The sequence below is a fragment of the Castanea sativa genome, chromosome 8 (assembly GCF_040712315.1).
Source record: "Castanea sativa cultivar Marrone di Chiusa Pesio chromosome 8, ASM4071231v1".
NCBI lineage: Eukaryota > Viridiplantae > Streptophyta > Magnoliopsida > Fagales > Fagaceae > Castanea > Castanea sativa.
The window spans coordinates 56,189,256-56,261,344 of NC_134020.1; the positions used below are offsets into that span (position 1 = coordinate 56,189,256).

General features: G+C 36.3%; 4 protein-coding genes across 7 annotated transcripts; 2 read left to right on the forward strand and 2 right to left on the reverse strand.

Moving 5' to 3' along the window:
• Positions 1-1,608: 1,608 nt before the first annotated feature.
• On the forward strand, positions 1,609-5,911 carry LOC142606930 (alpha-galactosidase 1-like). Its single transcript, XM_075778306.1, has 15 exons — positions 1,609-1,988; positions 3,122-3,180; positions 3,382-3,438; positions 3,552-3,586; positions 3,715-3,818; positions 3,938-4,013; positions 4,116-4,174; positions 4,304-4,369; positions 4,449-4,532; positions 4,623-4,687; positions 4,802-4,884; positions 4,995-5,085; positions 5,190-5,239; positions 5,335-5,475; positions 5,594-5,911. Exons 1-15 carry the CDS (start codon positions 1,822-1,824, stop codon positions 5,684-5,686), a joined length of 1,230 nt encoding a protein of 409 aa, XP_075634421.1. The 5' UTR covers positions 1,609-1,821; the 3' UTR covers positions 5,687-5,911.
• Positions 5,912-6,529: 618 nt separating this feature from the next.
• LOC142606931 (uncharacterized) lies at positions 6,530-9,938 on the forward strand. 2 transcript variants are annotated; one of them, XR_012839200.1, is made up of 7 exons: positions 6,530-6,979; positions 7,065-7,150; positions 8,204-8,282; positions 8,456-8,515; positions 9,270-9,391; positions 9,500-9,566; positions 9,707-9,938. XR_012839200.1 is itself a non-coding variant. In XM_075778308.1 (7 exons), exons 1-7 carry the CDS (start codon positions 6,581-6,583, stop codon positions 9,807-9,809), a joined length of 921 nt encoding a protein of 306 aa, XP_075634423.1. In that variant the 5' UTR covers positions 6,530-6,580; the 3' UTR covers positions 9,810-9,938. The 2 variants fall into 2 exon arrangements, 1 of the variants encoding a protein (XP_075634423.1); XM_075778308.1 differs by having other exon boundaries at positions 9,495-9,566.
• Positions 9,939-11,978: 2,040 nt separating this feature from the next.
• On the reverse strand, positions 11,979-42,985 carry LOC142606587 (uncharacterized). The gene is made up of 4 exons (XM_075777896.1): positions 42,626-42,985; positions 42,420-42,505; positions 25,597-25,688; positions 11,979-12,250 (listed from the first exon to the last, which is right to left on the reverse strand). The coding sequence occupies exons 1-4, from the start codon at positions 42,959-42,961 to the stop codon at positions 11,979-11,981; spliced, it is 786 nt and encodes a 261-aa protein (XP_075634011.1). The 5' UTR covers positions 42,962-42,985.
• A 6,460-nt stretch (positions 42,986-49,445) lies between these two features.
• On the reverse strand, positions 49,446-67,040 carry LOC142607443 (katanin p80 WD40 repeat-containing subunit B1 homolog KTN80.4). Of its 3 annotated transcripts, none has more exons than XM_075778944.1 (19): positions 66,547-67,040; positions 66,206-66,465; positions 65,881-66,011; positions 65,581-65,698; positions 65,187-65,413; positions 64,383-64,485; positions 61,714-61,784; positions 61,526-61,600; positions 61,294-61,437; positions 60,939-61,170; positions 60,282-60,755; positions 59,377-59,436; positions 59,174-59,295; positions 57,840-57,974; positions 54,988-55,062; positions 54,720-54,832; positions 50,262-50,378; positions 50,099-50,167; positions 49,446-49,994 (listed from the first exon to the last, which is right to left on the reverse strand). In XM_075778944.1, the coding sequence occupies exons 2-19, from the start codon at positions 66,231-66,233 to the stop codon at positions 49,931-49,933; spliced, it is 2,358 nt and encodes a 785-aa protein (XP_075635059.1). In that variant the 5' UTR covers positions 66,234-66,465; positions 66,547-67,040; the 3' UTR covers positions 49,446-49,930. The 3 variants fall into 3 exon arrangements, with proteins under 3 accessions (XP_075635059.1, XP_075635058.1, XP_075635057.1); XM_075778943.1 differs by having other exon boundaries at positions 49,446-49,991; positions 60,225-60,755; XM_075778942.1 differs by having other exon boundaries at positions 60,225-60,755.
• Positions 67,041-72,089: the final 5,049 nt, after the last annotated feature.

A 72,089-nucleotide genomic window follows, 5' to 3' on the forward strand; every position in this document is an offset into this window, starting at 1 on the left:
CCAACTTTCACATACACGGAACCAATTTTTGCTCTACGATCAACATCAACCATCAATAAATTAAAGCAATTAATGGAAAGTCATGGACACATCACAACTTTTTCTTTTGTTTGAGAAAAGACACATCACAACTTATACAATAATTAATTAGAAAAAGTTCATATATATAACACATATATTTATGTGCTGACCTTTCTCCCCTCTAATACCGTCTTATTAAAGTTCGTATATAAGATGTGTACAACTACAAACATACTGTCTACCGCTTCATTTATGTTCTTTTGGTTTTTTTTTTTTTTGAGATAAATAAAAATAATTCATATTTTAAACTATGAACGCTACTTTAAAATATAAAGTATTTATAAAAAGAAATTGTAACACCTGCCAAGAATAAAGACCATGATATTGGTAGACGTGTCAAAAGAAAAAGGAAGACAAAAATTATATTGACTGTTCATTTCAGTCCAAGACGGTGGGCCTTATTTTCTTTTCTCCGCCATTAATTTTGATTCCTCTTTTCATTTTTTGGTCCTTAATAAAATTCAATAATTGAGGAGAGAAGCTTTCAACTTTAGACTTCTCTTATAGAAACATCTGGCTGGACAAGTGAAAAAATAGGCAGTGGAAAGTTATAATTGGTAAATGGCTCGCACTGGCACCAGATAGGTACGTAGAAAGTATTTATTTATTTTATTTTTTGGAGGTTGAAACTTGAAAGTAGGGGTGGCAATTCGTGTTCGCGTGTCGGGTTCGTGTCGTGTCAAGTCATGAGTATTCGACTACATAGGTCAACACTAACCCGACATGTTTATTAAACAGGTCAAGATTCCTCAACCCTAACACGACCCATTTATTAAACGGGTCAGTCGTGTCGACCTGTTTATCAGATTTTATCAAAATGAAAAATAAAAATTAATGAAAAAACAAACAAATAAATATTTTTAATATAAAATTCAGAACTAACGAGTAACTGCATCGCAAATAATCATTCAAAATTAAAGTATATTACAATATCACAAATAATCAATCACAATATGTCAAAGAAAATAAATCACAACAACTAATAAGTTTATATACCTAGAGTTTGAAGGGTATATTGGTAAAATATCATTTAATTAAACGGGTCAGACGGGTTAAACGGGTTCTATGTGTTCAACACTAACCCAACCCATTTATTAAACGGGTTAGCCGTGTCAACCCGAATATGACACAAACCCGTTAAGCCTCAACCCATAACCTGCTAATTTCGTGTCGTGTCGTGTCGGGTTCGCGGGTCGTGTCAAATTTTGCCACCCCTACTTGAAAGCAATTGATTAATTCACAAAATTGTCCTCATGTACTAAAAAAACAGGATTAGGACAAAAAAAAAATTGTATACTGATATTGAACAAATTAAATATTAAATTTCTAACTTTAGAATTAGAGATAATGAAAGGAAAAATTTGGAAACACGAGAAAAAGACAGCTCTCCAGTCTCCTGCCTCTAGAGGAGAAAGTATATGTTATTTCTGGAGAATCCACGTGGTGTTTCATGGTCCAATTACAGCATATACTTTCTCATAAATAGAGACATGCATACATGGATACTCTGAATTCTTATCTAATGTGAATTCTTATCTAATCAGGACACGAAAAGTGAGTAAATGGACATTGTCCTGTTCATCGTTTAAAATAAAATAAAAAAGACATTGTCCTTAATTATTAAACAAGTATTTTTATATTTCTATATATTATGTATATATAGGATCACCACTACTACTGGTTCCTATTGAGGATAGTGGGTGTGGGTGAGAGGGGACATCCACGACTACGACTGCGAAGATGGAGAGATCTATGGGTGCTTGTTTAGTTGTGGCGGTGTTGATGATGGTGATCAGTGGTAGTACTACTGTTTCTGCTGAGGGTAAGAATAGCAAATTCCAGTACTACAGCCAGAGACACAGGAGAAATCTGCTTGCCAATGGCCTTGGCTTGACTCCTCAAATGGGGTAATACTATACTGACTATTACTACTACTACCTCCTTGCACTTGCTTAGTCTCTCATTCTTCTTCGTTAAAGTCTTTCTTATCTATTTATTTATTTTAAAGTTTTTAAGTTTTAACTGCAACTACTATAGTTTTTGTTTGTCGGTGACTGTGAGTGATGAACGACCAGTTTGTGCTTGTCACGTGACAATCAACTGTTTGTATCAGATACTCAAAGAAAAGATCTTGCACTGTTTGTTTGATGTTTAGTTCAGGTTCAGTCAGGGTCCTCCTCATCTGGATTTCAGTACTGTTTAGCATTTTTAAAAGTAGCTTCTCTGTGGTAGGCACAGGCACCACACTACCACCCTCGTAATTCCAATGTGAACTTTAATTTTAATCCTATTATTATTATTTATTTATTGTCCTAATACTGTAGTTTGCTAAGGACAAATATTGGTCTTGCTTTATCAGTCTCTTAAAATCACATTTCATCATCTCTTTTTGCTGTAATCTCTCGTCTGTATATCTTAATTTATTTCTTTTTTTTTTTCCCCTTACTAATCCAGAAGATCATTAGAATGATCCTTATCTATATATTCTGTATTAATACGTGATCATTCTTCAAAGATTTCTAAATTAAAGATGGAAGTTATACACATCTGAATGGGAAATAATATCTTCTTATTGGTTGTTCAAGAAAATATAACAATGTCAATGAGAGAAATTATGCATTTTGTATCCTTAAAAAACTCTTCTTTTTTTTATTTTTTTTTTGGGAACTTTATTTCCTTTTAATACTCCTAGATTCAACTTTTCATTAATTCCTAATAATAAGATAAAATTGGTATAAAACAATAATAACATAGATTTTTGTAAGATTTTCGACTATACAATTTTATCAGATCTTATCTAATTGGTGACCGTTGAAAGAGTGCTTTGTAATTAATTCCAAGTTCATCTCTACTTATCTTTTTATAATCATATCCTCTTCACTTTTTTTAGTATATATTTATTGTTATTTTTGGATGAAAGCTTTTCACATTTGTTACTAGAACTACTTTTCCTATTGCCTAATAACACCATGAACTAAAAAAAAAATCCTAATAATATGGATGGGGAATTGTGGGATTGAGGTGTTTTCTACTTATGTAGGTGGAATAGTTGGAATCACTTCCAATGCAACATCGATGAGAAAGTCATCAAAGAAACTGGTAGGTTTACCACTCAAATGCAATATTCTCCTTCAAACGTTAACCAAGTGCGGTCTTTTTTATTTGTTTCAAATACCCTTAAATGAGGAACTTATATATATCAAAAAGTGCTGTCAAAGTTCACATAGCAAAATGGTAAACTGCATCTATTGAGGTGGGAGAGATCGACTTACAAGAGTCCTTGTTTTCTTGGTTTGACAGCTGATGCTCTGGTCTCCACTGGTCTTGCCAAGCTTGGATATATCTACGTTAATATAGGTATGTGGCAATAGATTTACGTAGTTTCTCTTTTATCGTAATTTTCTTTTCTTTTCTTTTAGCTAAGTGGGTACATGAAACTGAGCTGGAACTTCTATTTCTTACTTTCCCAGATGATTGCTGGGCTGAAATACATCGTGATGACAATGTATGGTTTCTTTTACAATTTTTGATAAGTTGGCTTCTCTTACAATTTTAGCGTTTTTGAAGTTTTTAAGAAGAATACAAACATTTGAACTTGTAGTTGCACTAAACATTTGATTTTTTACTTTTCAGGGTGAATTATTGCCTAGGAATTCAACATTTCCATCTGGCATTAAAGGTGTTGCAGATTACGTTCACAGCAAGGGCCTTAAGTTAGGAATCTACTCAGATTCAGGGTAACATGACTGTACTACACCCTAACACAACTTTATGCTACATGATAATTGTTCAATATCAATATTCCCTTGTTACTGAAACAACTAGGAAAACAAATGCTTTCACCTCCACTTTGCAGGTATTATACTTGTAGCAGAACTATGCCTGGTTCACTTGGTCACGAGGAGCGAGATGCCAAAACTTTTGCTTCATGGGTATGAAATTTAGTTTTTATTTTCTTTATGGTTTTTACTTTGTCCATTTTTGCTATTGACACTTGCAATACCAAATCATGCAATAATGAAATTTGTATGCAGGGTGTTGATTATTTGAAGTATGATAACTGTTACAATGATGGAACAAAGCCAACTGTTAGGTACATTAACCTCACAAGGAAATGGGGAAACATAGATTTTTTTTTTGTTATATTTTTTTTCGGCATATGTATGTGCAAACTTTGAGTAATGAGAGTAATAAATGATCTGTTTATTTCTTCTTCTGTTAGATACCCTGTAATGACTAGGGCACTAATGAAAGCAGGTCGTCCAATCTTTTTCTCACTTTGTGAATGGTAATCCTATATCTCTAACTTTTAAATCTATGTTGTGAAAGTCATTCCATTAATGATTTGTTTTTCTTTCGCTTAATAGGGGGGACTTGCACCCTGCTCTATGGGGTTCTAAGGTTGGAAATAGCTGGAGAACTACTAATGACATTGCTGATAATTGGACCAGGTAGATAAAGTTCATGTTTCTGTAAGTTAATAATTGATTATACAAATCCTGAGCCCAAAATCATTTTTTTTTTTTTTTGTTCTTCCAAAGTATGATCTCTAGAATAGATGCAAATGAAGTATATGCTGATTATGCTAGGCCCGGTGGTTGGAATGGTTAGTATTCTCCTACAATAGTTAAGTCACACTAACATAATTAAAAAAAAAAACTTTTTAGTCCACCTTTTTCTAAGAAATTTATTGGCATATTATCTGCTGGACTTTGTACAGATCCTGACATGCTTGAGGTGGGAAATGGAGGGATGACAAATGATGAATATGTAGCGCACTTTAGTTTATGGGCTATTTCCAAGGTATTTCAGGCTGTACTGTGTGGAATTTGATGCTCTGATTTGTCTGAACGCATATTTTTGGGGTTTTGCTTTTGGCTTTCTGTTTGCTTAAACATAAAATGGTATTGTAGGCTCCCCTCATCCTTGGTTGCGATGTGAGGAACATGACAAAAGAGACATTTGATATCATTTCCAATAAAGAGGTTATTGCAGTTAATCAAGGTAAGTGCATCAATTTTGTAACTGATGGTGTATTTTTCCTCCCATCTTGTGAACTACTCTGTAGCAATGGTTCTGAAAATTGACTTGATCATCATCTATAACAGATCGACTTGGTGTACAAGGTAAAAAGGTTAGGATGGAAGGTGATATTGAGGTAAAGTTTGCCTAAATTATCTTATGATGTGTGTATTGTGTACTTTGTCTCACTTCATAGGAGCAAAACATGACTTTTATGTTAAATTGCAACAGAATTGGGCGGGGCCTCTTTCGGGTTATAGGTTTGCTCTAGTTCTGCTCAACCTAGGCCCTGTGCGTCGTTCAATTACAAGCCTTTGGGAAGACATTGGAATCCCTGAAAACAGTGTTGTTGTAGCAAGAGATGTTTGGGAGGTATTTTTGATTAAGCTTTCATTTCTCATGCCTTTTAAGGCCATGGGCATTTCAGTTCCACGTTTGTATTTATGAGATACCATGTAATATATTTGTGCTGTGCATGCGTCTCTTGCAGCACAAGACACTGAAGGCACGATTCGTTGGAAACTTGACAGCCACCGTGCCATCTCACGGATGCAAAATGTTTGTGTTGAAGCCAATTGCTTGAGGTCACACTTGGCATTGCTCTCTTCTACATGTTCTTCCTGTTAATTCCAAGCTACCTGATGCTGTAGTGTGAGAGAGTATTGAGATTTTACTAGTGTCTCTTTTCTACGGGTTCATGTAATGAAAATTTTATTGGAATAAAGAAGGAAAAATTGGAGGAAGCAAAAGTTTCGTCCTCTGTTAAAAAAATGAGCAATGAGTAGTAGTGTAGTAACCTTTATCCCCCCACAAGGCCGTTTCTTGTTCTGTTCGGCATTATCTAGAAGAAAAAAAACATTATGTTAATTAAGACAACATTAAGTAAATAAATTATTAACCAAAAAAAAAAAAAAAAGAAAGAAAAAGAAAAAGAAAAAGGATTCACCTGCAATGCAATGTAAAAGTGCTATAAATATAATACTGGTCTACAAACTAGATTGCCTTGTTCGAGTTGAGTGGTGCAGTTGGAGAAGGTGATAATTGTTAATGGTGATGCATGGATAAATTTCCGAAGAATATAAAACGAAGAAGATAAGGATGCTAGATTATCCAAAAGAATAAACAATTAAAATAAAAAAAATTGGGAACAAATTGAAGTTAAAAATAAAAAAATAAAAAAAAAGCCTGGAGGCCAGGTTGTACTCCTCACAAGTTTTAAATTAAAAAAAAAAAAAAAATTTAAAAGTATATTAGTACATATTAAAAATGTGCAAAAATTGAGCTGGGCTTGGCAAGAGTGCCCATTACTCGAGCAGTAAGTAATAGTTATGGTTGCTGACTTGCTGCCGTTAAAAAAAAAAAAAAAAAAATAAAAACCCAAAAAAAGGAGCGTGTAAATATAAATGAAAAGCGATGATATGATGTATATATTATATATTGAGAGAGAGAGCAGCAGAGCTGTGTAAAATTGAAAGTGATGTTGTGCTCAATTTATTATCATCCATGCCCAGAACTATCAGTCTGCCCTCCCCCTCCCTCTGTGTATATCAATAAGAAGAAGCAAATATCTTTGTTTCCGATATCTTCTTCTTCTTCTTCTTGGGTTTCCAATAATGAGTCTGGGGGAACCGCAAGTACAAGTAAAAACAGTAGTAGTAGTAGTAGTAGTAGAAGAGAAATTGAAGTAACGACAGGAAGCAGCGCTCGAGGGCGCAGATTGCTGAAGATTCGAGAAGAGAAGAGGAAGCGCCAACTTGACAACCTTCACAACTATCCTGCCTGGGCCAAAGTTCTTGAAGATGCTTGCAAACATGACCATGAGCTCCGTGCCATTCTCTCTGATTCCATCGGCAACCCGGACCTCATGCGCAAACGGGTCCAGATCTCTCTCTCTCTCTCTCTTTCTCCAATTCCTTCGTGCGTGTAGACTATCTAATTTGTGTGGTGTACATATGTTACAGGTTGAAGAGAGAGTTCGGAAGAAGGGTCAAGACTTTCACAAATCAAAAACGGGTTCCATCCTTGCCTTCAAAGTCAGCTTTAGAGAGTAATCTGCTTAAATTGAACTCTACTTGTTTTCTCCACACTCCTTTCCTTTGTCTTTGTATGTATCTCTTTACTATGTTTATCAAAACCTGGATGCTGTTATGTTGAAGTAAGTTATTAAATTTAGAATTCCTATGTTTCTCAACAAAATTTTGATTTCCTATATTTTTTCAAGTACAAAACATCCCTTCCACAAGCAAGGACTTATCCATCAATTGGCAAGTTGTTGGGACTGTTGGAAAACATGATTATAAATTGAAAGATATATGCCCTCCTTCATTGGTTGGTTCTGTCAGTTTGTTGGCTTTTTTTTCACCCCATCTCTCTCTCAATTGAGCTTTGTTTCTTCTTTGAAAGATGCCTCACACATTGTGTTCCATTTCTTTTCTATAAATTTTAATTCTTGTCAAAATAAATTTCTAGTTAAATCAGAAGCTTTCAAGTATTAATAGGGAAGTAAATTATTGGAAATGTCCAGCTGGGACACACCTGTAGATCCCTATAAGTTGTTTACATTTCCACCATCTAGACATTAAGCGATAGTTTATCTTCTTTGCATGTATGCTTCATGTCTGCAATTTTTCAGTACATGAGGCAGGCGTAGGCATTTCTTTCTTGCGTATGTTAACTAGTAAGTAATGATCCAAATCAGTACCAGGCTTGATGTTGTAGATGACTATATGATCTTATCTTGCTGAATGCTTCAATACCCATGTTAATATTGTTTCACATTTTCACTGGTTTCTTGTTTGTCAACAATACTATCTTGAAAATTTTGGATGACTTAAATTTATCTGTTCTTCCTGAGCATATTCTACTTTCTTTTAAGAGTTATCGTGACTAGGGAACCATTCCTTAGACAATCAAGACCTGCGTTATTACGGGAATATCATTCAGTGAACCGATAAGCATATATGATATTTTATACTTCATTACTTTCCCTGGATCATTGTTGGGTATAGAAAACAAATGATGTTTGTGTGGTACCTTATATAATTTGTTTTTCCCCATTAGTACTTTCTTTGTTTCTAACCTTCTTTTTGTTTTTTGACAGCTTCAATCCTCTTGATTCTTACATTTGGTTTGAATTGTATGGAGCACCATCTGATCGGGATGTTGACCTTATTGGTGGTGTAAGTATATCATGTGATAACATCTCACTGAGTTCCTTCCATTGCCACTAGTTTTTATACAAATTATGTCAAAAATTTAGATGATAAAAAGATGACATCATCTGTTTGTTTCTTCATCTTCATAGCAATACTTTTACAAAGTTTACAATTAATTTATTAAGGAATTTATGCAGGTAATTCAGTCATGGTATGTTCTGGGGCGCTTGGGAGCTTTTAATTCTGCTAATCTACAGGTTCAACCATTGTTCTTTGCATGTCATTTCCTTTTACTTTAACTTACTATTTTCTCACTATGTAATTTTTATCTTTAGTGTGCTTGTGTGGTCTGATAATCAGATGTTGCCAAGTCTTTATTCTTAATGACGTTTTTATTTCTATAATATATATATATATATATATATATATATATATATATATATATATTTGTTTCATATGCATATAGGTGCTTGTAATGATAAGTTTTATCCTCTCATTCCAAATAAATGCTCTCCTAGTTTACATCCTTTTTTGATATCAAGCAAATTTTATTGAAACACAAGCTGGAAACCCGCAACAAATACAGAATCCACTCAAGTCAAAAGGCTTAAAAATACAACCTCAAGCCCCAAGCAGAGGCTAACAACAGATAGCAACGTCAAAACATTAGCACAATACACCTAATAAATAGTTCACATCCTTGACACTGTTCTGTAATTCTACGGCCTAGATAATAATAGGTTTTATTATCAGTGAAACTTTTATGAAGATTTTAATTGAGTAATTAATCTATTACTTTGCCTAATGTAAGAAAGTTTTGCCCTTGTGTTATCCTTGCCTTTTACATGATAGTATTGCAACTTTTTTGCCTCCTCATTAGCTCACCCTTGCCTTTTAAACGATTGTAATGCAACTTTTGTGCCTCATTAGCTCATCATTATCTAAATATCTTAGTTTTAGCCATTGCTTTGTTAAGAAAGATTGAAACATGTAGTGTCAAATTGATGACAGCTGGCTAATTCATCGATGGAGTACAATCCCCTTTATGATGCAAATAAGGGTTTCAATGTGATGCCATCTTCATTTCATGATATCAGTGATGTTGAGTTTCAAGATAACTGGGGTCGTTTTTGGTATGAGTTCCACAACTTCATTATTTTTCTTTTCAGTATCATATAGCATATTTGTTTTGGTACTTGTCCGTGAAAGTGATCTAATCAGATATGTGTATAACAGGGTAGACCTTGGAACTTCTGATTATTTTGCCATTGATGTACTCCTCAACTGCTTGACAGTCTTAAGTTCAGAGTAAGTCACAACGACCAAAAGGAAACATTAGAAAAGAATGTGATCTATTTTTGGATTGGATGGGTGTTTCTTCTTTGACTATACTTGTACCATCCACATTCACTTGTCAACTGCTGACTAGGTTTTTTTTCTTCATGCAGTTATTTAGGCATTCAACAGATAGTTTTTGGCAGTCGATGCATGGGTGACTGGGAAGAGGGGATGACAAACCCTGATTTTGGATACAAGTACTTCAAGATTTAAAATTAATTTGGAATACTATATCTCATGTATAATATTGCATGACATTGTATGCTTCATGTATTTTGACATTGTATGTACAGTGCATTTATTTTGAAAATTATTTGCAAGTTCTGTTGCTATTTGAGTCGAGTGATTTATGTGTCAAGCAGTATTTGTGATTAGCAGTTTCAAGCAGCATACTATACCTCCAGTTAAGTGGCCCCCTAGAATTATCTTCTCTTGGTTAAATCCTTTGGGTTTAACTACCCTAATTAGGTCTCAGCTTGCATAGGGATTTAGTTTTTTTAAGATATCTAACATGTGAATGATTATATATATATATATATATCTGATCAGGCAGGATAAGGATATGGTCCTAGGGATTTAGTTTTTCCAATGGGGTTGGAATTGGAATGCCCAGCGGATGCGGTCTGATGGAGATTTAAACTTGAGAGGGACGACATAGGGAGGGGGATAAAACTTTCCGCTCTCACACCAGCCCAGTAATTCCATTTGAGTGCAAGTCCATCAAAGGAGAAAATCAGGTATTTTAAGCCAAGAAACCACACAAAATAATGCTGGGCCAACATAACTTAACTATTCACGAAAGACCAGATGACACTACTGCACACTCTTAGTGCGATGGTCATTTCACAAATATAAGTGCTTGTAGGGTGTGAGGGGTAAGGGCCGGGATTCAAGTCTCTAGGAGAGAGCTTCACACACATATACACTTAGATTAAGTTAGAGTAGAATTCTATCTTGTAAAAAAAAAAAAAAAAAAACAGATGTAAAAAATACAAGGTAAATTTGACTTATTTCTGGACTTTGTACGAGTCCTCACCTATTCAATACCAAACACAATTATGGGGGATATATACTTTATTTTTTTTTTGGTTGTGTGGCTTTATTTCACAGATGAGCCATAAAAGAAGAGGCAAGCAAGAAAGCTAATTTGTATATTTTTAGTAATTCAGTAGGTCATGTTTTTAAAATCTTAAGCACAAATACATATATATAAAATGCTTGTCATTTATACAATTATTTTGCTGCTGTTAGCTATGTTCTGCTATAGAATTCTTCGAATTCTAATAAGCTATTCAGTTAATCGAGGTCAAGGCGAGGTCTTGTTGCTGATTCCAAGCCTTGTTTCATTTCCTGTAGCCATTTTGCAATCAAATGGAGCAGTCCATCATCATATCGCTTGGGTTAGGTGATGCATGTTCATACTAATCCTTTAGCAAGTCACGAATCTTCGCCTTAATATAGATATTTATATGGTTCATTTGGATGGAAGTATTTTCTAGCAGGGTATGATGAAATGATTTGCCATTTCTTATCAAAAAAATAAATGATTTGAACAAACTATGAAATAGCAAATTATTTTAGTTTTTCTATTAATGAAATCTATGGCTAAATGAGTTTTATTAATACATTAAAGGATAAAAGAATCCACCACAATGTTATAAATAGTAAAAGAAAATCCACCAAAAGAAAGAAGAAACTTAAAGAGAGAGAGAGAGAGAACAATCACCTTTTTGTTGCGGCCCGAACATAAAAAGAATAAAATAAAGATGGAAAGAAAGATGGGGGAGAATAGGAGTTGAAAAAAGGAAGAGAAGAAAGAGTAATAGTGAGGAGACCAACGAATGGGACTTGGGAGAACGAGTAAAAAAAAAGGTAAGAAATGATTAGAGAAAGAGTAATGATGAGGTGGGTAATGAGACAAGACCTTATCACCTGCAATTTTTTAAACTACAATTTCTACAATATGTACACAAGGTCTAAAATAAATTTGACAACTAATTAAAAATACATCAATTCCAATTCAACAATATGATGTGTCAAACTTACTAGTCATATGATAAAATATTTTGTTCTCGCATGAGATTCATGCTTTTGTAAGTACTGTGTGTATGAATTAAAAGATTAATTGTAAGAGGTTATTTCAAATCCATAACATCACGAATGCATTGGTTTCAGTAAAATATCCCAAGTTTAACCATCATATGTTGAATTTATATCAAGTAATTTATACTAACAATTCTTCAAATCCATTAATACAAAATCCTCGAATTCAAACACAACCTTTAGTCTATCCATTTATACTTCCGGGCCATAACCAAGGTTTAAGTTACTCTAATGGTGACTTCAAATGGGCAAAGAAGAGCTAGCTGCTAATGAACATTATTATGAATGAGAGATGCAGAAGTTGAAGTCATTGTGCTTGAACCCAAGCCGCTTTAACCAGGAATGTGCAGCATTTTGATAAGTGATGATCTTCTCCTTATGACCACCCGGTGTCTCAGGATTCATCCAAAGTTCTCCGTACATTTTATAAGTCGTCATTGCAAATGGTGATAGGGAAACTTTTCCTCCTGATGTTCCACCTTCACATTTCTTTCCCAAAGAGTCAGTGCATCGAATATCATCATCCTCCTTTGGCACGCTACTTGGCAGATCTAATCACCAACAGAAGTATTAGCTTGGTATGAAAGTATAATCTCAGTTATATAGATATCTTTTCATATCAACCAACTCTTTGGCATATGCATAATTTTCTAGTAGACTAATTATATGTTAGGTATGTTACAAATTTTAATATTGATTTATTATAAATTTTATATGGTTATGCCATATATCACTTGTGATAATAATCACCCCCAGTTGCACACCTTCATGTGTGCAAATTCATGGGGTGAAGAAGTGTGATACATGTGGTATGATACTAATCAAACAACTACACCAATTTGTTACACTTTTGAGTATAATTTGTAAAAGTCCTTAAAAACATTTTATAGCACAGTAGTAGTAAACCATAGATTTCTCTTTGATGATAACAGGAACAAGAGTACTCTAATATTCAAGGTAGCTAAGAATCCTTAAGCCAAGCACTGCATTGATGAGACCCTAGAGAATTCAATTCTAATTTGGATCTAATTCAGACTCTAGAAAATTCAATACAATTGATAAAATGCCTAGTTTAAAAGGGAAAATATACAAGTGATTCCTTCTAGTGAATTTAAGACCAAACGTTTCCAAAAAAAAAAAACAAGGGGTCCAAAAAAAAAAAAGAAGCTCAAATGATAATGAATGATACACAAAGAATGATACACCCGTGCCTTATCATTCATCAAGTAACTTAAACCAATTTGTAACTCCCCTCTATGATGTTCAAATAAGGATAATGACTTCATAACTTTAATTAAGGTCACTCCACAATAAGAAGAATGTCAACAAGAATAACTATTTTCTTTATATAGAAAATCATAATAACGACTCATAAGTGATGCTATTGTGGTGAGAAGATTGATATTGCACATTCTCCATCACAAAAATTCACATCACATATTAGTTATGCCAAGCTAAACAAAAAACTCTTTGGATTTAAATCTTGCTAGCTGAAATTTATTCTTCATGGCATTTCCTATAATTAAAGCAGAAAGATCAAAGCATCGATTATTTGGGATGATGTCTCAATCTATTTATTAGGGCAAGATGTATTGGTTCTTAAAGCTTAAATTAATTTAGATTTGTAGATATAAAGATGATTTTTACTTGTTAAGAAATATACATTTACATATATAAACTATAAAGTAATTAACTTAAAGGAATTGAAACATTGGACATAATACATAATAAAACTTTCATTTTATTAACTCATTGTCATCGATTGGTGTTTTGATTGCAGGATTTTGTCTGTGTGTGGGTGGGCGTGTATGTATGTAAGTTACTATTTATTTTTTGAATGCCCTTTTTCTAAAAGGGCCTGGGAAGATGTTTTAAGAAGACTTCTCGTGCGTAGACTTGTTGGTGATTGGAATTCTAAATTTGATTGGACTTTGAGGAAGTTAAATGCCAATAGCTTTTAAAACACTCTTTGCAAGTTAGCATGGATTGCTTTCATTTACCATATTGAAAAGGATTCTTTTAAAGAGAATTAGATTGAAGAATGTGTTGTAGTTTGAGAAAGAAGTATGAAATAAATAAATAAATAAAGAATAGGAGGGAAAAGAGAAGACTAGGTGTATTGTGGTAGAAAAAAAAAATGCTTCTAGGTCATATCTCAAACTTGTACATCTACTATTAAAGGTTCACAAAGACCGTTACGTTTGTACAATACCAAGAGTAAGTGATGCATAACCAAAACAATTATTTGGATGGGTGAAAAATGAGAGAATAAAAAATTAGGGAAGGAAAAGGGAGATGAAAGTTGATTTTCCATTGTTTGGTTAGAGTGAAAGGGAATAGAAAAGAACATTGGGTGGAAGGAGTTTTCTTCCGGAGTCTATCTTTTTTCTATTTCCAAATTGGGAAGAATGAGTAAAGTTGTACTTGGTATAACACCACTTTATATAAAGCCCATTATTAAATAATACTTTTATTGAGCACTGGCCACAACTTGCAACCTTAACCACTTATGGAAAAAATTGTGAAAATTTTTTGTTGCATACTTGACTTATCATGATCGTATATATGCATGGGGGAGAAGCATATACGATTTTGTTTTTATTTGGTGTTGAGTAGGCGGATATTGTTATGTGTTGGCTAGTTCTGTGTCAAATATTTAATTGTAATTATATTAATTTCTATGTATACTTTTTCAATTTGAGTTATAATCAATTGAGTAATCAAAGAAGAAAAGTTGAAAGAAGTTGCATTTGAGAAGACCACGATCAAGCGAGTATTGAAGTGTCAAGCGAGAGTATTAAAATAGACTTATGGCCTGTTTGGGAGTTTAGAGAGGGAGGAGAGTAGAGGGGAGTAGAGGGGAGGAGAGTAGTGGGGAGGAGAGTAGAGGAGAATGATTACCCTCCACCTTGTTTGGATGTTTTTATAATTAGTAAGGGGGAAGGGAGTAATTAGCTCTTCCCCTTGTTTTTAACATTGTAATTTTATAAATATAATAAGGGTAAATTAGGTAATTTACTTTATAAATAATTTTATGTGCTCTACTCTCCCTCCAAATCTCTCCAATTTGGGAGAATTAAAAATGAGGGGGTTGGAGGTAGTTGAAACCCCTCCAAACCCCTCCAAATCCCTCCCCCTCCTTCCTTAAAAAACTCCCAAACAAGGTAATTGAATTACTCCCCTTCCCTCTACTCTACTCCCCCTCCTTTTTTAAACATCCAAACATGCCATTAAAGAGAAACTCACTTGACATTCGCCCATCTCCTCAGTCGAGTGGGATTTCTCAAAAGTCGTCATATCATATTTTCCAAATCTTAGAGTAGCTATCTAACCCTTGATTTATATACTCTTTATAAGAAATAAATAAAACCCTAATGAAAATAGATCTAAGGGAGAGGCTTACTATAATTTAGAGAGAGAAACCTTGTATTCTCTTATACCTTCACCCTTTCTCATCGAATATTCTTGAGAAGAGATCAAGAGAACTTCACCAAAAGATTAAGCTTTGAGTGTTTTGGATTGCTAAAAATCACAGAGACCTTCTATAACCTTCAAGTGGTTAAAATGTTCAAGTAATCGGACTTGCAGTCAACATGTAGACAACATTTAGCAAAAGTTTGAAGCTCGAGTACATGTACATTGCATAACTAAAAGTTTTGTAAGTCGTTATGTACCATAACTATCCTTATAGTGATTTTTTTGGTACTAGGTTAGACCCCGAGAGTTTTCATCTTTGACAGATAGTGCCAGTGTAGTGATGGTTTTTGGGTGGATGGAGTAACAATTAGGTAACTTTAAGCAATGTTTTGGTTGAATGGGTGGCATGGATGGTGTTTTTGGGGCTTTTTTTTTTTTTTTTTGAGGTTAGGTGCCTATAAAGCGACTACGTTGTTTCAGTTTGTATGGCAAGAATATTTGATAATTTTGAAATGTTTGGATACATGAAGGAAAATTGGAAAGAAAGTAAAAAATAAAAAAATAAAAAAAGGAAGTGGAAAGAAAGAGAAAGGAAAAGGATTCTAGGTTTCTTTTAATGTGTTTGGATGATGGTAGGAAAGGAAAGGGAAAAAGGAAATATTATTATTTTTAAATTATTTTTGTATCAAAAAATAATGACAAAATATCAAGACTATGATTTTACTCTTAAAACAGTTTAAAATAATATTAAAATATTTTATTTAAGTAAATTATGGTCATAAAAATAATTTAATCAATTATACTATAAATTCTCTTCTAATTCTACCTAATCGAAGGTAAGCAAATACCATTATCATGACTTTCCATTCTCTCTACTTTTTCTATTTAACTAAAGAAAAGATTCACATTACTTTCCTTTTATTGATTTCCCTTTTCTCCACTTTTCTTTCAATCAACAATGTGTTAATGTTTAAAAAAAAAAATCAGTATGACAACTGATATTGGTTAAGGAGATATAGGGTTATGGTAGTTGATTATTAAGATTTAGATGTAGTGGTTTAGGAACAGGTTGTTCGTTGTAAGGACTCAAAAAATAAAGGCTTAGGCTCACTTAAATTAGTGGTACCTTGTCCCTCAATTTAAGTCCAAGCAATAGAATTTTTAAGAAAGTGAGTAACTGACTCAAGTGCAATGCTAGGATATGTCCAAGTCTAAGGATGAAGAGTCCAAAGTAACAAATAAACACAATTTATACAACAATTTGAGGAAAATATCCGCCTCGGGTAGATTCAAGGATCAATCTCATGTATATATGTCTAGTTCAAGTGCTACACCAGGCAATTCACTATTCTTTTTCCTATTCTATTAGTCCTTAGAAATTGTTCATCCCCCTTTTTCTGGTGGGTTCCCTTCCTTTTATAGCATTTTTCCATGCATCTCAGCCCTCCACCTGTACGTCCCCAGGCATTTCTTAGGATACTTGTCCCATCAAAACTCTGCTGAAGGTGGTAAAAGGAGCTGTTAGCTATGAAGTTATTGTTCAGAAGTTATTTCCACATTAATGCAGCTGATAAGGTTGGTAGAGGGCATTGAATGCAGAGGTAGGAGGTATATCCTTTAGGAAATCTCCTCCCACCATCCTTGTCCTCGTTGCCATCTCTTCTCCTCTCCTTGGGCCTTTAAGGGACATCCGTTATCTTGCTTCTCTTACTCTCCTCAGGTAGGTGGAGTTCTCAGAACCACACATTCGTAATTAAAAGAGTCAATTTTGTACAAGAAGCCATTTAGGTTTGGTCAAAGAAACGAAATATTTCGGTACTGATTGATACCAGTGTACCGTTTCAAGATTATCGCTATTTATATATTTCTATACATATATGTATTTTTGAATTTATTTATGTAAGTATGAATTTATTAATTTTCATGTTTATCAACATAACATTTTTTATTCAAATATTTTATAAGTCTAAATATTAGCCCAAGTACATTAACCCAATTGCTTAAATAAAATTTTAGAAAAAAAATTATTGTATTGATTGAAACATCAATGCTAGCTGAAATATCTGAAATATCCTGGTTCAATTCAATACAACCAGGTATTTTATTTGGTACATTTTGAAAGAATGCCAATACTGGTTTAATGGTTGATACAATATATTTCCTCAATACGATCAATACTAGTACAGTAGTGACTTCCTTGTTCGTACCATAATTATGTTTTCATAGACATTTTTGGTTTCTTGGGAGATTTGGAGATGAGTTGCCTTCATGATACTTGAAATCTCAGGTAGACAAGACAATAAAGAAACAAATTATATTTTTTAGAAAACACTATCTGGATTCAAATACGACAGCCACTCATAACAAAACTAGCATCTTCTCTATTTTAAATGGTTTAGTTTACAAAATTATGAATGTGTGTTGGTTATTGGGTGCATTGAGGGAAAAAATTTCAACCAAACTGTCATCGGTGGATTGGAAAATTTTCAAACTGCCACTAACCTATCCGCCTCCAAAACAACAAGTACATCTAAAGTTGGGCAATTTCAACTCGGAGAGTTAATTTTAGTTGTGTTATATACTAAACTTTAAAAATTATTTTACCTTTTAATGATAAATTTAATAAGCTGTATATCCTCTATACCCTATAAACCATTGAAGAAAATTATAGGAAGCGACCCACTTTTGATAGATCAAAATACATACGTCTTAAGCTATTAGTACTTTCTAATTTAAAAAAAAAAAGATTGGAGTATCATATCCATTTCACTATGTATGCTTACGAATCTGTTGGGCAGGTATCATTTATTTTTCATATTTGCATGTGTCAATCATGGTGTTAAAAAAATAAAAATAAAAATAAAAACCTTAAAATTGATATAAGATAAAGGCAGGTTTGGTTGGATTTTGGTAGTTTAAAAGAGAAAAAAGAACACTCAATCTGCCACCTGACTCAACAAGCCACTTTAATAGCTGAACTCACCTAACCTACTAAAAAATCAATATCATATCTGTGTGGATCAATGCGAGATAGAGTGGGTCAGATAATTTTGGCAAATTAAACAGGTTTATGCATAGACCTATACAAAACTAAAGGAGTACCCATTGCCATGTCACTTACAATTTTAAATTATGTGTTAGCATGTATACAAGTAGGTATAAAATCTAAAATCTAATCGTAAAATAGACTTTCTCTATTTCATTTGAAAAGATAAAGATCTTCCTTGTCCTCAAGTAACGATGGTCTCCTTTAACAATAGTTGATTGGCTTAGAATTATTTAAAAAAAAAATCTACATACTATAATGATTGAGTTATTTTAGAGTGGCCATTGAGTTTTATCCTTTAAACCTCTCAAGGGATAAATTAAACATGAACATAATGATTACTTTTCTGATAATCTAAAAACAAAATGCTTTAGGAAACAATCATTTTTTTTCAAACAAGGTAAATAATAACTATTTTTTCTTCATTTAAATTGCTCGAATTTAATATCTAATCAAAGTTATTAGCCTTGCTAATTTTTGTAGAATTCCATGCATCAAACCAAAATCTTTTTTTGTGGCCTAGGTGCAAGTGTCGCTTCCCTAGTTTTGCAAGCCTCTAGATGTAGTGGTAGAGCTAGGATTTGATTCTAGCTGGGGGCTAATGTAGTGGTGGAGTTAGGGTTTGACTCTAAGGTGCAAAATTTATGTACGCATGTGTGCACATATACTTGAACACGCACACAAACACACACACACACACTTCATATAAATATGAAATATAAAAATTAGTTCATGTGTATATTAAATTCTATTTCAATGTAACAAAACTAAAAAAAGATAGAATTTTTTTTTTATCAATTAAGAAATTTTTTTGTGTGCATAAATTAGTCTTTTTTCAATCTTTTTCAAAGTTGAAATTTCACTTAGGAATGAAAATATTTGTAATAGCTATGTAATTATTCTAAATATTATTGCTTATTATGTAATTATTCTAAATAATTTTATTGCTTATTGTACAAAGTTTTATGAATGAAATAAATTAATATATTAAAAATTCGAGGTCCTATCAATTTTTGTGTGTGTATGTATCACTTTTAGAATATAATAATAATATTTTGAAAAATCTCTAGCCTCGTTATAATTTTTTTTTCTAACTTTTGTTTTAATTTTAAAGGCTTTTAACCTTAAAACACATTGTTAAAATAAGAAATATGTTCTTAATTTATTTTTTTTAATGAATTTTGGCATAGGAAAGAGATAATAGTGCGTTGATGGTAAGCATGATCAAAATAATAATTCATTAATAACTAGAAATTGATGCGGAAGCGTCAACAATTAGAACACGTCTACCTCTAGAAAATAAGAAACAAAACACGTTTGCTTCTGAAAATAATCTCAAATCCACGAGGATTCCTTAAATCCACAAGGAGAAAGAGTTTTGGAATCCACCAAAGAAACAATAGACAAAAGTCTGAATTTTTATTAATATCAATAATACTAAAGAAAAACGTTTACAGACTTAAGGGCCTATTTAAGGGTTTCGTAAAACTTGACAAATAAAAAAATATATTCTAAAATAACTCCTAATTGATACTTAAGCATAACAAGAACAAAATTTGACCTAAAGAATAGTAAAAACACCTAAAAACAAGGAAATATATAAACTAAACCTAACATAACGAATTTTACATAAAAATACCAAAATTAAATAATAAATTCTATCCTACATCATCCTCCCCTCCACTTGAAACAAACTCGTTCTCGAGATCATTTTTGAAACCTAAAATCTTTTACTCCAAATAAACAAATATTTCGAATGCTTGAGCCCCTTGATTTCTTTCCATACTTGCGACTCATTAATGGGATAAACAATTCAACTTCAATTTCTTTTTCCTTGATCTTCATGTAATTGTAGAGATTTACTAGATAAGAACTAACAATTAAATCAAATCTATCAACCCCAATAAAATCAATAAACTTCGGTGTATCGCTTACCATCAAAATAAAAGGATCTTGAGATTGGTAATCATATGATTTGATTTCATTGAGATCCTTGAAACTTTTCTATTCAATTAATTTCTTCCTCAATAATCTCTACCATCTCAACTTCTCTATAATAGGATCTTCATTATTTTCCTCCACAATAATCTTGATTTTAGGATCTTCTTCCATAACAAGACCTGCATTAGTTTCTTTAGAAATCTCTATATTTTGTTCTTTGACTTCTACATAATCTTCAAAAATAATATTTTCTTCAACATGCAATTCTTCCTTAATGGTAGAATATATGGCTCTTCAAAATAATTCAAGTATGAAAGTTTTGGCCAATAATAATCTTGTTTTGTACATGACAAAAGTTCATCACAATCCAAAAAATAATTTATGATAACAAGCATCTTTTTCATCCTTGGCAATGAATGAATTTTGTCTTTACCTTGTTGGATTCTATTAGATTGTACTCGTTGCCACCAACATAAGGCATACTTACTAAGCTTATACAAAGCATGTCCAACTTTTCTCTCATAACAAATATTCTCACAGTCAAATAAATCATCTAGATGAAGTAACCAATTAAGAAAATCTTCTTTATAAAAATAACCATTAAAACTTGCAATTCTTCTATAAGGCCTATATGAAATTTGTTTACCAATAGGTTGCCCGTAAGTTATGTCTCCGCAATAGTTATCCCTATTGTTTCCATGCTCCAACGACAGTATCTTAGCAAAGATATTTGTGAGTGCTAGTTGTACGTCACGTAATACTTGCTAAGTTTTCTGTCGCCAAAATTGCTACTGTCTTATACGTTAGCCACCAGATCAGGATAAGTTAAGGCTCTAATACCAACTAATGTGGGATGCAAAATCATTAAGAAGCGGAACACATCTAATTCTAGGAAAAAAAAAAACAAAAAAACAAAACGCATTTGTTTATGAAAATAACCTTGAATCTACAAGGGTTCTTTGAATTCACAAGGAGAAAGGATTCTGGAATCCACTAGAGAAATAATAGACAAAAGTCTGAATTTTTATAATATCAATAGTACTCAAAAAACGTTTATAGTCTTAAGGGTCTATTTAAAGCTTCGTAAAACTTGAGAAAAAGAAAATATATTACTAAAATAGTTTTTAATTAATACCTAACCATAACAGGAACTAAATTTGACCTAAAAAAAAAATTAAAAACACCTAAAAACAAGAAAAAAAAAAACTAAACCTAAAATAACGAATTTTACATAAAAATACCTAAATTAAATAATAGGAAAATAAAAAAAAAATACATGAAAGGATTTAAAAAAAAGTATAAATGGGAGGAGGAGGGGGCAAATATTGTAAAATATTGCCCCTCCTTGACCCCATTGGCTCTACCGGTGCCTAGATGTGCCCTTTCCTATTTAATTTTTCACATTCATGACTTCTTTTCAGCCCAATTTTCTCCTTTTACATCGTTATCAGCGATTTCGTTGCGAGCTTCAGAAAGCAACACCCTCATTTTTTATTTATTTAAAAATTGAGTTTATACATCCAGAGGTGCTCAAGAGCGTCACTTCATTTTCAACATGGGCTTTGAAGCATTTTAGTCACACATTATGCATTTTCGACATCTATGACTTGCGAGCCTTTGGGTTGAGCACCTTGATGCTTGAGTTCAGCTCGTTTAGTAAAACAAAATGAGCCATGTAGTAAACTCGAGCTTGACTCATTTGTATTAGCAAGCAAACCCAATCAATCTGCTGATTGAGCTAGCTTTCACTGAGTCACTGTATAAACATTTCAGGTCATCTATATCCGTATGGAAGGTACAATCTAAGAATACAAGAATTATGGAAAGTTTATAAAAGATGATTATCAACATAAAATACCTTAATGACATGGATTGTAAGGTTATCATAAATGAGGATAAATTACATTATTTAGCCCTTGTATATGGTGAAATTATATAATCCACTATGTGTATTACACCCTCCTCTCTTAGACTCCACACGAGACTTTCTTTTGACCTATTTTTCTCCCTCTAAATTGTCATCGTCAATCTCTTTGTGAGCTTTTGAATGTGACACCCTCACATTTTTACAAAAAATTTGAGTCTTCTCATCCAGAGGTGCTTAAGAGCTAGCTTTACCTCATTTTCAACATGGGCTTTGAAGCATCTTAGTCCCACATAGGAATGGCAAGGGGTAGGGTTCGGGCTGGGTTTTTTGATACCCGAACCCGACTTGCGGGCACAGACCCACGACCCGGACCTGGCTGGATTATTAAATGGATTTTTTTTGCGGGGCCCAGACCCGCCCTGCCAGGCCCCACAGGCCCTGTCCAACCACTTCTGTTGCCTATTCAGAAGCCCAATTCGATCCAATCATTAAAAAAAAATTACAACCACAAATTGTATCGATCACAAACATAAACAAAAATACAAATCACACCCATAACAAAAAAAAAAAAAAAATCAAATCACAAAGAGAAACTATTTTCAATCTTCAATATGATATTGTTTCTATTTGTGATTTGTGTTTTTTTTTTTAGTACGTCATCAACCAATGACCGATTAGCAAGATTCTACAAATCAAAATAAGAGTTTGAAATGATAAATCAAGTTTTGCTATCAGTCACCAAACAGATTATAACATTTAAATTTAAATAAGAAAGAACATTGCTCTGTGTGTGCATGTGACGGTCCTTAAACCATGGACCCTTTGGTTTGCATTCATCACACAAAGCCAGCAGAACACCAAATAAAAGAAATGGAATCATCAATTGACAAAGAGCTCTCGCATTAGAAATGTATTGTACAGGGAGCTGCATCCAAACTAAACTACATGTCAGACAACACAATATAGAACAAAAAAGGTGCTACTTCACAAGGAAAATCACCTTGTGGCTAAAATAAATTAAAAAATATATTTGGAGGCTCTATGCTGCGAGTTGATGCAATGAAGAGATGGAATTGTTGAGAGGCTCTATGCTGCGATGGTGTCATTTAGTCTCGCTGTTAGATTTGCGATAAAGATAATGGTTTAACGCCGGTAATGAATCGAAGTCGAACGACGGCGATGAGAGATGACGGCGGCAGCAAGGATTTGGATTTGTATTGTGGTTTGTTCGAAGATCAGCAAAGTAGGTGGCCGGCGGTAGTGTGTGGGAGCCTCTGTGAGAGAGAGAGAGAGAGAGAGAGAGAGAGAGAGAGAGAGAGAGAGAGAAGGGCGGCTGAGAGGTGAGGGTTAGGGTTTGTAGGTGGCCAGCAGTAGTGTGTGAAAGCCTCTGTTAGAGAGAGAGAGAGAGAGAGAGAAGGGGGCAGCTGAGAAGTAAGGGTTAGGGTTAGGGTTTGGGAAATAAAATCTGATAGGAGAAAGAGAGTATTTATATCTAGGGTTTTTTTTTTAATATTATATATGTTTACGGGTCGGGTTCGGGCCGAGTATGCATAAAACCCGAACCCGACCCGTTCCGGGTTTTAAAAAAAAAAATCCATATCTGACCCTATTATTTATTGGATTGGGTAAAATCTGGCCCATTAGGGTCAAGCTGGGCCAGGTTCCCGCGGGTCGGGCTTTTATTGCCATCCCTAGTCCCACATTATGCATTTACCACATTAACAACTTGTGAGCCTACAGGTTAAGCGCGCACCTTGATGCTTGAGCTTAGCTTTTTTAGTAAAACGAAACATGCCATGCAGTAAACTTAAGTTTGACTCATTTGTATTAGCAAGCAAATCTAATCAATTTGCTAATTGAGCTTTGATCGAGAAACTACATAAACAGCTAATCTCATTTATATTTGGATGGAAGCTCATTCATTGTGAACTCCAGAAAGCGAGTCTATACAACCATAGGGGCTCAAGAGCTTTTCTTCATTTTCAACATGGGCTTTGAAGCATCTTAGTCCCACATTATACATTTACAACATTAATGACTTGCGAACCTATGATTGAAGTGCGCATTTAGCATTGGCTTAAAAAACTAGTTTTTTATACTATTCGGCTTATTTTTGCTACTATTCATGAGTCTCATTTCACTTTTTAATACTATTCATGAACCTTATTTTACTATTTCAGCTACCTTTTAGCTTTATCTACAGTACTTTTAGCAAAAAGTTTTCAATTTCAACTAAAGATCTATTTAGAATTCGCTTATTTTGCTGAAATTGAAAATTTTGTGTTGAAAGTACCGTAGATAAGGATAAAAGTTAGTTAAAATAGTACAGTGAGATTCATAAATAATACCAAAAAATGCAATGGAGCTCATGAATAGTAGCAAAAATAAGTTGAATAGTAAAATAAGTTGACTTTTTAATTTTGAAGATAAACGCACATTAAATAAGTTGTTCCCTAATAAACTGTAAGCAACTTTATGCTTGAGCTCAACTCATTTAGTAGAATGAAATGAGCCATGCAGTAAGCTCAAGCTTGACTCATTTGTATTAGCAAGCAAACCCAATCGTCTGCTGATTGAGCTTTGACCAAGTCATTGCATAAAAAATTCAGCTCATTTATATATGTATAGAAGGTACATTAATCTACCTATAGAAGAATTATGGAAAGTTTATAAAAGATGATCGTGAACGTAATATACCTTAATGACTTCGATTATAAGATTATCACCAATATAGGACAATTTCTGGTGTATCCAGTTTCTTTGGTTCCGATGGTTACTACAAGACATGGGCATTTCACTACCTTTTGTCTGTCGTGCACTGTAATAATGAGTCCTATTTGGTTCACTCATAATAGCGTTTTTCATGAGCGGACCAAGCACTTTAAGATTTGACTACCATCTCGTTCGACACTACTTCTTATCAAGCAAGACCATTGTTTGTTTTCTCTTAGGATTAGCTTAGTGACATCTTCACCAAATCCCATCCACTAGGCCGCTTCCATGCATGATCTTGAATCCAAATTCATGTTGGCTTATCAGAATCGTTTTGAGTTTGAGGGGCTATTAGAATTACTATTATTCTTATACATTTTGTACTAGTCTTATTAGATTTAGAGTTAGCAGTCAAGAACCTTAAAGCTCAAATGGTTGACAATGACACTGACCATAATATTTCCAAATGAGAAATCCTCAAAGGCCAGTAGTCCTACGACTTGGTGGTACATATTTAATTTAATTGATCAATACAATAAGTATACCTTCTCATAATTCTCATTTTACACTGAGGTAAATCTGGAGTTCTTCCTCTCTTTTATAAGCACTCCAAAATTATATTTTTAAAATATAGTGAAAAGTAGGTAGGATAAAAAGTATGTCTTATCCGACTCCAAGGGGATTGGAGTAATTAATGGGTAAAATATTAGTAAACCATACTATAATCTTGAGACCAATTAAACCAAACAGGAAGAATAGGAAAATATTTTTATGGCGAGAAGAAAATAAAGAGATGCAAACAATGTTCTAAGCCTAGCTAGCATGGAAAGCTGGGATGCGTTCATAACTATTTTGTATTACACAAACATTTGAGAAAAGGAAGAAGGCCCCCGCAAGAGATGAAAATTACATACCTTGGAGGGGTAATGATAATGGGTGATAAGTGAGGAAACATGCAGATAATTCCTTCACAATTTTTGTCGTTGGTATCGGATAGATAGGGTACCTAATAAACAATGGAGACCATTTTTAAATTGTTACAGTCATATTCATACCTTCCTTCGAAACGTTAACTCACGTTCAACAACAATAACAACAACAAAAAAGAGTATATTATAAGGTGCACATTTGGTGTGTCGCATGGAATATCGGTTTTAGTACTCGGAAAAAAAATAGTAAACAAATAATTTTCGACATGCAATGTATGGGCAAATCATTTTAATTGTTATCGTGAGCTTCCTGATTCCTATTTGAGTCCTGATTCCTATTTGAGTCAGTTGTCTTTTCACTCCATGTGCGACCAGCCGTCACACTCGGTTAATTAAGATCATTGTTACTATATATATAGTGGACTCTTTGTAAAACCTTCAAACCGTACCCTTTGTAAATTGAAAGAAATTTGGTGCGCCTGGGGTTTGAGTTTGTGATTGTCTATGCTAGCTTTGTAATCTTCCTATTTTATTGGTGAAAGTTTCAGTTCTCTTTGACGTTGCCCGTCAAAGTAAGCCTATACCCGAATCAGAGTCTTAATATCAACTATCGTGTTTGAATTTTATCTTGCACTAGACACCTTCATTATTCTTATATAAGGCTATGCATTGGGGGTAAAATATTATAGGTTGTGGTGCGTGAATTCAACATCTTCAAGTAAAATTATCATCAATCATCATCGATTGAAAATTAACCGAGTCTTCTACTCTTGACCATTAAAAAAGGGAAGAAGAAGCTTGATATAGTCAAAGACAATGATGTTAGCAAGCTTGTGGATTTAAAGTTAAAACAACTGACAAAGTGCATGAAAACACTATAATTTGTTAGGTCTATATGTATTAGTGTTGTTAAACCATGTCAAATTGCTAGTTATGTTGTGACTTAAAGGTGTAATTCAAGATCAAAACAAAAACCCAAACGTTAGCTCAAGAAAGCAAAGTTTCTATAATATTATCAACAACAACCTTGATAGCAACATCAATCGATCTAGCTTGATAGCAACCTCTACTTATTGACACTAGCACAAACCCGCTTTGCAAAAAGCCCAATAGCTAGCTTGTATGTTTCATCCCTAATTTGAGACCTACTTGTTAGAATATAAAATAGAAATTTTAAGTTGATAAGAGAGAGATTATTTAGAGGAGAGAGCTATGTTTGTGAGCCTAGGGTTTTGTAACCAAGGTTCTCAATTTCAACATACTAGAGATATTAAAGCAAATTTGAAGATCAGTTAGTGAAAAAGTTGAAGCCATAACACATACCATATACTTCTTGTTGTGAAGATTACCTTTTAGAGGTTCTTAGAGTCGGTCGAAAGTTTTGATCGTGATCATGCGTGTGTCATTTGTGAAAGCAATTCATATGGTTGAAGAATCTAGGCATTCTAGTGCAATGAAGGGTTTTAATTTCTCTTTAAGTTCTCTAAGAGTCAGTAGGGGCTAAGAAAATGTTTTTCCTTGATTGTAAAACTTTCCATATCATATTGAATTTGCTTCATTGGGAAAGGTTTCTCACATAGTATTTTTACTTGGATAGTTTTTCCTAGATTTTCCACTTCAGCCACCATATTGATTTCTCCTTTTGATTAGTTTTGTGTAATTGGTGACACATTATTCGAGTTACCTTTACATGCTTCATCTGTTTCCATTCAAATTGATATTTGGTATAATTGGACTAATATAACAACTTGGTTAATTCATTATGAAATTGACAACCACGGTCTAAAAACTTAACATAGTTCAACCCATTCAAGATGAGATGCATGATTCTTCGGACAAGGTACTCCATTAACAACAAACATTAAGCTTTCAACCACTTTGTCATTGTTGTGTGAGGAGGAGAAGTAGCACGTCCCGCATTCCTTATGCTTGTGCAGTTGATACCATGACGTATGTTATGTTTTGCACTCATTTAGATATTTCGCATTTTTTTTGTAGTGTAGTACAGATATTCTAGTAATAGTAATTGTGTTTTGGATTTGACAATTCTGATTTCGTTGGTGACTTAAATAAGAGGAAATTTATAACATGTCATTTTTTTTTTTTTTACACTTTTTAGTTACGCTATCAATTGGAGGATGAATTAAAGTCAATTGTTGGTTTGTTTACCACATAAACAGATTATATGGTAGCAGCAAAGGTAGTGAAAGAAGTTATTTGGTTGAGAGATTTGGTTTGCAGCACAGTGAGACTATTGTGTTTTGTGATGGTCAAAGCACCATACATTTGACTAAAAATCATATGTATCATGAGAGAAACAAGCGCATTGATATTGGATACCATTTCATTCACGAGATTATACCTCAAGAAACTGTTGCAGTCACAAAAGTTGCTACAGTAGATAATTTAGCAAATATATGACTAAACCAATTCCTTATAGTAGCTGTAAGTGCACAATTGTACCCGAACCCAAAAACGAATGTTGGGCTCAAGCCCAATGAGCCTTATACAATAAAATTTGTAGAGTATGAGTTTGAAATCTAGGTTCGGAATGTTGGAAGTTCGACTAACAGATTGGAATGTTACAATTCGTACAAATAATGAATGAATATAACAAACAGATATCCTCGGACGTAAGCCGAGGATGGTTTGTATAAATATTCTCTTTCTAGGTTAAAGTTTACAATCCTTAGTTCCTATTTTTGTTTAGTAGAAGAAAAATGCCGATCCCTTTCTCTCTCTCTCTCTTGCCTCCTTATATGCTTTTCCTACACTGGCTCCTCCACGTATCATACAAATCTTTCCCTTAGATACTTGTCCCATCCGCCACCTTCTTAAAGTCTTTGAACCATAGCCAGAGAGCTAAATTCTACTGTTCAAGGGTCATTTCCCCATTAATGCGGCCAGTAAGGTAGATGCAGGATTTTTAATGTGGAGGTCGCAGCTTTTTCCTTAGATATTTATCTTATATCCTTGCATCTTAGAGGGTGCTTGGATCACCCTCTTACCCACCAGTCTTTTCCAGGATTCTGCCCTTAACCTTCTTGGCAAATCCCAAGGTCTTTGGCGGACCTGTCCGAGGAGGCCCTCATCCTCGGACAACTCCTTGGATCCTTGCAGTATAGGCTGACTAGTGGACTTAGGGGCCCAATGACAAAAACAAACTGGTACCAATTGATCAAGCCCAAAACCCATTTGTTTATTTAATAACTCTTACCCCTCACAATAGCCCCTCAAAACTTTATTTTTCCCTCCCATCCGAGGAGAAAGATAGAGTTTTGAACCAAACAGTACAATTTCTGCATGCTCCGTAGACCGTCACATGTGTGGGGATCCCTTCGTTTCCCTAAAAATGCCGTTTGACGCTTCGAAGCCCGGAACGCGCGCTTTTATGACCGCAAATTACATCCTATTCCCCACGTTCAACGGTGAAATGAACATCCAACGGTCCAGGTCGCCCCCTAAAAATTTGAGCGGGATAAGTCTAATTTCGAGGCCGCCTCCCGCACGTCAAAATGCTTGGAAACCCGCGCCTTCATTCATTTCCTCAGAATTCAATCACATCAAAGTATTCATCGTGGCTTTTTCTCTCCAGAAATTCGTGAAGACTCGCATAACCAACTCTCGTAAGTTCTTATTTTCTTTGCTCCTTCCTTCTCGGATTCTATCCTCGGCTCCTCTCTAAACTTCTATTCTTCTTTAAACTCGCATTCTCGCTTCTCCTAGATGGGTAAATTTAAGTGCCTGGTTGATACCGATGCCGGTATGGAAGGGTTAAGGGCCAAGTACCATATTCCTAACGACGTAGGTCTAATATATTGCCCAGTAGAAGCCGTAGGTAGTGCTAGGAAGACGGGAGAAGTCATCATTCCAATGATTGCCTTCAAAGAAGGTGGAATGACTCTCCCTATGAGAAATGTGACCAGGGAATACCTTCGCAACCATAGGTTGTGCCCAGACCAGTGCGCACCTAACGTGTTTAGGGTCTTAGGTAGTGTTGACGCTCTGAATGAGCAAATGGGCTTAAACCTCACATGGCACGATGTTGCTTTTATGTATGAGTGCCAATAACTTAAAAACGTAGGGTATTACATCAAGTCATGGTCCAGCATAGTCAGGTTGATCTCCTGTCTGCCTAAATCCAACAAGGGCATGAAGGACGACTACCTCATCGCATGAGGGAACTGGCATGACGGCCCTCACTGCCCAGTCGTATGGGGAGATCCAGGTGTGACTCCTTAGGAGTTAGATTTATTAACCCGTAATTCAATCCTGCTACCTTCTGCTGCTTTAATCCTCATTTCTCACTATTGCTTTTAATTTTTATGTTTAATACTAATCTAACCGTGTTTGTCTTCTCGGATGTTTCTTCTCACAGATAAACAGTTCATACACCCACGCCTGAGCTTTTGCAACGTTGCCGACTTAAATCGCGTTCTCCGCTCAAAAGTCTTCGTGAGTGAAGATCTACAAGTGAGGGCAGCCATTTGATATTAGGATACGATCCTATATGCTCGAACTTCCAAGAGATAGAAAACACTATCATTACGGGGGATAAGCGTTGTAGAAGGATAAACGTCGCAAGGCCAGGCTTTCTTTCTAACGACGATCTTCTTGACGACCCCACCATCATCCTGTACACACGCCCTATTGCGGCAGTTCCCCTCTCGGCGCACTCCTAGACAGCTGCCATCCCAGAAGAGCAAGCGTCCTCGCCACACTCGTTGGATGAGGAGATAGACCAGTTTCATCTCGAGGACATCGAAAGGCCTCGAGGAAACCCGTTTGTCGTTCTCTCGGACGAGCTCACCAAGACTTCAGGGATACAAGGCTTGGTAGTCGCCCGCCCTAACTCCAACTCCGAAGAGGAAGAAATGGACGTCCTGAAGGGATTGATGCAAAAGAGGGGTGAAAGAGTCTTCAAGAAGGGAGCAGGCGGGCCACAGGTCCCCCCGTCCTTGCCCCCACCCCCTCCTCCATCCGATCCTAAGCCTCCCGTAGCAAAGCCTAAGAAGAAGAGGAAGGGTGAGGCCGAGGAGGCTGACGGTGAGAGGTAGAAACAACAACAACAACAACAACAACAACAACAACCCCCGCAGCACAGACCTGACAAGGGCAAGGGGCGTGCCTCGTCAGTGGAAAGTGGGGAGATCAGGGATCTTGTCGAAGTGCGTCGTGCACCAGCTAACTGGTCTCCCGAGCTCACGCTGGACGGGGCACCAATCTCTTGTCAGTCCAACATCAGGATGTTCCAACATGGCCATGCCCTCCACCTGGCCGAGGCCTTGGAATGTCCTCTCTTGTTGCCCAGGGACATGGAGGCCCTAGACAAGATGACTCAGTCCCAACTGTTCCTTTCGCTAAAAAGGGACTTGGGCTTGGTAAGTATTTAAATCTTATCTTCATCCTTCTTTTTAACTTATCATTGGAGACCTTTTTATACGTTTGATACTCTGATATCTTGTCACAGGCCATCTAGCAAGTCTTTGCTGCCGAGAAGTGGGTAGAGGATTCTCGGAAGAAGGCTGGGCTCAAACTGGAGATTCGGCTGGAGATCGAGAAGTCCCTAGGTCAGGCCTTTGCGCAAAACGAGAAGCTCACCACACAGCTGGCGGAGCTAAAAAGGGAAAGGGACGGTGCCGAGGCTAGCTTAAAAACGATGAAGACCCAGGTGGAGGGGCAACGCAAACTTCTTCGTCAGAAGGATAGAGAGTTATCCAAAGCTCAGCAGGAGCACTCTGACTTGAAGAAGAAGCTCGCCAAATTAAAGGACGAGGCCTGCACCTTCAAGGGCTCGCTGGAGGCTGCGAAGAAGGCTGCTTATAAGGAAGGGGTAGCGGCGACAGAAGAGCAGTTGACAGAGGAGTTTACCGCGCTGTGCCGGGAATACTGCCAGCAAGTTTGGGGTGAAGCCTTAAATGTAGCAGGGGTTCCTCCAGCTTCCGAGCTGAGGAAGTCCGAGAAAATTTGGCTTCCCATAGACATACAGGAGATAGAAGAGCTTCCTCCTGTCACCCCTGCCCCTGAGACAGCTCCTTCAATGCTCCCTCCCGTGATCCCAGAGCCCGTTCCTGCTCCTACAGAACCTACGAGTTCCAACAAAGAGAAGGAACAGGGTGAAGGTGCTGAGAAGGTCAGGGGCCAAAGCGCCGAGGCTATCGTCTCTCCACCAGTGCCAACAAACAAAGGAAAACAAGTCCAGTCCTCTTTTGAGATGGAACTGAAGAGCACTGAGGCAACCAGCGCTTCCAAGCAGGACCCTCCTTTAAAAGCTTAGGGCTGAGCCTAGGACCTTTCCCCCTTCTTTTTTTTGTTATGTATCAAAAACTTTCTTTGTAATATGTATCAGAAGCAATTAATGAAAGACTGTCCTGTTTAATCTTCATTTGACTTGTACTCTTTTGTTATAAGACTTCTCATCAGCACAAAAAAGAATGAGTGGAATAACCAACTCCACTTCCCATAATTGAACTATCATAACTTTAAACAACAGTACACATGTTTAGCTTGTACTTTACAAATTATGCCTTAAGAGTATAACATGTGTGACACAATGATGAACGCCTAACAAGCTAACCTAGAATTCAATTTGAGGCATAAAGTGATCAAAAATACTTTATCAAGATAAAGTATTCCATTTGACATGGTTTTACACTAGCAATCCTAAAGTAAAGTATTCAAGGACCTAACATGAACAAACTTTGCCTTAATGATAAGTACGATATCAATTTATACAAGGTACATGGACCGAGAACCATGCATACCTAAAATTCCGTTTAACAAATGATAAGACATCAATTTCCACAAGGCATGTGGTCCGAGGACCATACACGTCCAAGTTTCTGTTTGACACTTAATAATAGTAACTCAAGATGTTAATTTCCCCAAAGTAGAAGGTCTGTGGACCCGACATAACTAAGGTTCTGTTTAACGAATGATAAAACATTAATTTCCACAAGGCATGTGGTCCGAGGACCATACACGTCCAAGTTTCTGTTTTGTACTTAGTAATAGTAACTTAAGATGTTAATTTCCCCAAAGTAGAAGGTCTGTGGACCTGGCATAATTAAGGTTCTGTTTAACAAATGATAAGACATCAATTTTCACAAGGCATGTGGTCTGAGGACCATACACGTCCAAGTTTCTGTTTGATACTTAGTAATAGTAACTCAAGATGTTAATTTCTCCAAAGTAGAAGGCCTGTGGACCCGGCATAACTAAGGTTCTGTTTAACAAATGATAAGACATCAATTTCCACAAGGCATGTGGTCCGAGGATCATACACGTCCAAGTTTCTGTTTGATACTTAGTAATAGTAACTCAAGATATTAATTTCCCCAAAGTAGAAGGTCTGTGGACCCGGCATAACTAAGGTTCTCTTTAACAAATGATAAGACATCAATTTCCACAAGGCATGTGGTCCGAGGATCATACACGTCCAAGTTTCTGTTTGATACTTAATAATAGTAACTCAAGATGTTAATTTCTCCAAAGTAGAAGGTTTGTGGACCCGACATAACTAAGGTTCTGTATAACAAATGATAAGACATCAATTTTCACAAGGCATGTGGTTCGAGGACCATACACGTCCAAGTTTCTGTTTGATACTTAGTAATAGTAACTCAAGATGTTAATTTCCCCAAAGTAGAAGGTCTGTGGACCCGGCATAACTAAGGTTCTGTTTAACAAATGATAAGACATCAATTTCCACAAGGCATATGGTCCGAGGACCATACACGTCCAAGTTTCTATTTGATACTTAGTAATAGTAACTCAAGATGCTAATTTCTCCAAAGTAGAAGGTCTGTAGACCCGGCATAACTAAGGTTCTCTTTAACAAATGATAAGACATCAATTTCCACAAGGCATGTGGTTCGAGGACCATACACGTCCAAGTTTCTGTTTGATACTTAGTAATAGTAACTCAAGATGTTAATTTTTCCAAAGTAGAAGGTCTGTAGACCCGGCATAACTAAGGTTCTGTTTAACAAATGATAAGACATCAATTTTCACAAGGCATGTGGTCCGAGAACCATACACATCCAAGTTTCTGTTTGATACTTAAAAATAGTAACTGATAAACCCAAATAGATATTCACAATTTGAAACACGAACGATAAAAGTGCTTTTTATTAGTAATAATACCTTCGAAGGTTGTTTACATTTCATGAGCGTTGTACAATTTTTTTCATCTAGATCAGCTAGTCAATATGACCCTATGCCTGCTACAGAAATGATCCAATATGGTCCTTCCCAATTTGGTCCCAGCTTTCCCCAAGCCGGGTTTTTGGCAGTACCCACAACTTTTCTTAACACTAGATCCCTGGGCGCTAATGGCCTTAGCTTCACATGGGCATCATACCCTCGTTTAAGCTTCTGCTGATAATAAGCCATTTGGACCATAGCAGCCTCTCGCCGTTTCTCAACCAAATCCAGGCTTTTCTCCAGGAGGCCGTTGTTATGTTCTAGACTAAAAGAACTCGTCCTTAGCGTTAGGAAATCAGATTCTAAAGGTATTACTGCCTCTGCTCCATAAGTCATATAGAACGGTGTCTCTCCAGTGGATCTGCGCGGCGTAGTTCTATACATCCATAAAACATGTGGTAGCTCCTCTACCCATCTGCCCTTCGCGTCATCTAACCTCTTCTTGAGTCCGCTGACTATGACCTTGTTAACGGTCTCGGCCTACCCATTTCCCTAAGGATAGGCTGGGGTGAAATACTTGTTTATGATACCCATGTCACTGCAATACTTCCTGAAAGCTCTGCTGTCAAATTGAACGTCATTATCTGAAATAAGCGTGTGGGGCACCCCAAACCTAGTGATAATATTCTTCCAAATAAACTTTTTTGAGTCGATATCCCTAATATTCGCTAAGGGCTCAGCTTCGACCCACTTGGTGAAGTAGTTGGTCCCCACAAGCAGCCACCTTTTGTTTCCCACAGCCCTCGAAAATCGCCCTACTATGTCCAATCCCTATTGAGCGAAAGGCCAAGGACTAGACAAAGGATTAAGGACTCCCCTAGGCTGATGAATGTTGGGAGCGAACTTTTGGCACTGGTCACACTTTTTTGCGTAGTCCTGAGCTTCCCTCTGCATGTTAGGCCACCAATATCCCTGAGTCAAAGCCCTATGGGCCAAGGACCTCCCCTCGGTATGGCTTTCGCAGATTCCCTCATGCAAGTCTTCTAAAAGTGCCTCTATTGACTCAATGTGTACACATAACAAGTATGGTCTAGAGAATGAACGTTTATACAATTTCTGATCTTCAGACAGCCAGAAACGAGGCGCCTTTCGACGAATCTTATCTGCCTCAGACTTGTTCTCGGGAAGAATGTCTCTCTTTAGAAAAGATACCACAGGGTCAATCCAACTGGGTCCAGGCCTTATCAGATGGATACGGGCGGCACTTGCAGTGGTCAGAGTTGGCTCTAACAAGTCTCCGACGAGGATAATCCTAGGCCAACACTGAGTTGAGGACGTCGCCAAGGTGGCCAACGAATCTGCATGTGTGTTTCCACTTCTAGAAACGTGAGAAAGGATGAAGGAATCAAACTCAGATTGTAAACGTTTGACATGGGTCAGGTACTCTTGCATTCGTGGATCCCTAGCCTGTATAGTCCCCGTGACTTGTCCGACCACTAACTGAGAATCCGAGAACATATGAACCTCCCTTCCTCCTATGCTACACACCATGTTCATACCAACTAAGACCGCTTCGTACTCGGCCTCGTTATTAGTCGCCAAGAACGCTAATCTGAAAGATTTTTCGAAGACAATTCCCTCTGGGGATACCAAAACAAGTCCGACACCAGACCCCCTCTGGTTGGCAGCCCCATCAACGGACACTTTCCAAATCGGTGGTCCTTTGTCCATGATCATGCCAATTGATTTTTCATCCATGTATGATTCCTTCGCTGTTTCTTCCAACAATGGTTCAATAAACTCCGCCACCAAATCTGTGAGAATCTGGCCCTTTAGCGAGGTGCGCGGCATGTATTTGATAACAAAAGCTTCCAAAATAGTTCCCCACTTAGCTACCCTTCCGGAGTAGTCGGCGCTGCATAATACTGACTTGAGAGGCAGTTGGGTCAAAACTACGACGGTGTGGGATTGAAAATAGTAAGGAATCTTTCGCGTAGCATGGACTACGGCCAGAAGTGCCTTCTCCAAGGGTAAATAACGCACATCAGCTTCATTCAAGGACTTGCTGACATAATAGACCGGTCTTTGCACCCCGTCGTCATCCCTTATAAGGACTAGGCTGACTGCATGGACGGCAATAGCTAGGTACGCAAACAGGATTTCATCAACCTCCGGCCGAGACATAATGGGTGGCCGGGAAAGATATTCCTTAAGTTGCTGGAAAGCTAAAATGCACTCCTCGGACCATTGGAATCCTTTCTATTTATTCAACAGTTGGAAGAAAGGCTTACACTTGTCAGCTGACCGAGAGATAAATCTGCTGAGAGCAGCGATCATTCCAGTCAACTTTTGAACTTCCTTTGGATTCCGTGGTGGCTGTAAACCTTGGATGGCTCTGACCTGCGCCAGATTCACCTCTATTCCTCTATGAGTCACCATGTAGCCTAGAAACTTCCCTGCACCTACCCCAAAAGAACACTTTGAGGCGTTAAGGTACAGCTTGTACTTTCTAAGTATTTGAAAGGTGTCATCCAGATCCTTTATGTGCTTGGGTACTGTCTTACTCTTCACTACCATATCATCCACATATACCTCAATGGTCTTTCCAAGTTGTGACTCAAACATTCTGGTCATCATCCTTTGGTAAGTAGCCCCTGCATTTTTTAATCCGAACGGCATCACTTTATAGTGATAGTTTCCTGTTGGAGTAATGCAGGCAGTTTTCTCCTGATTATCCGCCTCCAACGGAATTTGGCGATAGCCCTAGAAGGCATTTAAGAAACTCATCCGAGGATGTCCGACCGTGGCATCCACAAGCTGATCGATGCATGGCATCGGGAACGAGTCCTTCGGGCAGGCTTTGTTTAAGTCTGTGAAGTCCACACATACTCTCCACTTTCCGTTCTTCTTTTCACCACAACTGTGTGCGCCAACCACTCCGGGTAGAAAACCTCTTTAATAGCCCCGGCCCTCTTGAGCTTGAGCACTTCTTCTTTAACAGTCTCGGAGTGCTCTTTGGAGGAACCCTGAGGTGGCTGCCTTCTAGGAACAATAGCAGGGTTGACGTTCTAATGATGGCAAATGAAGCTTGGGTTAACCTCGGAGCCTCATAGGAGTCCCAGGCAAAAACATCAATGTTGTCCTTTAAAAACTCCACCAATTCCATTTTCTCCTGGTGTGGTAAACGTACCCCGACTTGGAAGAACCTTTCGGGATCATCAACTATCAAAAACTTCTCCAAATCTTCACACATGGTCTCCTCCGACGTCACCGCTTCAGGCGCATCCGGAATCGTTAATTGCTATAAGTCCTCTCCGGCCGAGGACTGATACAGTACTGCAGCAGATATGCATTGCCTTGCCACCGATTGGCTACCAAGAATTTCTTCGATGAATTCCCCTGAAGGGAACTTTACTTTAACATGCAAGGTGGGGGAAACAGCACCCAAAGCGTGCAACCAAGGCCTGGCGAGGATGGCCGTGTATGGGGAATACGCATCTACCACGATAAAATCCACCTCGACCGTTTTCGAGCCAGACTGTACAGGCAATCGAATCTATCCCTTTGGTATGACAGCTTTGCCTTCAAAGCTTATCAGTGGTGAGTCATAAGGAGTGAGATCCTCCAATTTCAACCTCAGCCCCATGAATAAGTCAGGATACATGATATTCGCGCCGCTGCCCTGATCGATTATCACCCTTTTTACATCATAATTTCTTATCCTCAGAGTGACCACCAAGGCGTCATCATGGGGTTGGATGGTTCCCACCTTATCCTCTTCCGAGAACCCTAGGACTGGCACATTCCCTTTAATCCTTTTCGGCTTCGAGCCCGACTCCTCGACTTGGGAGTGTGAAACTTCCATCACCCTGGTAGGACAAGAACCGGTCCTGCTGGGTGCGGCGAAGATAACGTTAATCGTTCCCAAGGACGACCGAGATGAGTTGTTCTTCTTATTATTCAAGCCAGATTGACTGCCTTGCCCGTTAGGCTGGTATAGATGCTGTTTCAATTTCCCCTCGCCAACAAGCTGCTTTAGATGGTTCTAGAGGGTCCAGCAGTTCTCCGTAGTATGACCCACATCCTGATGGTATTGACAAAAAAGCTTCTGATTCCGCTTCGTAGGGTCCCCCGCCATCTTACTAGGCCATCTAAAGTAGGGTTCCTTACTGACTTTTTCCAGTAGCTGGTGCACTGGCTCTCGGAATACCGTATTAACTGTTTGAGGAGTAGCTGAGCCAGACTGCCCAGAATAATCTCTCCTCGGCTTATTGTTGTGATACCTGTCCGACCTGAAATCTCTTCTCTCTTGAGGGATAACCTTCGCCTTACCCTTACCCTGCTGTTGATCTTCCTCAACCCTTTTTTACTTGTCTATACGGTCCATGAGGTGACGTACACTCCCTACGGGCTTTTTGGTCAAAGATTTCCTCAAGTCATGATCAATGGGAAGGCCCACCTTAAAAGTATTGATCGCCACCTCGTCAAAATCTCCATCTATCTCATTAAACATCTATCTCATTAAACATCTCCCAATATCTATCGGAGTATGCTTTCAGCGTCTCTCCCTCCCTCATGGCCGTAGACAACAGCAAGTCCAACGGTCAAGAAACTCTGCTACACGTAATGAACGGAGACGCGAATGCCCTAGTAAGTTCCCCGAACGAACCGACAGAACCCAACTTTAGCCCATTGAACCATCTCATAGCGACAGGTCCCAAGCTAGAAGGGAAGACTTTACACATCAAGGTTTCGTTGTGAGAATGCACCGCCATCCTCTGATTAAAGTGGCTCACATGCTCTACTGGGTCTGTGCGGCCGTTATAAATGGTGAAGGTGGGCTAGGTGAACCACCTGGGGAGCCTTTCATTCTCAATCCTAAGAGAGAATGGCGACTTGGAGAGTTAGTGCAACGCTCGGCTCATAGTGTTGTTCCCCAAGCCCCTGGAGGGGAGCTTTCTACGCCTGCGATTCGGTAGGTCATCCTCTTCGCAAGAGGAGGTTTTGCTAGGGGACGTCCATGACCTTGAACTATAACTGCTTCCCCGGGATTCCTCTGAAGAAGGATTGGCTGGAGGTGAACTCCGCCTTCATCTGACACGGCGCAGCTTCTTTTTGAGGTGATTAATCTCCCTCTGCATGGCCTTGGCATCATCCCCATGGGTGGGACTACCTCCGCCATGCGTGTAACTCGTGCCAGGGTATACAATATGAACACTTCCCTCTTGATCCCTTCGGCACTCAAGGCGCTCAAAAAGATCTTCGGGCTATGATCCATGAGATTCTGCATGGTGTGAACCTAAACCTGCCATGATGTTCCAACTCCTTCAACGCTAGATTCCCACAGACGGCGCCAATTGTAAGTGCACAATTGTACCCGAACCCAAAAACGAATGTTGGGCTCAAGCCCAATGAGCCTTATACAATAAAATTTGTAGAGTATGGGTTTGAAATTTAGGTTCGGGATGTTGGAAGTTCGACTAACAGATTGGAATGTTACAATTCGTACAAATGATGAATGAATATAACAAACAGATCTCCTCGGACGTAAGCCGAGGATGGTTTGTATAAATATTCTCTTTCTAGGTTAAAGTTTACAATCCTTAGTTCCTATTTTTGTTTAGCAGAAGAAAAATGCCGATCCCTTTCTCTCTCTCTCTTGCCTCCTTATATGCTTTTCCTACACTAGCTCCTCCACGTGTCATACAAATCTTTCCCTTAGAAACTTGTCTCATCCGCCACCTTCTTAAAGTCTTTGAACCATAGCCAGAGAGCTGAATTCTACTGTTCATTGGTCATTTCTCCATTAATGTGGCCAGTAAGGTAGATGCAGGATCTTTAATGTGGAGGTCGCAGCATTTTCCTTAGATATTTATCTTATACCCTTACATCTTAGAGGGTGCTTGGATCACCCTCTTACCCACCAGTCTTTTCCAAGATTCTGCCCTTAACCTTCTTGGCAAATCCCAGGGTCTTTGGCGGACTTGTCCGAAGAGGCCCTTATCCTCAGACAACTCCTCGGACCCCTGCAGTATAGGCTGACTCGTGGGCTTAGGGGCCCAATGACAAAAACAAACTGGTACCAATTAATCAAGCCTAAAGCCCATGTGTTTATTTAAAAACTCTTACCCCCCACAGTAGCGGCTTTAGAAATTTTTCTAGAAGGTCATTAAGAAACTTAAATTAAAAATAAAATAAATAAAAAAGAACTTGAATATATTGAGTTGTCGAGAAAAAAAACACACACAAATACATGAAGTTTTACAATTTCCTTTTACGAGTTTTTATATTTTAAAATCGTCTCATGATAGTTTATTATTAGTTGTTATTATCTATTATCAATATAAGTATGACCATTTTATTTTGTTAATTTTGTATAACATTTTTGTTTTTATGCAATTGTAGTTATATATTTGTCATTTTTTTATAAAAATATTTTAAACTAAATAACAAAACTTAACTACACTTGCACTATATAATTATTAACTCACACAACTACACTCATCCATACATAAATAATATACTAAGTTGTTGTTTGATTGTGGGATAAGTTGATATGTAATCAGGGTGTGCAAAAATATTTTTAAGAATAAATTAAATTAGTAAAGCAATATTTTATATATATTGAACTCCTAAAGTGTATGTGCAGCCGCCCCTGATTCCTTTACACAAGTTTAACCATTGCTTAGACCTAGCTCATAGAGGTTTTGATGCAGGCCTTAAAGGAGTTTGACCTTTCGAATCAAGTTTGGGTGAAATATTTTTTGAGATATGTTTTATAAGGTGTCATAGCAAACCCATGAAAAGCTAGTCACTCTTATATACAGGGACGGAGCTAGGATTTGGAGTTAGAGGGGCAGTTTTATTGTTAGCTGCATGTGGTGGCTTCGGCTTTCAGGTTTACTGCTTAGCCGACAAAGGTTTTCTTTTATTTTTATTTTTTTCTGCGTGTAGAGCATGTCTTTTGTTGGTAAGAACAAAATTATTTTGTTTAAAGTTTTTTGAAGGGTTAAGTTATTTATTTTTGGTAAAATTGGTTGATTAGTCTCAATTTTTTTTAGCTTTATTATCGCCTATCGGTAATTTTTGTTGTTGGGCTAATATTTTGGGCTTGTGTGTATGTGTGTGTGTGTGTGTGTGTGTGTGTGTGTATTGATTTTAGGTCTATAAATTTTTTTATGGACTTTAAAATGAGGAAAATACTAGATCTACAATTTTTTTTTTTACAAATTGTTGTTGTGATTAGTGGTTATTAGTTAGTAAAAAAGTTATGTAAGTGGTGGACCTAGATGAAAACTAGTAAGAATTTGCTATCTCAATAGTTTATAAAAATATTGTAAAAAAGTTTGTAGCTGTAGTATTTCTCTTATAATGATCAATAAGGGAGATAAAATGTAATTTTATTAAACAAAATTGCTAAAATTAGTACCTAAATATATAGTTAGATAATTATATTATTTGAAAAAATTAGGGGGGGGCCATTGCCCCCCTAGTCCATGAATGGCTCCGTCCACGTGTGTGTGTGTGTGTATCGGGCCATGGGCCCAAGGAGGAAGGCTATTCGGGAGGAGAAAGAGATGAATCAAAATGACTCTGGGGCGTTCCAAGTGGGAGGAGGGATTTGATGAGAGGGAATCAAAGATCATAGGGGAAGTTTCTAGTTTGGGGTAGCCTGTAGCCTCCGCATTAAATGGTGGATAACAGCTTTATCAACTGCATTAATGAGAAAGTGACTTGAACAATGCAAGTCATAGTTAAGCAAACTCTTTCCACTACCTTCTTCAACTGCAGAAAGAGACAAATGTCATGAGAGGACTGGTTAGGTAGGGATGGATGGTCAAGATGTGAAGTATAGGAGAGTATATAAGGAAAAGGGAGTTTCCAAAGAGAGGGATCTGAAGAAAAAAAAATCAAAGAGAGAAGAACGGGAACAGTATTTTTTTGTGTATAATCTTGGCCTCCTCGAGCAAGCTTGTCTTACGATATTGGCTTACATATTTTATAAAAAGAAGCCTTCCTCTCTTAGTCTCCTCCTTGGGCTAAGCCCTCTCTTGTTCTTTGATACCCTCTCTTACAAGTTTATTGATTTGGGTCTAGGTTGAACTAAACAAGGTTACTATTCTAAGTGGGCTTGGGCTGGTAGAGCTTTTAGTCCTTACATATATATATGTATGTGTGTGTGTGTGTGAGAGAGAGAGAGAGAGAGAGAGAGAGCTCCTTTTCAAGCAGTAGCCTTTGTATATAGAGGGGGCGGTTTGAATTTTTTTTATTTTTATATATACTATCTTTGTAATCTGTCTATTTTATTAGAAAAAATTCCTTTTTAACACCACCTGTGGACATAAGTTAAAGACCAAACCATATGAATGTTTGTATTCTTTGTGTGGTAGTTTTGTCCCATTTCTATATTCCTATTTCACATAAATCTATTATAATTAAATATACTCACAATAAATTAGTATTAAAGCTTTTGATATTTGCTAAAAGTAGTCAGTGTCTTACGTGTTTGCATTTTATCCTACACTAATACTAATAGTAGCCCCTACATCTTTCTAATCTAAGCAACTCCCAAAGATAAACCATGTTAACAGGAAAAAAGATATTTCCTTATAGCAATTTTAACTTAAAGAAGAAAAAAGCTAGGAATGATGAATTGTACATACCAAGCAACGGCTATCCAACTATAAGGGGAGAGATCCATGTTGTTGAATGTCGTCAAGCCAGGATGAGCCTCAGCTAATTCATATATCTGATCAGCAAATATCCCATCATATAGAATCAAATATTAGCTAGTGACAGAAGTACGATATTTATATTGTGGTATGGAGGAATGAGAAAAGAGGAATATTTAGAAATAATAATAATTTGCCTTTGTAGTCAGCGGAAGTCTATCATAAGGACCTAATGTCTCGTTGAACTGAAAGTAGAGATGACCAAGGCCTTCCATTATTTTGGATGGTCCCTCACGATGATCAACTAGCAGTGTGGTATGTTGTGAAGTCCTAGTTGATGAATTATTATTACTCACACTCACTGAGATAGATTCACAAGGTTTTGTAGTATATATCTGGATAGCGGATAGGGAAGGTGCATAGTATTGTACTACACTTTCACCATTGTTCAACAGTATTGGTACAGAAGCCCCATAGAAACTCTTCTCAACATAAAACTCCCAAACGTCACTCAAGGAGAAACACCCCACCATATCGTTCTCACTACAACTCTCACTTGATTGCCCAAATCCATTTAGTGTACAAGCCTGCATATATAAATAAGACGTGGGGAATAAAAGAAAATGAGAAAGAAGGGTAACCCTCCAAATAATTAAATGATGTTGCACCAAAATATATAGTGTTAATTATTAAACGAAGACAGCTTTTATTCATTTGAAAAATTACTTTTTTCCAAAAGTTATTTTTGCTATAGACTGATATTTAAGTGTGCTAGTGCTAATTGTGGTTTTAGAAGGCATTTATATTTGTTTTTCGTCGCTACTTCTTTTATAATGGTAAAAAGTAAAGCAATTGGTCCTATAAATTTTTTTTTCCATCAGGAGTATGGTAAATGGTAAATGGTGTATGAATATATAAGCCGAGCATTAGCAGGGTTACACATAAATGGTATTATGGAAAATAGTAAACGGGGGTTGCTATAAATGATGCCATCAAATGGCTACCAATTCATGTTATCCGTTCTCAGCTAGTCTTCAGTTTGGGAGCATGCATGGAGAGGATAATGGCTTTTTTTGGTGGGATTTTAACAATTGAGTAATTATTAAAATTGGTGTGTTTGGATGACAGGATTTGGGCACATGGATTTGGATTTGGGTGAATAAAATCCAAATGCCCTATTTGGATAGCCAAGAATTTTAAATCTTAAAATCTTTGAATTTGAAATAATTTCTAATTAAACCCATTGAATTTTAGAAATTCATATGATATACTTAAATATTTATGGACTTTAAATTAAGGAATTTCAAATCCATCACATTAAAATTCAAATTTAAGTATCCAAACACAACTTTGGAGTTTGGTGACATTGTGCTCCTTTACAAAACACCAATAGGTTTTGGTGTATAGATCGGGTTTGAATTTCAGATTTTTTATTCGACAACAAAAAACTTCACCAATTGAACTAATTAAAATCCATAATTGCATCTCCATTAAAGTTAGAGAAATGATATGTCTACAACATTTTTACAACATTTTTACAACAAATCCTAAGTGGCAAGTTGTTACTGGTTGTTATTGTTGGGACAAAAAAGTAATCTTAGTGTTAGATTCAAATTTGAACCTATAACAACTAACCACCTATGATTTGTTGTAAAATTGTTGTAAAAATGTTGTGAACGTAGCACCTCTCTTAAAGTTATTACCTACCAATGATGTCTAAACATGAAAAATTAATGTTTAAGAGTAAATGATGAAACTTTTTCTTATTAGTGTGCTGTCTGCATATGTGAAAATAAGGATCAGAAGTAAACGCTCAAAAAAAAAAAAACATTCTCGTATATCAAATTTGGAATAAAAGCCTAGATATGCCCTCTCATTGACTATCTTACATTTAGATCCTAGTTTGAAATTGGTAAAAGATCATCAAAGTTACGCACTAACAAATAGCTGACATGAATATCGGTCTAGATTGGCAACGAGAGTAAAAGTACAATTCAACCGATCGAGAAGAGAAAACATATTGTTTTGCTAATAAGGAAAGAATTGAGAATGGAAATTAAAGAATACCTTGGGAAGCAGTTTAGTAGAAACAATGGGCGTTACAGACTGAAGAAAGCAGTGAAGGTTGGAGTAGTGATTGAAATCAGAAAGCAATGGCAAGTCCCAAGGAGAGTGTGGCATGATGGTTTGGTTTCCACTTGTTTCTTGAGAGATGAGAAAGATGAGGAACAAGATGTTGAAAGTTTCAGGTGATTATCTCTCAATCTCTGTACTTTTGAAGCATAAATAAGCTCAGTAGGTGGTGGTGATGGCTGTGCGTTAATGGAATAGAATTGTTGGAGATTCCCCAAATGAAAACGCACACACACACACCCATATATATATATATTGGATAACAAAATGTAAAATTGTGTGAAAATAATAAATATGGTTAGAAAGTAGGCATGATATCCATGGTAATTCCATAATAATATGTAATGTTGTATGCCTGTTTTCATATATGGCATATTGACAACCATCCTCATTCATTTCACCATTCAACACTTTGCTCGCGTTTTTCACTTTTCCCCTTTCCCACTATTGTCGTCTTGCTCCTCTCACATCTTTTGGTTTTGTGATTGATTCCTTTCCATATCTCTACCAAGTGAGAGAGAGAGTAACGGACGACCCTAAACATGAAGAACAAGACAAGAAACTGCATGCCTCGCGCTCCAAATGACAAAACTAAAACTAAAACAAAACAAAACAAAAAGGCAAAAAGCACTCAATGTTTGGCAGTTTTACACTTGAAAAACTTGAAACCAGACAAAATAGCTTCCAACATTTAGATGCGGAGGAGATATATATCATCATATATGGATAATGGGTTCATGTTCATCTCATCTCCCGCGCCCACCACATTTCAAAACCAGACAACTCATTTTTTGTTAGTAACCGAAATTTCCTATTACTGCTACGTGGCTTTTACATTTCCTTTGGCAACGTATCAAATACCTGCTCCATTTCATTCTTGTTTACATGGGTATTCCTATTTCTCCTTCCCAAGGAAAAGAGAGAGACCAAAAAGCCATCATATTTGGCTCAAACTAATTTATAATTACTCTACATTCCTAAGTTCTTTTAATGTTGTAAAAATGTTGTGTACATATCATTTCTCTTTTTTTGGATAGTTTCAAACCATTTTTCAATTAAAGCAATAAATTTTCATATATGACATGAAACTAAATTTCAAATTTCAAATGATGCTCTTCCTAAATTTACTGGGCGTTACTTGTAATGTCAACTGGTCAATTAGTCTATTAAAAATTTAATGAAAGTAATTACAATTATACTGAATTGTAATTCGATAATTGGGGGAAGAGCAGATTTGAATAATGGACATTTAAAAAAAATACTAAAAATTGTTAATTGAGTTATAACATTCCTGACCATTAAATTTGAGTTCATCATGTAATTTCAAGGTCAATATATGATTCATGTATTTCTAAACAACGATGTACAAAAATGGCACTTGTTCAAAGTAAACTAGATTTAAATGAATTAAAGTAAATCAAATCCTAGGTCATGGTTCTAACGTCAAACTAATTGAAGGAAAGCATGAATCCTTATCAAATAAGTATTTCAAATAAATTTCTATGGGTATAATTCTTTTTTTTTTAAATAAAAAATTTAATTTCTTTCACATAAATAATTAATGCATCACCTATAAATATATGCATTTAATCCATATACATATAATAATTAATTAATACTTTAACATAAATGTGAAGTTTTGTTGAGGTGGAACACTAAATGAAGAGGATTTTATTTGCCACATGTCAATAACTTGTACAATATAGCAAAAAAAAATTTGAACAAAAAATGATCTCTTCTCATTTAATTTTTTTCCCTAAATATGAAATTTGATCATTATGATAATTATTAATAGACATTTATTATCAATATGTTTATATATAGAACTATGAACTCTATCATTTAAAAAAATAAATGGTGTAAATAAATATAGGAGGTTATATAAGGAATCCTTATAAATTTAAACTTAATTAAAAAGTATGTTTTAAAATAATAGAGATTAAATTCTATAAGAACTTGGTGTAAAATCTTTGGTTTATACCTTCCAATAAGGACATGCCACTTCATCATATTACTAATACACAATACATTTAATTACAATGGATAACATCTCGATAAACAATATATTTTCAGGTTTAAGTAAAATGTTGATATGGTATTATTAGGTGTGGTAAGATGCATTAAGTTTTAAATAAATAAAAATGATATGAAAATATCTTATTAGATGGTGTAAATTATGGATTTTACACCTTATCCTTACCAAATTCAAGCTCAAAATAATAATGTTGAAAAAGGTGGGCTTTCAAAACAAAGTTTAGCAACAAACCAATTTGGAGCCATCTTTTCCATTCCTTTATGACAGAATTTAGCTACAAAATTAGTTATAGGCTAAGATTATAACCTTACTCAATATCTTTTTATTAGATGTTAATTTTGACAAATCCATCATTGAATTACATTTTCTTCTTATATCTTCTGTGGGGGGTAAAAAGATCCTGATGGGAATGTGGGCCTTTTGGGCCGTGTTAAGGAAGGCCGACCTGCTCCTGGGTTTAGAATTTGTTAGTACTATGGGTCGGCCCATACGCCGAGGATCCGAGGATCCAGCCGAGGGTGAACTTACCCTCGGATGAACACCGAAGAACTCGGGATTTCATAGTAAAGATTGGGGGATGACACGGTTAAGGCCAATGGTTAAAAGGGGTGAACCCTAGAACGCCCCAGAAGCACCGGTGTTGAAGAAATGTCAAAAATAAAGGCTGCTACCTCCACATTAAAGACCCTGCACCTACCACCCTGGCCGCATTTATGGGGAAGTGACACCTGAACAGTGGAAGAGAAACTTCTGGTTACTATTCAAAGGCACTGAGAAAAGAAATATCTAGGCTAAGGAGGAGGTGAGGCAACACGTGTACAAAGTATTCAAAAGAGTAGTATTTAAAGAGCAATCTAAGACAGAAAAATGGGACGGACTTTTTGTAACCTAAAAAGAAAAAGAAACAAAGAGAAAGATATAATATAAGAACAACTCTCGGTTTACATCCGAGGAAGTTGATTTACGATATTCCTTGTTGTTTCCAATTACTTGCAATCTTTAGTTTGTCATTTAATCTTCACACGCTTCTAACCTGGGTTTCAAGCCCACACTCTACAAATTCATATTGTTTAAGGCTCATTGGGCCTGAGCCCACAACTGTTCTTGGGACCAGGTGCAATTGTGCACTTACATCTTCCATGCTTGCAAAATTTCTAAAAAACTAAAAATCAATAGTAATGTCATCAATAAATTATTTAAATTGTAAGTGTTTATAATTTAAAACTATACATAAAATATAAGCTTATAGTTCATATAGTAAATAATATTCAATTAGCACAAAATTTGATATATATATTAAGAGCGTAAAGAACATGCAATCCAATGGTTAGATTTTCGAAATAAGTAGTAATGTCAATTTTTTAAAAGGAAGTTGTAACCTTAGGCTACAACAAATTTTGTAGCTAAACATTGTCTATAAATTTATATTATATTGTATTATATTACATTACACACACATAAAATATTTCTATCTTCAATTTCATTCTCTTTTCATTTTCTATTCTATACCTCTCTCTCTCTCTCTCTCTCTCTCTAGGAAAAACATTTGTATAAATGCAACAAATAAGTGCATGCCTTCTTAAACCGTGACTAAACTAAAACAACATTCCATTTTAAAAAACATTCTTCTCTAAGGACGAAATGGCACTCATTTCTTGGGGTTTAATGTAAAACTTCAAGGGAGTTTAATGCAATCTACTCTAAAAAAATATTAATAGCAGAATAGAAATTACATAAAAATCCAAGGGAGACAATTTGCTACAATCTTGTATGCATTAATTACTGCATATAGGATAAGGTGGCAGCTAAAGAGAAGCGACAAGTGTCCAAGAGTCATGTGCAATGCACATGACCAACTTACCCATAATTTGCTATCACTTTTCTTTGATTGCCACCTTATCCTATATGTATCAATTACTGCATACAAGGTTTCAGTAATCTTCTCCCAAAATCCAATAAACTCAAATCCCTTCCCCCAAATTGGAGAAATTAAAAAATAAAATAAACAAAGAACAAGAACAAGAAAGAGAAAGGAAGAAGACAAAAGCCACCAAACCCCACACGTCATTTACCCTCCTATTGTAAAAAACATCCAAACAAAAGAGAATTAAATCCCCTACCAAAATTCTTCTTTACTCTCCTCTCCTCTCGATTAATCCAAACACAATGCAGTCTAATTAACCACTCCAATGACCTATAAGTTCCAGTTATGTTGCCTTAATGGAATATCAATTCCTCCCCATAAGCTCAAGCAGACTTGAAATGGTGGAAGCCGCCCCCCCCCCCCCCCCCAAATCACAGAATTTGTACTTTTCTTCAAACCTGAAAGCTTTAGCCAACTAGCTGTAGTGTTTACCTTGATTGAGTATTTTATTACTTGAATTATTGCATTTGGCTTATCCTCTACTCCGTTATAGCATCCCTATGCTGGCGTGAAAGAGTTGAGCCTGAGTTTTGAATTTTATTTTATTTTTATAAGATTTCAGTACATTTTTCTTGAATCTTCTTCGCTACTCAACAAAAAACGCCTCATAAGTGACGCATATTCCCTTAACTCCCATCCCTGACAATTCCTCTGAATCTCTGATGGATGGGCAAGGATTGTATTTGAAATGCTTGCTTATGAATCTGCACTACATGGAGAAAGAACCAGTCTTTCTTTGATCGGCCTACTGGTCTCCACATTTTGCCTAAGCCAGACCTTTAATTACACAGATCGAGGAATGTGAGCCCAGAAAAATCATTAGTGAACTGGAAGGGGGATTGTTTAGTCAATTTTTTGGCTTACCAAACGAGCTTTGATTAAAGAAAATAAATTATAGAAAAAAATGAAATGATTAAAAAAAAAGTTAGAAAAAATTACGTAATTAACTATTAAAGGACACCACTCACAGGAAGGTATAAGGACACCTCTTATAGCACCGCCAATCCTTTTATAGAAGAAATATAATTCAAGAATTAAATCAGCACTAATGTAGCCAAGAGTTACATAATTTGTTGAGATATTGGGTTAGAGCGTAAACGGTGTGGATATCTTCCAGCAAGCATCTACTAGACAATCGCCAAAGCTGTGCAACAAGCAGCAGGTACAATGGCATATGCAATAACCTTCCAGATGCAGTTGAAACATGGAATTAGCAAGTTGTTAAGGCCTCCACTTAACATGAATATACATACAGGGCGGTGCAAATCAGGGCCAGCAACAACAGTGTTGTACTATTAAGGGTTGCATCAAGAGGGGTTAGACTGTTCAAGAGGTCGTATAACTCCCTCAAAGCAACAAAACAATTTCAAGTGAGCTGGAAATAAATGCACTTCCACACTGTTACTTTTGTCATGAAACTTCCTGCAAAGCTAGGTTTAACTCCTGTGCTGACTTTGCAACTGTTCCCCCTCTTCTATGGGTAAAAAGAGAGCAGGAATAAGGAAAATGACATCTCAGGAAAAAGTAAATAACATTATAATAGAGCAGTCAAACGACTAAATAAATTACATTAGGTACCTGGTAAGGGACAGTAGGCAGCGTTTGACTTTTTCAAGCTCTATAAAGCATTGGTTGCACCGCTCCAGTCTATGATATGAATTAAGAAGTAGCCAGCCAAAATGCTTAATATCTATATATTGAATTATCAGGGGAAAAAAAATGTAGATGAAGCTAAACACACCTTTGCTCGGCCTCAATATCTACACCAACAGATGACGATGCTGATAAGGTTGAATAGATGACTGAACCAAATATTCTGACCAGCTTTAGCAGCATGTCCAAAGAGATGCTTAGATGCCTAATTATGGTCAGACTGTCAGATAGTGGCCAATCAACCGCTAGATTGTGAACATAACTAAACTAAAAATCATTATATTACAATGTAAGTGTAAAAGGTTGAGAGGCTCAAGCCAAGGCTCCAAAAAGATTTATTTCTTCATGTGGACGGCTGTTTGGGGAATGATCCTGACAAATGATAATCTCATGAAAAGAGGAATTACTCTAGTAGATTGGTGTAGAATGTGTAGGTGCAGTAAAAAGACTGGATCATTTTTTTTAGATTGTAAAATTACATATGCATTGTAGAGTTGTCTGTATTTGCGGTTTCATTGGTAAAGGCCAAAGTAGCGTTGATCTCCTATCTAGATGGACTTTGTTTCACAAACACTCTTTTTGTTTGAGATCTAGCCCCCTTATGCCTATCTGAACACTGGATAAAGAGGAACCATCAAACGAACTATCACATTAGGGAATGTTTTGATATACACATTACAAATTTAAACATAAAAATAGAAAGGCATGTTCCAAAAGAACTATCACACCTTCGAAAAACATAAAAGGTTCCAAAGTATTCATCAGATTTTATGCCTTAAAAATACATGAAAGGGTATTGACTATCTTTTCTTTTTTGATAGGTAATCAAAGATTTATTTCATAATTGCAACTCCTACAAATTGACTATCAACTCCTACAAACTGCAAGTCTCAAAAGCCAGTTGCATATCCTCAAATCTTTCACGTGCCAGGATAAAGGGGAAGCAAAGAGGGGTTTCCTACAACCAAACTAAACCTATCCTTGCAATAGTGACAAGGGAAAAGATTTATAAAAAATAAAATAAAAAAACATTCAATTGGATGGCCCAAGAGTGGTTTAAACAAGAAAATACAACTGTATCTCTATATATGATAAAAGTAAGGGAAAACCATACAGAAACTACCTTATTCATACACATATCAAAAAGTCTAAGGACAATTAATTTCACAACTGCCAAAGTGACAGTTTGCAATTGGCTTGAATAAGGTAGTTTCTGTATGGTTTTCCCTTACTTTTATCATATATAGAGATACAGTTGTATTTTCTTGTTTAAACCACTCTTGGGCCATCCAATTGAATGTTTTTTTATTTTATTTTTTATAAATCTTTTCCCTTGTCACTATTGCAAGGATAGGTTTAGTTTGGTTGTAGGAAACCCCTCTTTGCTTCCCCTTTATCCTGGCACGTGAAAGATTTGAGGATATGCAACTGGCTTTTGAGACTTGCAGTTTGTAGGAGTTGATAGTCAATTTCCTGGAGACAAAAATCTAGGATGTTATGTATCAAGGAAGGGGATAATAACACCAAGTTCTTTCACAAAATGGCTAACTCCCATAGAAGGTCTAATCTTTTAAGGAACTTGGAGGTAGAGGGGGTGGTCTTTGAGGAGGCCTCCGAGGTAACTTACCAAGTTGTACAATTTTATAAAAAGTTGTACAAGGAGACTGAGGAGTGGAGGCCTTTGGTGGAGGGCTTGAATTTTGATCGTATTGGGAATATGGAGAGGGCTTGGCTTGATAGGAAGTTTGAGAGAGAGGAGATTCTTCAAGTTGTTAGGGATTTGGAAGGGGACAAAGCCCCAGGTCCGGATGGGTTTACTATGGCGTTCTATCATCATTGTTGGAAGGTAGTGGAGAAAGATGTCCTAGCGGTCTTTGAAGAGTTTTTTCACCATTGCAAGTTTGAAAAATCCCTCAATGCGACTTTCATTGCTTTAATTCCTAAAAAGAATGGTGCCTCCAATATTAGAGATTTCCGTCCTATAAGTTTGGTCGGGAGTGTGTATAAAATCTTGGCCAAGGTCTTGGCTAATCGCTTGAGAGTGGTTTTAGATCAGTTGATTTCTGAGAATCAGAATAGCTTTGTGGGCGGGAGACAAATCCTAGACTCGGTTCTCATTGCAAATGAGTGTGTGGACAGTCGTGGGAAGAGCAGGGTTCCTGGAGTCATTTGTAAGCTCGACATGGAGAAAGCTTACGATCATGTGAATTGGGAGGTGTTGTTGTATCTGCTGAATAGGATGGGTTTTGGAGCGAAGTGGTGTAAGTGGATTCGTTCTTGTATATCCACAGTTCAGTTCTCTGTTTTGATTAATGGGTCTCCAGCTGGTTTCTTTGGCAGCTCTAGGGGTTTACGACAAGGTGACCCGCTATCTCCTATGCTGTTCTTGATCTTGATGGAGGTGTTTAGTAGGATGTTGAGAAGAATGGAGGGAGCTGGCTTGATTCGTGGCTTTTATCTCGGGGGTAGGAGGGATGGTGGGAAACGTGTTTCTCATCTTTTATTCGCGGATGATACTATCCTTTTTTGTGATGCTGAGGTGGAGCAAATTCTCCATATTCGGTTGTTGCTCCTCAGCTTTCAGGCGGTTACTGGTTTGAAGGTCAATGTGCATAAGAGCGAGATGGTTCCTATAGGGGAGGTTGGTGATGTGCATGCTCTGGACTCGATATCTGGGCACACGAGTGGATCTTTACCTATGTTGTATCTTGGCATGCCGCTGGGGGCTTCTCACAATTCCCCTGCAATTTGGAATACAATTTTGGAAAATTTCAAGCGGAAATTATCTGGGTGGAAGAAGTTGTATCTGTCTAAGGGGGGTCGATTGATGTTACTCAAGAGTACACTTTCTAGTCTTCCGACTTACTTTCTATCGTTATTCACCATCCCCACTCTTGTGGCTAATAAAATTGAAAAGTTGCAAAGGGATTTCCTATGGGGAGATAGCAAGATTCATTTGGTAGGATGGGATAAAGTTTGTGCGCCTATAGCCAATGGTGGCTTAGGGATAAGAAAACTCACTACCTTCAATAGAGCTTTATTGGGGAAATGGTTGTGGCGGTTTGGAAAGGAAGAGGGTCGGTTATGGAGGCGGGTAGTTGCCTCAAAATACGGGGAAGACTGGGGGGGATGGACCTCAAAGCTGGGTAGGGGAGCTCATGGGTGTGGTTTGTGGAGAAGTATCCGTATGGGTTGGGAGGACTTCAGCAAAAATTGTCAGTTTGTGGCCGGTTTGGGAAATAGGGTGAGATTCTGGCAGGATGGGTAGTATGGGGATCAACCTTTTCAATTGGCTTTTCCAAGGCTGTATGGCATTGCCATTGATAAGGAGGCTTCTATTGAAGCTTCTTTGCATTGGCAGGGGGCGGAGGGTAGAAGATCTTGGAATGTTCGTTTTAGCAGATTTTTCAATGATTGGGAGATGGATGAAGGGCTGCATTTTCTTCGTATTTTGGGTGCTTTAAACCCTCCTATGGACGTTGGTGACCGGATGAGATGGAAATTGAAGCCTAATGGGGCTTTTGATATCCGGTCGTACTATTACAAATTAAGAAACTCCCCTTCAACTATCTTTCCTTGGAAAGCGATTTGGAGAGTAAAGGCCCCTAGGCGAGTTTCTTTTTTCGTTTGGTGTGTAGCTTGGAATAGGATCCTAACGGGAGACAATCTGAGATTGAGGAGATTGAATTTTGTGGATTGGTGCATAATGTGTCGTCATTGCGGAGAGACGGTAGATCACTTACTCCTTCATTGTGAGGTGGCCTATAGTTTATGGAGTTTTGTCTTCGGAACTTTCGGCCTGGCTTGGGTTATGCCTAGAATGATTTCAGACTTGCTCTTTGGTTGGTGGAATTGGCTGGGAAAGCATTCATCTCAGATCTGGAATTTAGTCCCGTTGTGCCTCCTTTGGTGTATTTGGAAGGAGCGGAATCGGAGGACTTTTGAGGATTTGGATTGCTCTAATGATCAGCTGCTTGTTTCTTTTAGTGGAACTCTTTTTGATTGGTCTCGGGCGTGGGGACTCACGTCTAGTGACTCCCTCCCTTCTTTCCTATGTTCCCTTTTCCTTTTGTAATCTTTTAGTTGTTTGGTTCTCTCTCTTGTCTCTCTTTGTTTTTCCTCTTGTTTTTTCTGGGTTGCTCTATGTTCTTCAGGCATAGAGTAGCTGCTTATTTATTTATATATATATCTCTTACTTATCAAAAAAAAAAAAAAGTAATGTCAGTGGTGATTTTGTGTGAAAGTGATGTATTACAAATTACAAGCTATCATCTCTACTAGAAGTGAAAAAAGTTGTGAAATTTGTTGCTGTAGGCTGTACCAAAGACATGGAACCTCAGAAAGAACATTATATCCTTCAGGTATTAGCCTTTTTTGGGTCCCACTCCAGAAAAATCTGGGAGAGATTAATGGTAGGCAGCCTTATCCCTAATTTTTTGAGAGCCTAATTCCTAGATTTAAATTTATGACACATTGCTTGGGTGGATGGGTGTTAACTAACTAGAAAAACAAATACCAGAAAGAAAACACAGCCAAAAATTCTTACCTATCCGTCTCACTTTCAAGAAGGCCTGTGAGAAGTGGTAGAAGACACGTGAAAATATCCAGCGTGACGGTATCAATTTTCTGTGCCATAATGCTAACTACATCGGCAACAACCTGCAAACAGCAGCATACAGCAGGCACAAGGCAAGATCTCTTCAAAAACTAGTGCTAGAAAGTAAATTTATAGGAAAAGGAAAATAATAATAATAATAATAATAATAATAATAATAATAATAATAATAATAGTAATAGAGCTAAGATATACTTACAGCATGATCAGCCATTTTCCCCATTGCACCAATAACCCCCTTAACATCATTCCTTTCCCAATATCTATAAATCACCTACAAATAATTAGACACCAGGTTCAACATTAGTTGATGTTAGCAAACTGATAATAAACATAAGCCAAATCTAGGTCATATCAAGTCAATCAAATTGGGCACTACTTATTAGTAAAAGAACACACGTAACAAGATTTACAGAAGCAGCATGCTGTTCACTCCTACCTTAAGACTTTCAATATTGCCCTATTGATTGATAGGCATTTAGACAAAAACCATTTAAGCAAGAAACAAAACTGTGGAACCAATGGCAAATCTAGAGAAATAGAACAAAGCATGAATAATTCAAGATTTAGATTAAATGATGATAAAAATGTTTTAAAAAACAAAAATATGATAAATGCCTTTGGAACAGATAATTTCTTAGCAGAAAATCACATTGAAATTTAATTAGCTTTATTTTGACTAAAACTCACCAATAAATGGAAAAATTTTAAAGCCAAAACTCGCTAATAAATTGCTCAAAAACAGAGTAATCATAAACCTTAAGGTAAGGCAAGACAAACAACATAGCTTCCACCAAATTAAAGTTACTTATTACGTCAACTTCCCATTTTTCTTCCCAAACAACTGATCAAGAAGAAAATATACAGCAAATTGCCATCTAAAGAAATCTTAACTTGAAGAAAGCACCTGGACACAAGACCAAGTTACATAATATACAAGAGACTAATTATACACAAAACAAACACATCAGCAAACCAATTTTCTAGAACAGGATATGGGACACTGGGGATCCAGTATTTCAGAAACGCATAATCTTACTATATCCTTCTACTACTATCATGCTCTTAGATAATTACATATTTTCCCTCAATAAGATTTGAACATAAGACCTACTTGAGTCCCACCCTTTTTCCCTTACCATAAATACTCATTCCCATACAAAAACCATCATTCTGTAGCTTGATCAAACCATGACTACAACTCATAGGCCATGTCTATGATGTCAAAAATAATATCATATTCTTTTGGACAAAAAATTCATCAGAATTGCTGGACCAACCAAAGGCCTTCTCAACAGTGTATACCATGATGGTAGCCTGATAATATACAGTCAACCCTCGACAATAACCACCATGGATTTACAGAGTTAATGAAGACTAAGTTTCACTATGCTTTTCAATGATAGCAAAGGTATCCTGGCATCTAGCTTCCAGAATGTACAAGCACTCCATTAAAATATATTTTCCATTTACACACACACACACATGTATATATTTGAAAAAGGGAAAAGCTTACAAACACATAAACTAGCCTATACAATTACAATAACAAATTAGGCTCTAAAAGAAAGAGCTTATGAAATATACAATGGAGTGCTCGTCACTAGTTCCAAGAATACGAGGCCACTCGATCAACATTGTTGGTGCTTATGAATGCTTCAACTCCACAATAGACATGTCCACACCAATGTAGGTGTGATTGTTCCTCTTCCCAATTCTGCTCACATTAGACATAATAGAGCTAACTTCCAAGCAAATGAGTCACCATGCTTACCAACAATATTTTTAGCAAAACAATTCAACTGATTCCAAGAGCAAGCGCATAACTATATTCCCAAAAGATAAGTGGGTATAGGAAGTCGTGTTGCTGAAATCTATCCATCCCAGTTATTAAAAGCAAAGACAACCCAAAAATAAAACAAAACCCTTTCATGAAACCATGCAGCACGCCATAAAAACAATAATTCATAATCTATTAGGCAATTGGTGCTCATGGATAATGTTAATATTTAAAGATTTCTTGAAATTTTATTTAATCATTGGTAGGTAACAGAGTTATTAAAGGCCCCTAGACGTGTTTCTTTTTTTGTTTGGTGTGTAGCTTGGAATAAGATCCTAATGGGAGATAATTTGAGATTGAGGAGATTGAATTTTGTGGATTGATGCACTATGTGCCGTCATTGTGGAGAGGCGGTAGACCACTTACTTCTTCATTGTGAGATGGCTTATTTGTTATGGAGCTTTGTTTTTATAACTTTTGGCTCATCTTGGGTTATTCCTAGATCGATCCCAGACTTGCTTTTTGGATGGTGGAATTGGTTGGGGAAGCATTCATCTCAGATCTGGAACTTAGTCCCGTTGTGCATCCTATGGTGTATTTGGAAGGAACGGAATCGGAGGACTTTTGAGGATTTAGATAGCTCCAGTGATCAGTTGCTTGCTTCTTTTAGTGGAACTCTTTTTGATTGATCTCGGGCGTGGGGACTCACGTCTAGTGATTCCCTCCCTTCTTTTCTTTGCTCCCTTTTTCTTTTGTAATTTTTTAGTTGTTTGGTTTTCTCTTTTGTTTCTCTCTATTTTCTTCTTCTTGTATTATCTGGGTTTGCTCTATGTTCTTCATACATAGAGTAGCCTTTTGTATATATATCATTCTTACTTATAAAAAAAAAACAGAGTTATTAAAAGCATCCACCATGCACAAAGCCAGTTCCCCATGGAAAATTAAATATTGCAGATGATTTATTATAAATGTTAATTATTAGAGTGTCCAACTGTGAAATCCTGAAAGCCAATGTGGGATGTATATACTCAAGTATATTCTCATAATCCTCATAAGAGATTCACTAGGCATTTGAAAAAAAGAACATATCACAATAAGAATATCGTTCAGACAACCCCACACTTTAAACTAATAAAATTTATACCCCACTCAGTTTCCCCATAGTATAAAGGCAGTATAACCATAAGAAATTTATGTAAAGGATCAAGATATATATATAGAACTAATAATGGCCTCCAATAAACCATGAGCAAAACTTCATTCAAGATCACCTGCAACTTGGCTGAACGAGACTGCATAGAGCTGACAAATTGGTCATGTTGTTCCATTACATCTGCAATAGCATCCTCATCACTAGCAGACTCTGTTTCTTTCTCAGCAGACGGAGAATATCCTCTGTGTTTAAACTGTAAACAGAAATAAGATGGAATTAATAAGTGAAAGCTTAATCCAGAAGCTTTTTGTTTAAGTCCATTAATATAATATGGAACTTTATCCAAGTGTTTAAGCCATTAATGTTATGCTAATAACTTAATTTTGTTATTACTGTCCAATATGGAACTTAACAACTCAATCACATAGCCAGTGTTTATTTTTCTAAAAATCTTCTCATTCACATGGGAGACTCTACCTACCTTTGCTTGGAATGGGTGACTTGCACAATTCTCTTTTTTTTCATCTAAACAAGCAAAATAGAGCTTTAACCCCTACAGACATGCTACTTATACAACAGTACAACTATCAAGTAGATTAGGCAAAGAAGCAAAAGAAAATACACCCGAAATATTTATCCACTCAGACAAAGTCTTGAGGAATAAGAGGTTCAGGTCATGGATAATTCCCTTGGAAAAGCATTTGGAAGCCTAAAGTCCAAACAAAGGTGGCATTCTTTCTTTGGGTTGCTTCATTGGGAAGATCTTAACAGAAAATAACTTAGGAAGCGAAACACTGTATTTTTAAGCTGGTGTTTTATGTGTAAGGGGAGTGGGAGACCGGATTACTTAATCTTGCATTGTCCTATTGCAAGAGAATTGTGGAACATGGTATTTTTTCTCCTTGAGGTTTGGTAGGTGATGCCTGGAAGAGTTGATGATTTACTAGTTTGCTGGCAAGGTCAATTTGGGTGACATTGGAATAGCGCTATATGGAATGCAATCCCTCACTGCTTATCATGGTTCATATGGAAGGAAAGAAATGTAAGAAACTTTGACAAGTGAGAGAACAATTCTAGGGCAGCATTAGGAAGTCTCTCATTCTCAAACTTATTAGTGTTTATTCATCATTGAAATTTTAGCAATGTTTATTATGTTGTACATCTAGCATACTTCCCAAGTACATGATGCCTTTCTAGTTTCTAATGAAAGTATTATTAATTAAAAAGAGCACAGTGGAGAGTAAGATTGTGGGTTCAGTATCACCAGGTGCATCGTAATTTACCAATCCCTGTATATATATATGATCCAGCAAAATGGCATTCATCAAGAATTTCAATAGTACAGTATGTATTCTCTTAAACTATAACATATTAGCATTTTGATGCTAGTCAAAATGTGAAGGAAGGAAACATTAAAAGAAAAGGTATAACACATTTGAGATATGGTCATACCGCATTGAAGGGGAGCATGCTAGCTGTAGAGACAGAAGCAGGGGGAATACTGGAGGTAGGTTCCTCATAATTAGGAGATCTTTCCCTTTTCTCCCAATTCACAACAAGTGAACGCGTTCTACCTGAATATTGTGTTATGTACCATTAGTGGTACTTCATAAGATCACTCAAAAATATCAATAATATGTAAGAATAACTTTTACCTGCTTTTTGACTTTCAATAGAGCATGCATCTCTGTTCAACTTATGCCCCCGAGTATCATCTTCAAAAATATATATATAATTAAAATTAAAAAAGGGAATTTAAGCAGTAGGTGGACAATTCAATCTCAAGTCAAGTCACAGGTGTAAAATTTAAGACAAGATAGATCCAAAACCAATGGCAAATGAGAGCCACAAATCATCCCAACATAACAAAATCTTATGAAGCAGAAAAACATCACAAAAGGGCAATTGATCCTAATCAATCATTAGTGAATGTAAATGACTAAATGTACAATGTTATCTCTAATTTATAGTCATGCCCCCCCCCCAAACCCACAAAAAGGGGGAAAATACACACACACACACACACACACACACACATATATATATCACCCTAGTTGGACCATATCTCAAAGTAGTTTGTTATTCGAATTTTTCTAAACTTGCTACACATGCCATCGGCTTTACTTTCATACAAGTCTGACATAGCCCTTTCTTTAAGTGACTAATGATTGTCGATTGCATTATAATTGATGATAATTTTTTTCTGAGTTTTATTCCTCTTTCCTATGGATGTCCATATGCTAAACTTCCCATTCTTACTTTTACAGATGAGATATTTCCATCAGGACACAGAACCTCATGGTAGTAATTGGGTCTGGTCACATTGAAAATATTTCACTAGAGAATTTTAACTTTTAATCATGAAGAAAAAGAGGAGTCAAAATGTAAAGCAAAAGGAAATAAATGTTAGGCAACATATTGTAATTATCCTGACCAACAATCAGCCAGAAATGATATGTATAAATCAAACAATTTGGTAGATGCAATTCTAAAGATAACATACAACTTGCATGCTGATAGCTAGCAGCTGACTCTGTCATTGAATTCATTTCATGCTTACTATGTCCAATAAATCTATCATCCTTCATGCTCCTTTCTTCAGCAGATACTCCTTGAGTCAAGCTTTTAGCAACAGGAAGTATATTCCTATCTGTCCCACTGCTTAATTCAGCAGCCTTAGAACCTGTAAATTCAGGCACAACTGAGACAATTTGTTTATCCACTTCATCTCTGCTATTTGATAGTTTTCGGAAATCAGTTGCCTTTGACTGCAAAGAAAATGGCATTGTTCTTGCAGCTAGACCAACTTCCTTTCGGGAATCAGCTGCTTGCTCTGACCTCATATTGGTTCTTGGGACAATTACAGGTATCACATCCAATTTGTTAATAACTGGAACACTGGTAGTTGACTGAGCCTTTGTGGAATTCCTTTTTGGAGCTGTTCCACTAGGGACTGCCATAGAACTAGCAGGAACTGCTTTTGGACTGGCATTAAAACTGATCCTCTGAGGAGTACCAGGTACACTTCCTGTGGCTTCAACCATAACAAAGAACCAGAAATGAGAAAATCTGACGATAATTAAAAATATTATACCTAGTAAATGATTTCAAAAATGAAAATTTCAAAAGAAAGGCAAAAGGCTAGTCAACCAAAAATCAATAACTGGTGAGCTTTAAGAGGGAAAAATGATAATAAATAAAGAACAATGCTACATACATGCCAAAAGTTTTGGTTCCTTAATAGGATCTGAATTTTGAGAAACTGACAACCTCCCAAGAGATTTTGCTTCCTTCACTAAAGGATCTGAATTTTGTGAAACAGCTGGCCGACCCAAACTAGCCTTAGCAGTGTTCTCATTTAGTACTGACAGATTCCCACTTGAAGAAGATTTAGATTCTGAATGGCCATTTAATCTTGTAACATTACTAATTGCATATGGTTCTATGCGCTGTGCAAGAGTTAAGAAGTTGCAAGCAACACATCAGTTCAAAATAAAAATCCAACACAGCCAGCACTGAAAGACAAGAAAAGACACATTCATAGGTAGAAAGGAGGATAATCTGAGTAATACCGAGATATCTACAACCCATACTCCAACACAACTCTGATTGTACGAGCAACCAAGAAGCTTTCCCTCATGAACATTAAGATCTGACAATCTAGACCATCCCACATCCACAGCATCATGGCTTCTTATTGGTTCCCATGAGAAAACCTATAAAGCAGGACAAAATTAAATGAAAAAAGCGCCACTAGCTTAACACGTCACCTTTGTAAATAGATGAACCATCACTAGAGCTTACCTTCAAACTTTCATGCAAACCACATAGTAGGGTCCTCCCATCAGGATTAAAAGTCAAACAACGAACTCCAGTTGTCTGCAATAGCAATGAAAAAAGTCATACAGATCACTTCCCCGTCACAAAAATCTAAAACTGAAAATTTCAACATTCAACTTTATGAGCAATAATGCCATAAGACATAAAAATACCTCTGGTCCAGCTGAACCAATGAGCTCAAAGGTTTCAAGGTCCCAAAATTTAACAGTCCTGTCTGCTGAACCTGTGTGAGGGATAAAATAAATAAGTAAATATATATATACCAAAAATAAAATCATTCAGAAGTGATGTGTGGGTTTCGGGGATTATACAGGTACATTTAGATTTAAGAGGGTCATGCATGCAAATGTAAAAAACTATTGAAAAGAAACACATGCAAATGTAAATAAAAAGAAAAGAACAAAGTTTAACTCCAAACTAGTTTGGGAGGAATTTCCTCCAACCCACTACATGGCATTTCAAATGAGTATCCACGTGTACTTTTAGTCAAATGATTTATTTAGAAGTCATGTGACTTATTTAAATGATTTAATGAGTCATATGATTTAATACATGCAGATGGTCATATGAACCACCACATAATAGGTTGGAGGAGATTCCTCCAACCAGGTTTGGAGGAAATCTTTATCCAAAAGGAAAAGTTGCTAAGATCTATGGGATGACTAGACTTTTATTTTAAAAATGACTAGATAGTTATGGATCATTATAATATATTCCTTTAGACATTCAAACCTATCTTAAAAGGAGTAAGCACTCAAATACTATAAACCCATCTAAGAATATCAGATCTTCTTTGTGTCGTCAAGTCTTTGCACTTTAGGCTTTGTGTCTAAGCATGAAAATCATGTTAGTAATCCTTTTCATTTAGTAGATTCAGATATTTGGGGTCCACTAAAAGCTTCTTCATATTTGGGATTTAGGTATTTTGTCATTTTTTGTTGATCATTCTAAAGTTACTTCTCTTATAAAAGGACAATCAAAATCATACTTAATTTTCAACCATTTTATACGGAAATAAAGACAGCCTGATACTTCAATTCATAAATTTGAGTCTGATAATGCACGTGAATATTTTCATACATCTTTGTCTTATCATTTTTTTTTTTATAAGTATCTTTGTCTAAACTTTTGATGATGATGGCATGATCAACCAGTCTTTTTTCTTTTCTTTTTTTAATAATTTGATAGTTGGGGGAGGGGAAATTTGTATCCTGGATGTCTCGGTAGAAAACAATAGGAGGTGCCAAGCAATAAGGCTCTTGACTAATCCACCAGTCTCCCTGTCCATATTCTCCAAAAGTAAATAGTGTGGCAGAGCGCAAGTTTTGACATTTTATGGAAGTTACTCATGCATTGTTATTTTATGAGTGTTGCCAAATCATATTGGAGTGATGCAGTATTGACGGCTTACTATCTTATTGATAGCATGTCTTAGGTCATTCTTGGTGGTCAAAAATCATATACTGTATTGTATTGACAGCTTGCTATCGTATTGATAGCATGTCTTAGGTCATTCTTGGTGGTCAAAAATCTTATCCTGTATTGTCTCCTAAAAGACTTCTGTCTCATTTACAAAGATATTTGGGTGCATTTTCTATGTTCACAATTTAGGTCCACAGGTGATGAACTTGATCTAGATCAATAAAGTATGATTTTCTTAGAGCATTCTTCACCTATGGTTTGCTATCCCTTGGTTAGATGTTACATTACTTGAGTCTACCTCTAATTTTTCTTCTCCCTCCAATATTGAGGGTTCTCCTTGTCTCCCTCACTTGACTTCGTTAACTCCTTGAACCACTCCTAAGAAACCACTAAAAATTTGTTGCTATCAAAACTCACCTCCAATTAAGAGAATTTCCTAGGGTAAACTTGAGCAAGTAGAAAAGTATGAAGCAGACTGTTGTCTCCTGATCCAGTGCAGTGATTGAGTATAGGTCTATGACCCATACATCATGTGAACTTATGTGGATTAAGCATCTTCTCAAGGAATTGAGGTTGCAATTGCTTATGTGCAACAATAAAGTAATGATTCATATTGCTTTTAATCCTATGTTCCATGAGTAGAACAAGCATAAAGAGGTGGATTGTCATCTTTTTTCAAGAAAGAGAAGAAAGAGGTGTAATTGCCACTAAGTATGTCTCTACAGGAACTCAGGCAGCAAAAAGTTCACTAAGCCTGTAGGCAAGACACATTTGGATTTGTTGTGTTTGGATTTGATATGTAACAAGATAAAATTATATGTACATAGTTTGAGGGGGAGTGTTAGGAATATATAATAGTAAGAGACAAAAAGTGAACTACCATTGTAATTACCTATATATAATGTATGTGCGCGCTAGGGTAAATTAATTAAACCGTAAATACACTTGCCAAAACATAACAAGTGCATAGAATTTTTTTTTTTTGGATAAATATAGTAATAAGAACACATGCCATTCAAACCCAAAGATATTATAGCCAAAACCATAGGTTGTTTTGTTTAACTTTGCTTGGTGTCTTACACTTGGTTTAGCCATCAGAATCAAGTTTGGGTTTCAAAAAAAATATTAGGTTTCCATTCGAACCCAAAGATATTATAGCCAAAACCTTAGGTTGTTTTATTTAGCTTTGCTTGGTGTCTTACACTTGGTTTAGCTATCAAAATCAAGTTTGGGTTTCAAAGAAAATATTAGGTTGCCATATATTACTCTTCTTGGCAATTCATTGCATGCAATACATCAAAAAGTAAATGAACAAATAAATCACCAACAATATCATGGGGGATAGAAACAGCATATGTGATAATAATAACAGAGTCGTAAATAAACAAGAAAAGCTAACCAGTTGCCAGCAAAAACTCATGTGGATGAAAGTCTATGCACTGAATTTGGCCTTCATGACACTTGAAATCATGCAACAGCTTTCCAGCGGTCAGATCCCACAACTGTTAAGAAGGGCATATCATTAAGTCTATTTTAAAATAAAATAAAAAAATCTATTAACAAAGGTATAAAGGTGTTTATCTATGTAGCCAAGACACTGAAATGTAGAAATCAATCCACTATACTTAGCCCTCATATCACCATCATGAAATAGCTTTCCAGCAGTCAGATCCTGCTGTTAATGTATGTATGTCTAGGTAGATTAGTTCTGCATATATGCATCTAGCCATGCAACACAAGCACTGAAAAAGAGCACCAACTTGGGGGGCCAATATTGATATGAACTTTAAGAAAGTCTGTTCCTGCCACATGCAGCTCAAGTGGCAAGACATGCCAGGCTCTAAAATAACTTACAAGTCACTCAATTGGGGTGCATTAACGTGCATCATGCAGCCCATTAAATCATAATGTAAGGCATTTATGGCCCCTTTCCTACCCTCCAAGCTCATGATGCATGCGTGTATACTGTGCACACAGGCACACAAATGTGCATGAAAATGCAACAAGCACCTTACAGTGTGCATCCAGCTCAAGAAACTGTTAAATAAGTTTCTTTTTCACACAGGTCTACAAGATTAAAAAGTGGCAGGTTCTATTTTGGTTTTTTTTTTAGGGGGGGGGGGGGGGGGGGTGTTTGGTGTGGGACTTCTTGTTTCATCTTCATCAGAAGACAGTGAATTATTGATAAATTCTAAGTTCTAACCTTGACAGTGTTGTCCTCACCACCAGATACAACCCAACGGCCATCTGGGGTAAATCTGATTGCATTCACCCCTCGAGTGTGACCCTTGTATGTGTGGATACACCCCTTCTTTCTGATATCCCATATCTTCAGATTCGTATCCAAAGAGCCAGATGCAAAGAACTCCCCAAAGGGATGAAAGTCAACAGATATGCAATTGGATCTGTGACCCGTAAGTGTACGAACAACTGCATACAAAATCACATTGCAATGACAGCATAAGATTGATAACCAAGGCACTAATTGAGGTCTGATAAGGAAAGTCATTCTCAAAATCAGAGCCATAGAATTGTTCTGTATAGGCCCAAAGAAATTGGGATATAGAAATTTTTTTAATTTAAAAAAAAAAGCATACTCTTTGCCTCCTCTAAATCCCAAAGCTTGATTGTACCACTAGCGGCTCCTGCAGCAACTAACACCTCTGAAGAATCAAAGCTTACGGAATCAATTCCACTTGTATGTCCAGACAAACTCTGGGTATGAAGGCAAAAATAATAGGTTATAAACATAAGAATCATAGGTAGTGGTAGCAAAAGTGACCTAATCAGTAAATGTGCATTAATATGAGTTAAAACCACAACATAATAAGAATATGGTAAGATAGTTGAAAGGAAAGATAGAAGCAAAATAGATTTGAAAGTGATAGGATACGAACCAGGATGGCGTTGGGTTTGCCAATAGCCCAAAGATTGACCTTGTGATCCTCTCCGCCGGTGACTAGAACCCTGGACGACTTCCTGCCAATCTTGAGGCAATTCACAGCGGAAGAATGTGCTACAAATTCCTCTGTTTGATAGAGTGGTTAAGGCTAAATAACAATAAAAACAAAAGAAAAGAAAGAAGAAGATCTGCAAAACTGAATTGACAAGTAGGGACATTTTCAATGTCCAGAATGAAACCCTAGATAAACAACAATAATAACAATGATTTGAATTCTACAATATCAGTAGTATTAGCACAGATTAAAAAAAAAAGGATACGTAGCTTGTAGGCGCGTTTTGTAGTCATTTTGGCATGAAAGGGAATAATAAAAAATAAAAACAGAAACCCTAGCAATAGTAATTGCAAAATGAAAAGCAATTGGATTTAGGATTTAGGATTTAGGAGCAGACATCCGAAACGACGATTGATATCGGATTTTATTCAGCACCGTAAAAAGATCTCATTATACAGTCCCAGATCTCGACAACCCAGGCCAAATCACCACCATTTCAATGACCCCATTGTATGCATAAATTCACTATGAAGAAGAAGAAAGAAATGTCAGTAACTCTGAGAAGATCAGAATTCAGAAATGAAGACAATGATTGATTGAACTCACCTTTTTTTTTTTTCTTTTTTCTTTTTTGTAGAAAAAGAAAAGGAAAACTGAGAGAGCAGTTGAAGCTACTCCTCCTCCTCCTCCTCCTCGTCCACTCAGCAAAACCCTTTTTGGTTCGTTCTTCTTAATAACTCTGCTTTCTTGGCACTCAAATAAGGGAAAGAGTGTATGTACCTCGTAACTCCCAAAGCATCCAGATATTTTGATCCTAATAAGCGTCGTATTACTGTATGTATACTTCTTCTTTACTACTACTACTACTACTTAAATTTAAACTGGTAAGAGAGAGAGAGAGAGAGAGAGAGAGAAGTATTTAGATTTTAGAAAGAAATTGGGGTTTCAATTTATGAGGAGAGCTGCAACAACCCGGAAGAGCATTCACAGACACCGAAAGAGAAAGAGAAAGAGAACGCACTCAAAACAAAAGTTCTTAATTAAAACTCACACACCAGAACAGAAAATGAGATATGAATGAAATAGGAGGAGGCGCTTTCACGAGATTATTCATTGTGCTTGTGTCCCTCCTTTACGGCTTTACCTCTGCCTCTACCTCTCTCTCAAGTCTCGAGTAATTATTATTTAATATTAATAATAATATTATTATTATTATTATATTTATGTTCAAATTAATCTTCCATCTTAAAAAAAAGTGGGAAAAAGAAAAAAGGTAAAACATTTTAAGGAAATTTAAATGAAACGCCATGTGTCCCGTCCCGTGTGAAAACTACGTACCACGGGCCGGGTCTCTCTATCTGTCTCACCCACACCCACCTTCCAATTCCCCTTTGATTTTCACTCTCCCTCCCTCCTTTGAAATCAAATTCCACCAACACAACACTCTCACTCTTTCCTCCACATTTTCATACCCCACCATTTACCACCTTCTCTTTATCTCTCCTCCACCTCTCTTTTTCTTTTTCTTTTCTTTTCTTTTATTTACAATCCAATAAAATATTTCACTTCTGTTTTTTTTTTTTTTTTCTAGCATTTGTAGTGTGAGATCATTTTGCCGATGTGTCACACAACACCATTTTTAAATTAATAAATTGTTTTCACTTCTTTTTCTTTTCTTTCTTTCTAGGTTCTAGCATTTCAATTCAGCTACAGCTTGCTGCAGGTTCTAGCATTACATTTGCCATCAATAATATAATTCATTAAATAAAAATATATGTTAATCAAATGTTGGTAGTTTACTTTACGCCTCATTGCCTCAAGTTTAGTAGAAATATGGAGTTTTATCCGCCCAACTTTTTTTTTAAACATACGACGTCAACTTTTAATAATTACTTTTTGGATAAAATGTAAAATTTACATTTCAAGTTTCTTCAAAATTCAATTTAGTTATCTAATTTTGTTTTTGTTCATTTTAATCATGTAAGTCTTAAATTTATTCAATTAATGCATTTTTAGTTAAAAGTTAGTGGACTAAAATACATTTTGGTAAAATATAAACCCAACCATTGAGAGTTTACTAGTTAATTTATCCTAATCAAGATCCCAAGCCAATTACAATTAGAATAATTGTATATTATTTAATAGAAGTTAGTCATAGACCGACAATTTGTACCATCTCCTTCTCCTACCCTGTTTTACATTAGTGTAGTATCAGCGGTGAATTTGAGGAGAAATGGACTCCATGAAACAAAAGTATCATACTTAGAGCATTCCCATCAGTTGTTTCATAAAAAATTTCATTTTGACACATCAAAAGTCTACTTTATTATTTTACCACATCATTTTACAATATTTCATTCATCAGATGTTTTATTCTTCAATTTTATAGATTAAAATAATATTTACTACACATTAAAATAATATATTAACCCCTCCCTATCATCAACAACGACGACACAACCACCACTACCGCAACACCGGCCACCAACAACCACTGCTGTAACAACACCGACAACCACTACTGGCACAAACCCACATCCACCAATGCCACCTTAAAATAATTTAAAAAAAAATAAAACACACACACACACACACACACACACACACACACAACAACACCACCAAGACCCACCACCATTCACCACCATTCACATAGAAAAATACCGAGAACCACCCCTAAAAACCCATACCAAACCAGCTAAACCACCACCATATCACCGCCAAACATCACAGGATTTACAATAAACCACCAAACCCACGATCAACCATCAACCATCACCAAGTATCGCAACAAACCAAAAAACTCCGAATATCAACCAAAACCCAATGATCCAAACCACAATCAACCACTAACCCAAACCATGATCAACCACTGACCCAAACCACAAAACACACAAAATCAACCGAAACCCACTGACCCAAACCTCAATCCATCAGACCCAAACCTCAATCCCACAACCATCAAACCACCACCACGCGAAGTACCAGACAACCAAATAGAGAGAAGAGTGAAACAAACTAAGTGTTGGAGCGAGATCGAGTATGAAAAATGAAAGAACGCATAAATGAAAAATGAAAGAAAAGCATGAGATCGAGTATGAACAGACCAGCCGCTAAAGTGAGATCGGGAGAAGATTGGAAATCTTGAATGTGAGAGAGCATTTTGGTCCAGTCAAGAAAGAAGACAAGCAATAGAGAGAGACGGAGAGAGATATATGTGGGAGAAGAGAGAAAAGTCAATAAAATAAGCCAAAATATTTTTGGCATTGATGTCCGCACCATCTCATATTTGAGATGGTACTATAGCGGTGTGGTATAATTTTTAAGATATAAAATACCTGATGAGGATTGGTTTTGGGTGTTTAGTGTGTCAAATACCAAATATTTGGATTTGGCACACCTAATGAGAATGCTCTTAGAATAGTTGGAAAATTTGTGGATTGTAATGTTGTCATAAAGAACTACATCAAATATGTCTAGACAGAGTGACACTAAAATATTCTTGGCTGCCAACTGTTGGGGATTTCAAACTCAATGAGTAATAATGAAAGAACAAAATGAATACAACAAGCAAAATGAATTTTTTTTTTTTTTTTTTAGAAAGATCAAATTGAAATTATGATTGACTTAGAAGCACAATTGAATGTTATCCTTAAACAATTTGTCCCCATTATACAATCAAGCTTATTAGATTCTATAAATAGCAATTTCAGAGAAACACTCACAGGATTTCTTGTGTTTCTTATAAACTATTTGAGGGAGAAAAAAGAATTAATTACCAAGTGAACATGAACCACTATTTATACGCAAAGGGTTATTACCCATCAATAGATATCAATTGGAGAGTTATGACATTTCAAAACAAAAAAAAAAACATCCACCAGGTATAAAACCTTTTCAAAAGTTCAGAATAGTTACCAAAAAAACTATTTATCGTGATCTCGATCGATCAAACTTGGTGTCGAGATGCAGTCGAGAAATCTTGATCGGTCAGGATGCAGTTGAGAAATCTTGATCAGTCGAGATTGCAGTCAAACAAATAGAAGCTTCCTTCAATATCTCAATCAATCAAAATAGTATTCTCGATCAATCGAGAATCCTAAACTTTGAATTTTTACTTTATCATTTTACACAAATGATGTACTCTCCAAACTTATATATCATTATTACAACCTATCATTTTATATTGTTATATATACAACACCAACCACATATCAAAATAAAGGAATCATTGTTGAAAGGTTCACCATCATGTGTCTGGCTCAAATATGTACTTGGCCTTAGTGTGATAGCTATGAGGAGATGTCTACAATCGTTGTTACCTTAAGACCAAGATAGTAGTTAAGTTGTTAATATATTGGCATAAATGCACTTTTAGTCCCTATATTTTGGCATTTTTCCATTTTAGTTTCTATATTTTAATTTTACCACTTTTAGTCCCTAATTCAATTAACGCGTTCCATTTTGGTCATTTTCGTCAGTCAACCGATAGAAATAGCTGAGGTGGCAGCCAGAAAAATTAAAATATTTTAAAAATGCCACATCACCATGACACGTCAGCATATAAATTTAAAAAATTAATATATTAATTTTAACTAAATAATCAAAATAAAAACAGAATTAAGAACTAAAATTCAATTAAAACATAATTTAAAAAATCTTCCTAAACTCAAACTCTATTCTTTCATCTTAAAACATGAATCAAGGAGTACCTTTTTCTTTTTCCCTCTCATTACTTTCTTAGAACCCAAACAGAAGTATCATAAAATGCGGAAACCAAACCAAATAGTTTTTTACCCAAAATAGCTTATCTATATATCAAAGCACCTAGACCCCACTTCATATATGAAATTATTGTTTAAAAAAAAAAAAACCCAGATTTTCAATCTCAAGTTAAAGCATTTTGTAGAGAAAAAAAAAAAAAAAAGATGATGAGAGAGAGACTGTGGAGGGAGGGGTGGCGACCATCCTTGCCTTAGCCAACGCCACGAGTGGAGTCGAGATATTGTTGGACGAGGTGTCGATACTTCTGGAGATGGTTGATGCCTTCGACGAGGTAGCACCACTTGAGCTTCTCCCTAATGATCTTGGCTTTCTTGATTTGGGTCCACTTCTCCCTCACCAAGTTCTCCCTGATGGTTGATTTTTAAGGCTCAACTCTCTAGAGATGCTTACCGGCATTCACAGTGATGAATTTAAAACTTTTAAATTGTAGCAACTCAAACACATTTTTTATCTATTTTATCACCCACTTTATAATGTCAATGTTTCTATTTTTTATTGCCTCATTTAAATATTATTTTTTTGTTATTTCTATTTTTTACCATCTCATTTAAATATTATTTATTTGTTATTATTTTTATTCTTTCTATGTCTCTCTCCCTTCTTCTCTGTTTCTCTCTCTTTTTTGAATCAAGATCGTCCAACAAAATCATACCTCTTTCTTCTCAACCCAGCAAACCCACAGCTGCCACCACCACTACTACTGCCCACAACCCCCACATCACCAACTAGCGATAGCTTCGTCGAACCAGCCACAGCCACCAACCATTGCATAATCTAGAAAAACCCATCAAATGAATACTTACCATTAGCCGCCACCATCAACCACCATATACCGAAACCCACTTGCCCACCCACCAACCACCACACAAACTGAAACTCACCCACGTGCCACCACCATAAACCCCAACCCAAAATCAACCCACCTAAAAACAACCTAACCACCACAATGACCACAATCCATCCACCACCGCCATAAATCAAACCAATAACCACCACAAAATCTAACGTTTCAAACCCAAACTCAAACCCAATTCAACCAAAAATATACACACAATAGGAAAAGAGAAAAAATTTTGGCCATAGCAAAAGAATAAGAAAAAAAAGATAAAAAAGAAGGGAAAAGGAGGCAATCACCGTTGGTGGTGGCACCACCGCATGTTGCCACTATCAGTGGCGGATCTCCATTTTCCAGTCATGGATCTTGGCAAGATCCGATTGAGACAGAGCCGAATGACAGAGAGAAGGATGAAAGGGAAAAGATGAGAGAGAGAGAGAGAGAGAGAGAGAGAGAGAGAGAGAGAGAGAGAGAGAATAATAAAATGGTTTTTAATTTTAACTTAGAGTTATAATAATTGCTATAGATA

Bases quoted from the DNA above. Each gene is read 5' to 3' on its own strand.
- LOC142606930 (XM_075778306.1), top strand. From the start codon at position 1,822: ATGGAGAGATCTATGGGTGCTTGTTTAGTTGTGGCGGTGTTGATGATG. The intron at 3,439-3,551 runs GTATGTGGCAAT...TTACTTTCCCAG, and splicing joins ATATATCTACGTTAATATAG to ATGATTGCTGGGCTGAAATA. The intron at 3,819-3,937 runs GTAACATGACTG...TCCACTTTGCAG, and splicing joins GGAATCTACTCAGATTCAGG to GTATTATACTTGTAGCAGAA.
- LOC142606931 (XM_075778308.1), top strand. From the start codon at position 6,581: ATGTTGTGCTCAATTTATTATCATCCATGCCCAGAACTATCAGTCTGC. The intron at 6,980-7,064 runs GTCCAGATCTCT...CATATGTTACAG, and splicing joins CGGACCTCATGCGCAAACGG to GTTGAAGAGAGAGTTCGGAA. The intron at 8,516-9,269 runs GTTCAACCATTG...AATTGATGACAG, and splicing joins TTAATTCTGCTAATCTACAG to CTGGCTAATTCATCGATGGA.
- LOC142606587 (XM_075777896.1), bottom strand. From the start codon at position 42,961: ATGGTGGGGTGTTTCTCCTTGAGTGACGTTTGGGAGTTTTATGTTGAG. The intron at 42,506-42,625 runs GCAAATTATTAT...TTTGCTGATCAG, and splicing joins GACTTCCGCTGACTACAAAG to ATATATGAATTAGCTGAGGC. The intron at 25,689-42,419 runs GTATGTACAATT...ATTGTTTATTAG, and splicing joins AGTTGGATAGCCGTTGCTTG to GTACCCTATCTATCCGATAC.
- LOC142607443 (XM_075778942.1), bottom strand. From the start codon at position 66,233: ATGACTACAAAACGCGCCTACAAGCTAC. The intron at 66,012-66,205 runs GTATCCTTTTTT...TCTATCAAACAG, and splicing joins AAAACGCGCCTACAAGCTAC to AGGAATTTGTAGCACATTCT. The intron at 64,486-65,186 runs GTTAGAACTTAG...CCTTCTTAACAG, and splicing joins GTGAGGACAACACTGTCAAG to TTGTGGGATCTGACCGCTGG.